General features: G+C 40.2%; 1 protein-coding gene across 6 annotated transcripts; it reads left to right on the top strand.

Annotated features, from left to right (window-relative positions):
- Positions 1-30,785: 30,785 nt before the first annotated feature.
- Positions 30,786-67,775, top strand: PIK3CG (phosphatidylinositol-4,5-bisphosphate 3-kinase catalytic subunit gamma). Of its 6 annotated transcripts, none has more exons than XM_023544522.2 (12): positions 30,850-30,987; positions 31,289-31,344; positions 33,160-35,166; positions 38,892-38,957; positions 39,070-39,295; positions 40,732-40,835; positions 42,783-42,929; positions 44,443-44,533; positions 45,532-45,662; positions 46,881-46,992; positions 47,785-47,942; positions 61,596-67,775. In XM_023544522.2, the coding sequence occupies exons 3-12, from the start codon at positions 33,172-33,174 to the stop codon at positions 61,872-61,874; spliced, it is 3,309 nt and encodes a 1,102-aa protein (XP_023400290.1). In that variant the 5' UTR covers positions 30,850-30,987; positions 31,289-31,344; positions 33,160-33,171; the 3' UTR covers positions 61,875-67,775. The 6 variants fall into 6 exon arrangements, with proteins under 6 accessions (XP_003407251.1, XP_023400290.1, XP_023400293.1 ...); XM_023544524.2 differs by having other exon boundaries at positions 30,855-30,911; XM_023544523.2 differs by lacking the exon at positions 30,850-30,987 and adding an exon at positions 31,004-31,181.
- The last annotated feature ends 4,314 nt before the right edge of the window (positions 67,776-72,089 follow it).

Here is a 72,089-nt window from a genome sequence, read left to right as displayed (position 1 = left end):
TTTGTGTCTTCTATTCCCTCTCCCTTTCTTTCACATCTACTCTCATCTCTATATGACATCTAACCCTCCTGAAATAGTTCTCTTCACATCAGGACCAAATACCTCCTGACCAATTTGATGATTCATTCAACATTTCATCTGCTGCATCTGAGCTGGTTGATCACCATCCACCTTTGTTTGCCCTTTCTTGAAAAGCTCTTCTCTCCTCAGGTTTCTCTGATACCAGGTTCTCCTGGTTCTTCTATTTCTCTATATATTCCATTTTATTTCTTTGAATGGCTGGATTTTCCTTCTTCTTTTCTCCTAAATGTAGTTGTCTTTTAAAATTCATTCTTCAGTCTTTCTCCTACTATATTCATCTTTGGCTTCTCTACCTCTCTGTTCTCCCAACTTCCTAGCTAGTCTTATAGTTAATACCTTATTTGAATACTTTTGTTATACAGAACATTAGCATAGAGTGATATACAAAATATTATATACAATATATTAGTAAGGTTGTGGCCTGTTTAGGTCAGTGGTCAGTTAGAGATGCCTTTTATACTGGAATTAGAGAATATCCTGACAAATATATAAACAAAGCATTCTGAGAGAGAATATCTCAGGATGAGATTGGGCAAAGTTTAATTCAGATTGAGAACTGTGCTAGACTAGTTCAAGTAAGACTAATACCTAACCTTGGGGCACTATGTTATTGTTGTTAGGTGCCATCAAGTCAGTTCTGACTCAGTGACCCTATGGACAACAGAACAAAACACTGCCCAGTACTGTGCCATTCTCGCAATCATTGTTATGCTCGAGCCCATTGTTGCAGCCATGTGTCAATCCATCTTCTTGACAGTCTTCCTCATTTTTGCTGATCCTCTACCTTATAAAGCATGATGTCCTTCTCCGGGGACTAGTCCCTCCTGATAACCTGTCCAAAGTACATGAGACAAAGTGTCACCACCCTTGCTTCTAAGGAGCATTCTGGCTCTACTTCCAAGACATACCTGATTGTTCTTCTGGCAGCCCATGGTATATTCAATATTCTTCGACAACACTGTAATATAAAGGCATAATTCTTCGGTTTTTCTTACTGTCCAGCTTTCGCTTGCATATAAGGCTTGGGTCAGGTGCACCTTAGCCATTAAAGTGACATTTTTGCTTTTCAACACTTTAAAGAGGTCTTTTGCAGCAGATTTGTCCAATGCAATGAGTCGTTTGATTTCTTGACTGCTGCTTCCATGGGCATTGATTGTGCATTGAAGTAAAATGAAATCCTTCACAACTTCAATATTTTCTCCATTTATCATGATGTTGATTATTGGTCCAGTTGTGAGGATTTTGTTTTTCTTTATGCTGAGATGTAATCCATACTGAAGACTATAGTCTTTGATCTTCATCAGTAGGTGCCTCAAGTCCTCTTCACTTTCAGCAAGCAAGGTTGTGTCATCTGCACAATGCATGTTGTTAATGAGTGTTCTTTCTATCTCGATGCACGATTCTTCTTCCTATCGTCCAGCTTCCCGGATTATTTGCTCAGCATACAGATTAAGTATGGTGAAAGGATACAACCCAGACACACACATTTCTTGACTTTAAACCACGCAGTATCCCCTTGTTCTGTTGGAATGACTACCTCTTGGTCTATGTACAGGTTCCTCATGAGCACAATTAAGTGTTCTGGAATTCCCATTCTTGGTAACGTTACCTGTAATTTATTACGGTCCACACAGTCGAATGCCTCTGCATAGTCAATAAAACACAAGTAAACTTCTTTCTGGTATTCTCTGCTTTCATCCAAGGTTCATGTGACATCAGCAGTGATTTGCCTCATTTCCACATCCTCTTCTGAATCAATCCTGATTTTCTGGCAGTTCCCTGTCGATGTACTGCTATAACTGCTTTTAAATGATCTTCAGCAAAATTTTACTTGTGTGTGATATTAATGATATTGTCCAATAATTTCTGCCTTCTGTTGGATCACCTTTCTTTGGAATGGGCACAAATGTTTATTTGTGTTCACTATTCTTGTTTGTTATCAGCGCCACTATTATGTCTCACCAGTTGTCGTTGAGTCTATTTCAACTCATGATGACCCTTTGTGTGTCAGAGTAGAATTGTGCTCCACAGTGTTCTCAGTAGCTGATTTCTCAGAAATAGATCTCTAGGCCATTCTTCTGAGGCACTTCTGGGTGGACCTGAACCACCAAGTCGGTCAACAGCTGAGTGCATTAACCATTTGTACCACCTAGGGGCTCCACGATCAACTTGAATAGTGAAATGGCTTATGCACTGGTCATAATGCTTCTAATCTCTTACTACTTCAGTTATGACTGCCCAATTTAAGAGTCTCATAGGCTTTCTATTACCTGTCAATAAACACCAAACTGGGAATCCAGGCATTAGTTTCTTCAATTGTAAAATAGACACGCTGGTCTTGAGGAATGGTTTCCAAACTTTTTGAGGAGCCCAAAACATAAAACAGATTAAAGTAGACCTGCTCTAATGAAAGTGATCAAAGGAAACAAAGCCTACCCACTCCCAGATCCTGCCCCTTTCTCCCTGCCCAGGCAGCCTCCATAGATTATAAATCACTGACCTAGAAGATCTCTAGGTTCCTTTCTTACAGTTGTAACACTCTAGGATTCTCTCCTGAACTTGGATTTCAATGCCCTCCATCAAATCATCTTATCTCCCTTACCAAGCTCAGATTTCACCCGTTCCCTTGTAACATCCAGGATACAAACTCAAATGCCCACAGGCAGGGTGGGGATTATGGCAATCTAAAGGTTCGTCTAAAGGACTTGCAGGTCCAGAGTTGCCAGATCTTTAAATTTTTCAAAAGAAGCTGGAAATCTGAATCTTCCTTTGAAAATCTAGAGATTTTTTAACATTGGTGCCAACTCAAATTTTTGTGAAACACTGCATAGGCCAAACAAATCACGTCCATGGGCCCACGTCCTACTTGCAAGCACCAGTCTGTAAACTCAGCTTCCTATCGTCAAGCCCATCACCTTAGGAGTTACTGTTTCACACACATCCCAATCATTCCTACCCCTGTGCCCTTTTCCCCACCAGGAAAGCCTTTCCCATTTTATCTTCCCAGACTTCCTACAAGGCACTAGGCACTAAGCTCTTCTTATTTCAGAAGCTTCTATAATTATTTGATGTCATGATGATCTTAACACATTACCTTTAGTTTCTTGTACATTTACTGTATTTTTTCACAAATAGTGTGCTCACATAAATAACGCACACAAATAATGCACAAAAATGACAGAATTATGTAAAACAAGTTCTGGCATAGCGTGCCCATGTATATACCGCGCACATCTCATGACATTTCCAGGAGTGAATTTTGGCCTCGTTCACCCCCATTCAATAGTCTGAAAATGTTACTTTTGATCATATTTGTATAATAAAGGTATAAGCCCCGGTCAAGAAATCATAGATCGAGTTTGGTACTACCCTGGTAATCAGAAAATAAACAGTTAAAACTGCGTATTTGTTTCTATTAATTTAAGTTGATATTTATATCTCCATCATTTTCACTTTTGAGTCATCAATCGGAAACTTGGATCTACTGAAGCCTGTCCAGAAATCATGTCCTAACAAAGTGAAGCCTGCACTGGCATAAATGACATCAAGTTGCTACCAACAGGAATCTCTATTCAGTCTGCATTGACATAATTATCACAGTCATCTTCTGACTCTGGCTTTTAATTGGAGGAGTAAACAAAGCAAAACTGATACATGATCGCTCTTGGCTCAACGGTAGAATGCAAACCTTATCAGATCATCGTAAGGGAAACCATTAAGCTATGTTAGGTCTGCTTATTTCATAGTCCAATTATGTCTGATTAGCGCCAAAGTCTTTCATCAGGATTCTCAGCAGGACTGAGCTCCCATGCCCACAGTGGTCATCAACATACCCTTTAATGGCTTTATTTTGCTGGGAACAGAGGTCAGTTACAGACAAGAGCCACACTTTCCTTTGCAACAGAATCATGGTATGTACAATACACCCCCCGTATGGTGAGTCTGAATGGGCTCAACGGCAACTAACAACAACAACCCTTTAATTAGCTTTGTTGTTAATTGCCGTCTTCCCCCTTCTCTGCCTCCCACCTCATTCTCTCACCTTGCTTCCTGGGATCGCCTTCCAAATAAGCAACTTGCACCCAAATTCTTATCTCAGTACCTACTTTAGGAAGAATCCAAACTAAGACGTTGGTTGTTCCACCCCAAATTTTATTCATGCCTACATCTCAGTTTCTAGAGTTGTAATCTTCAAATCAACAAGGTATCACTCCCTCCCCATGGCAGTCATCTATGTCAATGCTTAGGGTCGTTTGAGGAAGCCACAGTTGTGCATGACAATGCTTTGTTTGTAAAATTGTATAAACACATACACACTCACATACACGCACAAATGAAGAAGTAAAATAATCTGGGGCAACATTTCCCAAAACTTATTCCAAGGAATAGCAGTTCCCAAAGGATATTAACAAATTTTACTTGAAAAGCCCTCCTGAGGTCACATGAATTTTGGAAATGCTAGGTTAATTAATTAAGGAGTCCCTAGAAGGCACAAACAATTAAGCCTTGACCACTAGCCAAAAGGCTGGTGGTTCGAATCTACCACAGGCACCCTGGAAGACAGGTCTGGTGATCTGCTTCTGAAAGGTCACAGTCTCGAAAACCCTATGGAGCAGTTCTACTCTGCACACGTGGGGTCATGATGAGTTGTAATCAAGTCCACAGCAACTAACAAGAACAAAGTTAATTAAAGGGCTGTCGTTGTTAGTGGCCATTGAGTCCACTTAGATGGGCAGTTCTACTCTGGCCTACAGGGTCGCTATGAGTCGGAATCCACTCGACAGCACTGGGTTTTTATAGGGGAATGTATCGTACAGATCATGATTCTGTTGCAAAGAAAAATGTGTCTCTGGTTTGTAACTGACCTCATTTTGTTCTTCAGCCTCTACTCCCACCAAAAAACAACAAACCCTGCCATCGAGTTGATTCCAGCTCATAGTGACCCCGTAGGGTCTCCAAGGCTATAAATCTCTGCAGAAGCAGACTGCCACATTTTTCTCCCACGGAGCCACCGGTGGTTTTGAACAGCCGACCTTTTGGTTAGCAGTCAATTGCTTTAACCACTGCATCACCAAGTTTCCTTCTAATCCCACCCCAAAAAACCCATTGTCGTTGAGTCAATTACGACTCATAGTGACCCTTCAGGACAGAGTAGAACTACCCCATATGGGTTTCCAAGGAGCAGCTGGTCGATTTGAACTGCCAGCCTTTCGATTAGCAGCCTGAGCTCTGAACCACTGTTCCACCAGGGCTCCTCTATTTCCACAGACAGGGTAAATATTAAATTTTCAGTTTTCCACTACACACCTATTAGAATAGTTAAAATCCCAAACACTAAGACACCAAATGCTGCTGAGGATGTAGAGCAACAGAACTCTCATTCATTGCTGGTGGGAAAGCAAAAAGGTACAAGCACTTTGGAAGACAGTTTGGCAGCTTCTTACAAAGCTAAAGATAGGTTTACCGTATGTCTTAGGCTGAGCTCTCTAGAGAAGAAAAACCAGTAAAGCATACAAATATATACAGAGATTTATATCAAAGAAATGGCTCACACGATTGTAGACGCTGGAACGCACCAAGTCTGTGGATTAGGATAGAAGCTTCTTCTGATCCATGTAGCCACAGGGGCCGGCCAACCCAAGACTGGCAGGTCAGAAAGCAGGGCTCTTGCTCACAGGCTGTGAATATCAACAAATCCCAAGGTTGGCAGGCAAGACCACAAGGGTTCTCCTGATTCACGTAGCTGCAGGGGCTGGAGAACCTAAGATTGGCAGGTCAGAGAGCAGAGCTCTGCTCAGAGGCTGTGAAGATCAAAGAATCCCAAGATTGGCAAGTAAGCTGATAGCTCAAGTCCCAAGAACCAGACAAACAAGAGGCAGCGGCAGTATCCAGAGCCAGCAAAAAGCCAGAACATCTGCTCATATTTGGATGTAGGCCACACCCCCAAGGGAATTCCCTCTCAACTGAATGGCTACCCACTGCAGATCCCATCATGGGAGTGATCACATAAGTTGTGTTGTTGTCAGGTGCCACAGAGTCGGTTCGTACTCATAGTGACACTATGCACAACAGAACGAAACACTGCCCGGTCCTGGGCCATCCTTACAATCGTTGTTATGCTTGAGCTCATTGTTGTAGCCACTGTGTTAATCCACCTCATTGAGGGTCTTCCTCTTTTCAGCTGACCCTGTACTTTGCCAAGCATGATGTCCTTCTCCAGGGACTGATCCCTCCTGACAACATGTCCAAAGTATGTAAGATGTAGTCTCGCCATCCGTGCTTCTAAGGAGCATTCTGGTTGCACTTCTTCCAAAAGAGATTTATTCGTTCTTTTGGCAGTCCATGGTATATTCGATATTCTTCACCAACACCACAATTCATGGCATCAATTCTTCGGTCTTCCTTATTCATTGTCCAGCTTTCACATGCCTATGATGCGACTGAAAATACCACAGCTTGGGTCAGGCGCACCTTAGTCTTCAAGGTAACATCTTTGCTTTTCAACACTTTAACTGGCTAATGCTTTTCAGAAGTAGACCGCCGGGTTCTTCTTCCTAGTCTGTCTTAGTCTGGAAGCTCAGCTGAAACCTGTCCTCCATGGGTGACCTTGCTGGTATCTGAATACCAGTGGCATAGCTTCCAGCATCGCAGCAACACGCAAGCCCCCACAGTATGATAAACTGACAGACATGTGGGGGGACCACATATAAACACTGAGAATCATGGCCCAGCCAAGTTGACACACAATCTTAACCATCACACCATACAACCCAGTAATCATGCTCCTTCATATTAATTGAAAACTTTAGTCCACCAAAAGCTTGCACACGAATGTTTACAGCACCTTGATTCATAATTGCCAAAATTTGGAAGCAAACAAGATGTCTTTCAGTAGATGAATGGATAAACTAGGGTACATCCACTAAATGGAACATTTTTCAGCAATAAAAAGAAATGAGCCATCAAGCTACGCAAAGAGATGGAAAAAAAAACTTAAATGTATATTGCTAAATGAAAGAAGCCTGTATGAAAAAGCTACATGCTATGTAATTCCAACTATATGACATTCTGGATGTCATGGATTGCATTGTGTCCCCCCAAAATATCTGTAACCTTTGCTGGGCCATGATTCCCAGTATTGTGTGACTGTCCACCATTTTGTCATCTGATTTAATTTTCCTGTGTTGTAAATCCTATCTCTATGATGTTAATGAGGTGGAATTGGCAGCAGGTATGTTAATGAGGCAGGACACAAACTATAAGGTTAAATGGTATCTTAAGCCAATCTCTTGAGATATAAAAGACAGAGGCGAGCAGAGAGACAGGGTGACCTCATAGCACCAAGAAAGCAGCGCTGGGAGCAGAGAGCGTCCTTTGGACCCAGGGTTCCTGCATAGAGAAGCTCCAAGACCAGAGGAACATTGATGACAAGGACCTTCCTCCAGAGCCAGCGAAGAGAGAAAGTCATCCCTTGGAGCTGGCACCCTGAATTTGGACTGCTAGCCTATTAAGCTATGAGAGAATAAAATTCTCTTTGTTAAAGCCGTCAACTTGTCATATTTCTGTTATAGCAGCACTAGATAGCCAAGATACTAGAAAGGGCAAAATGATGGAGACAGGACAAAGATCAGTACTTTCCAGGGGTTTGGGATGGGGGAGGATGAATAGGTGAAACACAGGGCATTTTTAGGGCACTGAAACTACTCTATGTGATACTGCAATGGTGGGCAAATGACCTTATGCGTTTATCAAAACCCAAACAGCTATGCAACAAAAAGAGTGAACCCTAATGTAAACTATGAACTTTAATTAATAATAATATATCAATATTGGTTCATCAACTGTAGCAAGTATACCACACTAATATGAAATGTTAACAGCGGAAATAGTGTGTGGGGGGTACATGAGAACTCTCCACACTTTCTGCACAACTTTTCGGTAAGCCTAAAACTGCTCTAAAAAATAAAGTGTGTTATTAAAAAGTACCTCAGTCTTTCCAATTGGTAAATAGTTTCATTTAGATAAACACTGAGTCAAATCAAAGTTCAAATTCCAATCTGGGCTGTTTCTCTTCTCTTACAGAGTATCACCGCCTCTTGTATCCTGAGAAAGCAAGTGACACAGATCCTTATGGCAGGGGAAAGAGGAGGAGGGTGGTCTGCTCTGTGTTGTCTTCTAGAGGGTTCTCTATGGCCTCTCCTGAAACAGACCTAGCTGTCTACCAGAAGCACCTGGAGAGCTTGTTAAAGTACATTTTCCCAGGTCCCTTCTCTGGATGTTTTGGTTCAGGAATATTGGAGTGAAGTCTAGGAGCTTGTATTTTTAACAAGTCTCCCAGAGGATTCTGATGCAGCCAGGCCAAAAACTGGCATTTGGAAGCCACCAACATAGCCCATCCTGTTTCCTACCAAGCTTTGAACTCCCTTTCCTACTGTACTGTAAAATAGAAAAGACTCATAACCTATTGTCTCACATTAGGTGTATGTATACAATTTACTTTTGTTATTACCTATATTCATCATGAGGCACACTGGGGCAGATTCCTCAAGTATATAAGGTATCCCTGGTAAATCTTGGCATTTTGTGGCACATACACTGATACTGCAATTTGAAGATGGTAATAATAGAATTTTCAAAGTAGAAGTGAGGACACACAGAGGAAAAAAGATCCTCTCATACTAATTCCAGTAATTTCAACACCAGAAGAAGGAAGGGAATGGAGGGATAGTTTCATGAAGAAAGACAAAGAGGATTAAGAATAATTTACTTTTACTAAAAATTAAATCTAGGAGGCGGGGCCAAGATTAGTGGACTAGTCAGATGCTTCCTTTGGTCCCTCTTACAACAAAGACCCAAAAAAAACCAAGTGAATCAATTATATATGACAGTCTAAACATCAAAGGCAAAGTTGAGGAGTCGGACTGAGAGGCGGGGGGAGGGAGAGATGGTTCAAAAGCAGCGAGGAGTTGCCAGACCTGAACTGCTGAGAACCAGCACGCTGCAGGCCGGATCCATTGGCTCGAGAGCAGTGAGGGGAGCAGTAGCATTCGAGATGAATTTTCAACATTGGGAGAGACTGAGTAGCAGAGAGTCCACTCACGCCTCCAGAGTCAGTGAAAGGCAGCACTCAATCAGCAAAAGAAAAGTATGTGTGTCTAATCTACCATGCAGATCAAAAAACACCCATTTGGGAAAAAACTCTCTCCCATTTTCCTGATCCCTCCCCACTCTGCACCGGTTCCAAGCTGGCTTCAGTGATAGTTGCTTTCCCTGGGCTGGAAGTAGGACCTGTCACGTGTCCTGAGCCATTCTCCCAGCCTTGGAGAGGGAACAAATTAACAAACAGGGAAAAAATAATCTGCTGGTTCCCCTAAGCCCGGAACTCAGGGCAGAAACAGCTCCTTTGCCTAGGCACAGGCATAAGGATTCCATGGACTTTGAATGACTTTCACCCCTGCATAGACCTGTGTGGGCCCATTTCAACAGCATAGGCCCTCACTAGCACAGTGCAACAGGGTATATACCTGAAGTCTAACTTCAGCTGTTTCAGCTATATGGTGGAGAGGTAGGTTCATAACATTTGACATCGCTCTGCCTATTAAGCAGAGTCATCACCTACCATCAAGGGCCTGAGGACTGGTGGCTCCACCCACGACACCTAACCACCTGCAACAGGGGTCCCAGGATAAGTGGTGGCTCCCAGGCTTATAGCCAACAGCATTGGGTGTCCATAGTCCAGCTGCAAAGCCCACCCATGTACATACTCTAGGGAACAGGGACATGCTTCCCTCACAGACACTCAGGGGCAGTTGTTGGCCCCTGCCTTGCTCAGTGCATGACCCCCTACTGCACCCAGATACCTGTGCCTACACCAATCACTCCTGCTTGACTAGGACTGTAGGTGAGAGCCTGCACCACACACTTGGTCATTGACTATCTGGACACCTGAGGTGAATCCATACAAGAAAAGTGAAGGGACTACTGGACTCGCATACATAGTAACAGCTCTAACCACCTGGTGACAGGACGTTAGGGCTTCAAAGGCACCAACAGTCAAACTAACTCACTCAAGCAATGTATTTAGGCAAAACAAAACAAGGAGCTAGAACACAGTAAACAAACATAAAATAAATATAATAACTAATCAATAGCTCAGAGAAAACAGTCAATATCAAATCACATAAAGAGGCAGACCACGATGGCTTCAGCAAGCTCCCAAACACAGAATCAAGAAATCTTCTGGATGAAGAGACCTCCCAGGAAATACCAGAGATAGAATACAAAAGTTTAATATACAGAGCTCTTCAACAGATCAAGAAGGAGATCACATAAAACGCAGAACAAGCCAATTAATGCACACATAAAGCATCAGAGAAACTTGAACAGATTAGACAAGAGCATAATGACAAATTTAATAGGCTGCAAGAATGCACAGAGAGACAGCAAACAAAAATCCAGAAGATTAACAATAAAATTTCAGAATTAGACAATTCAATAGAAAGTCATAAGAGTAGAATTGACGCAGTGGAAGACAGGATTAGTGAGATTGAAGATAAAGCACTTGGCACCAACATATTCGAGGAAAAATCAGATAAAATAATTTTAGAAAATGAAGAATCCCTAAGAATTATGTGGGACTGTATCAAGAGCAATAGCCTATGCGTGATTGGAGTACCAGAACAGGAGGGCATAACAGAAAAATACAGAGAGAATTATTGAGGCTTTGTTGGCAGAATACTTCCCTGATATTGTAAAAGACAAGAACATACCTATCCAAGATGCTCATTGAACACCACACAAGGCAGATCCCAAAAGAAAGTCACCGAGACATATTATAAGCAAACTTGCCAAAACCAAAGATAAAGAAAGGATTTTAAGAGTGGCTAGGAATAAATGAAATGTCACCTACAAAGGACATTCAATAAGACTAAGTTCAGACTACCCAGCAGAAACCATGCAGACAAGAAGGCAATGGGATGACATATACAAAGCCTTGAAAGAAAAAAATTGCCAGTTGAGAATTATATATCCAGCAAAACAGTCTCTCATATGATGACAAAATTCGGACATTTCCAGACAAACAGAAGTTAAGAGAATTTGCAAAAACCAAACCAAAATTACAAGAAATACTAAAGGGAGTCCTCTAGTTAGAAAGTCGATAACATCAGATAAAAAACCCAAAACTAGAACACAGGACAGGGCAACTGGATGTCAACCCAGAAAGGGAAATCACAAAAATAAATCAAGGCTAAAACACTCAAAAGAGGGAAACAGAGATGTCATTATGTAAAAGATGACAGCATTAAAACAAAAAAGAGGGACTAAAAATGTAGTCATAGATCTTTCATATGGAGAGAAGTCAAGGCAATATAAAGAAATAAAAGATTGGTTTAAACTCAGAAAAATAGGGGTAAATATTAAGTTAACCACAAAGGAAACTAACAATCCTACACATCAAAATAAAAACCAAGAAAAACATAAAATACAAAAACAATGAAAAAGAGGAAAAGAAAATGTATAAAAACGACCCAGCACAGAAAATTAAGTGGAACAAAGAAACTGTCAACAACACAAGAAAAGACATCAAAATGACAGCACTAAACCCATACCCTATCAATAATTATGCTGAATGTAAATGGACTAAATGCACCAATAAAGAGACAGAGAGTGGCAGAATGGATTAAAAAAAAACATGATCTATCTATATGCTGCCTATAAAAGACATCTTAGACTTAAAAGACACAAACAACCTAAAACTCATAGGATGGAAAAAATATATCAAGCAAGCAATAATCAAAAAAGAGCAGGAGTGGTAATATTAATCTGTGACAAAATAGACTTTAAAGATAAAGGGCACTATATAATGAAAGAGTAAATATACCATAATAAATATTTACATATCCAACAACAGGTCTCCAAAATACATAAAACAAACTCTAACAGCATTGAAAAAAGAGATAGACAAATAGACTTTAAAGTTAAATCCACCATAAAGGATTAGGAAGAACACTATATAATGATTAAAGGGGCAATATGCCAGGAGGATATAACTATATTAAATATTTATCCACCCAATGACAGCGCTTCAAGATACACAAAACAAACTCTAACAGCATCGAAAAGTGAGATAGACAGCTTCACTATAATAGGAGACTTCAACACACCACTTTGGTGAAGGACAGAACATCCAGAAAGAAGCTCAACAAAGATACAGATAATCTAAATGCCACAACCAACCAACTTGATCTCACAAACATATACAGAACACTCCACACAACAGCAGCCAAGTATACTTTCTTTTCCAATGCACATGGAACATTCTCCAGAATAGGTCACATATCGGGCCATTAAGCAAGCCTTAACAGAATCCAAAACATCTAAATTCTACAAAGCATCTATTGGTTTAGTACAGTTGTGCTGACTTCCCCTGTATAGTGTGTTATCCTTCCCTTCACCTAAGATAATTTTTGTCTAAAAAATAAAAAAAATTTTTTTTTTTTAATCTTTTTAGTGAATTCCCCTCTCCTTCCCTCCCCACCTTCATACCATCAAAGAATGCTTTCTTCTGTGTTTAAGCCTTTTCTTGAGTTCTTACAATAGTGGTCTCATACAATATTTATCCTTTTGCGACTAATTTCACTCAGCATAATGCCTTCCAGATTCATCCATGTTGTGAAATGTTTCCAGGATTCATCATTGCTCTTTATCATTGTGTAGCATTCCATTGTGTGAATATACCATAATTTGTTTATCCATTCGTCTGCTGATGGGCACCTAGGTTGTCCATCCTTTTGCTATTGTGAACAGTGCTACAGTGAACATGGGTGTGCATATATCTATTCATGTGACAGCTCTTATTTCTCTAGGATATATTCCAAGGAGTGGAATTCCTGGATCCTGTGGTACTTCTGGAAACCTTGGTGGCATAGCGGTTAAGTTCAATGACTGCTACCAAAAGGTCGGCAGTTTGAGTCCACCAGGTGCTCCTTGGAAACTCTATGCGGCAGTTCTACTCTGTCCGATGGGGTTGATATGAGTTGGAATCAACTCGACCGCAGTGGGTATTTATGGTACATCTATTTCTAGCTTTTTAAGGGAGCGCCAAATCCATTTCCAAAGCGGTTGTGCCATTTCACATTCCCATCAACAATGTACAAGTTTTACAGTCTCCACAACCTCTCCAACATTTATTATTTTGTGTTTTTTTTTTTTTGGATTAATGCTAGCCTTGTTAGGATGAGATTGTATCTCATTGTAGTTTTGATTTGCATTTCTCTAATGGCTAATGATCGTGAGCATTTACTCATGTATCTGTTAGCTGCCCAAAGGTCTTCTTTGGTGAAGTGCCTGTTCATATACTTTTTCCTTTTTTTAATTGGGTTATTTATCTTTTTGTTGTTGAGGTTTTGCAGTATTTTGTACATTTTAGAGATTAGATGCTGATTGGATATGTAGTAGCCAAACATTTTTTCCCAATCTGTAGGTTGTTTTTTTACTTTTTTGGTGAAGTCTTTTGATGAGCATAAGTGTTTGATTTTTAGGAGCTCCCAGGCATCTAGTTTCTCTTCTGGTGTTTGTGCACTGTTAGTTAAGTTTTGTATTCTGTTTATGCCATGTATTAGGGTTCCTAGTGCTGCTGCTATTTTTTCTTCTGTGATCTTTATCATTTTAAGTTTCACATTTAGGTCTTTGATCCATTTTGAGTAAGTTTTTGTACACAGTGTGAGGTATGGTCTTGTTTCATTTTTTTGCAGATGGATATCCAGTTATGCCAGCACCATTTGTTAAACACACTGTCTTTTCCCAATTAAACAGACTTTGGGCCTTTGTCGAACATCGGCTGCTCATAGGTGGATGAATTTACATCTGGGTCCTCAATTCTGTTCCATTGGTCTCTGTATCTGTTGTTGTACCAGTACCAGGCAGTTTTAAGTACCATGGTGATATAATAGGTTCTAAAATCAGGTAGTATGAAGCCTTCTACTTTGTTCTTCGTCTTCAGTAATGCTCTACTTATCTGGGGCCTCTTCCCTTTCCATATGAAGTTGGTGATTTGTTTCTCCGTTTTGTTAAAAAAAAAAATCATTGGAATTTGGATTGCATTGTATTTATAGATTGCTTTGGGTAGAACTGACATTTTCACAATGTTGAGTCTTCCTATCCATGAACAAGGTACGTTTTCCCACTTATGTAGGTCTCTTGGTTTCTTGCAGTAGTGTCTTGTAGTTTTCTTTGTATAGGTGTTTTATATCTCTGGTTAATTTATTCCTAAGTATTTTGTCTTCTTCTGGGCTATTTTAAATGCTATTGATCTGCTGGTTTCCTCTTTGATGTTTTCTTTGTTGGTGTAGAAGAATCCAACTGATTTTTTATGTTTATCTTATATCCTGATACTCTGCCGAACTCTTCTATTAGTTCCAGTACAATTCTCGTGGATTCTTTGGGGTTTTCTGTGTATAAGATCATATCATCTGCAAATAGGGATACTTTTACTTCTTCCTTACCAGTTTGGATGCCCTTTATTTCTTTTTCTTGCCTTATTGCTCTGGCAAGGACCTCCAACACCATGTTGAATAAGAGCGGTGATAAAGGGCATCCTTGTCTGGTTCCTGTTCTCAAGGGGAATGCTTTCAGATTCTCTCCAATTAGGATGATGTTGGCTGTTGGCTTTGTATAAATGCCATTTATTATGTTGAGAAATTTCTCGTCCATTTGTATTTTGCTGAGGTTTTTCTTATCATGAATGGGTGTTGGACTTTGTCGAATGCCTTTTCTGCATCAATTGATAAGATTGTGTGGTTCTTTTGTTTTATTTATGTGATGGATTACATTGATTGTTTATCTAATGTTGAACCATCCCTGCATACCTGGTATGAATCCCATTTGGTCATGGTGAATTACTTTTTTTGATAAGTTGTTGAATGCTATTGGCTAGAATTTTATTGAGGATTTTTGTATCTATGTTCATGAGGGATATTTGTCTGTAACTGTCCTTTTTTGTGGTGTCTTTACCTGGTTTTGGTACTAGGCTTATGCTAGCTTCACAAAATGATTTTGGGAGTACTCTATCCTGTTCTATGCTCTGAAATACCTTTAGTAGTACTGGTGGTAACTCTTCTCTGAAAGTTTGGTAGAATTCCCCAGTGAAGCTGTCAGAGCCAGGGCTTTTTGTTGTTGTTGTTGTTGGGAGTTTTTAAATTACCTTTTCAATTTCTTCTTTTGTTATAGGTTTACTTAGGTGTTCTACCTCTGTGTTAGGTCAGGTCGGTAGTGTTTCTAGAAATTTGTCCACTTTCTCTAGGTTTTCAAATTTGTTGAAGTACAATTTTTCATAGTATTCTGTCTTGATTCTTTTAATTTTAATTAGGTCTGTTGTGACATTGCCCATCTCATTTCTTATTTGGGTTATTTGCTTCCCTTTCTGTTTTTCTTTTGTCAGTTTGGCCAATGGTTTGTTGATTTTGTTGATCTTTTCAAAGAGCCAGCTTTTGGTCTTGTTAACTCTTTCAATTGTTTTTCTATTCTCTATTGTGTTTATTTCTGCTCTAAGTTTTATTATTTCCTTTCTTCTGGTGTCTCAGGGCTTCTTTTGCTGCTCTCTTTCTATTTGTTCAAGTTGCAGGGTTAATGTTTTAATTTTGTCTCTTCTTTTTGGATGTGTGCATTTATTACTATAAATTGACCTCTGAGCACTGCTTTTGCTGTGTCCCAAAGATTCTGGTAGGATGTGTTTTCATTCTCATTTGACTCTATGAATTTTATTCCGTCCTGATTTCTTGTATAACTCAGTAGTTTTTGAGCAAGGTGTTGTTCAGTTTCCATGCATCTAATTTTTTTTTTCCTTGCTTTTTCTGTTATTGATTTCTATTTTGATGGCTTTATGGTCAGAAAAGATGCTTTGTAATATTTCAATGCTTGGATTCTGTTAAGGCTTGCTTTGTGGTCTAATATGTGGACTATTCAAAAGAATGTTCCATGTGCTTTGGAATAGAAAGTATAGAAAGCATACTTGACTTCTGTTGGGTGGAGTGTTCTATATATATCTATGAGATCAAGCTGGTTGACTGGGGCATTTAGATCTTCCACGTCTTTATTGAGCTTCTTTCTGGATATTCCTTCATTGGAAGTGGTGTGTTGAAGTCTCCTGCTATTATTGTGGAGTTGTTTATCTCTCTTTTCAGTGCTTTTAGAGCTTATGTATTTTGGAGACCCGCCATTGGATGTGTAAATATTTACTTTATTTATGTCCTTCTGGTGTATTAATCCTTTAATCATTATACAGTGTCCTTTCTTATCCTTTGTGGTGAATTTTGCTTTAAAGTCTATTTTGTCAGAGATTAATATTGTCACTCCTGCACTCTTTTGTTGTTTGCTTATTTTTTTCCATCCTTTGAGTTTTAGTTTGTGTCTTAGAGTCTAAGGTGTGTCTCTTGTAGGCAGGGTATAGACAGATCTTGCTTTTTTAATCCATTCTGCCACTCTCTGTCTCTTTATTGGTGCATTTAGCCCATTTACATTCAGCATAATTATTGACAGTATGAGTTTAGTGTTGTCATTCTGTTTTTTTTTTTTCAATGTTGACAGTTTCTTTGCTTCACTTAATTTTCTGAGCTGAGTCATTTTTCTTTATGTACTTTCATCTTTTCCATTGTTGTGGGTTTTTTATTTGCTGAGTCTTTATGTTTTTCTTGTTTTTTATTTTGATGCGTAGGGTTGTTAGTTTCCTTTGTGGGTACCTTAATATTTACCTCTATTTTTCTAAGTTTAAACCAATCTTTCAATTCTTCATATCGCCTTGACTTCCTACCCATATGAAAGTTCTATGACTACATTATTTATTCCCTCTTTTTTGTTTTGGAAACCCTGGTGGCATAATGGTTAAGTGCTATGACCACTAACCAAAAAGGTCGGCAGTTTGAATCCACCAGAAGCTCCCTGGAAACTCTATGGGGCAGTTCTACTCTGTCCTATAGGGTTGCTCTGAGTCAGAATCAACAGCAATGGGTTTGGTTTGGGGTTTTTTGTTTTAACGTTGTCATCTTTTACAAAATGACGTCTCTGTTTCCCTATTTCAGTGTTTTAGCTTTATTTTTATGACTTCCCTATCTGCATTGATATCTGGTTGTTCTGTCCCGTATTCTAGTCTTGAGTTGTTATCTGATGTTATTGATTTTCTAACTGGAGGACTCCTTTTAGTGTTTCCCGTAATTTTGGTTTGGTTTTTACAAATTCCCTTAACTTCTGTTTATCTGGAAATGCCCTAATTTTGTCATCATATTTGAGAGACAATCTTCCCAGATATACAATTCTTCACTGCCAATTTTTTTCCCTCAACGCTTGATATATGCGATCCCATTGCCTTCTTGACTGCATGGTTTCTGCTGAGTAGTCAGAGCTTAGTCCTATTGATTCTCCTTTGTAATTGACTTTTCGTTTATCCCTAGCCACTCTAAAATTCTCTATCTTTGGTTCTGTCAAGTTTGATTTTAATGTATCTTGGTGACTGTCTTTTGGGATCTAACCTGTGTGGGGTTTGATGAGCATCTTGGATAGATATCTTCTTGTCTTTTATGGTATCGGGAAAGTTTTCTGACAACAAATCAACAATTCTCTTTGTATTTTCTGTTATTCCCCCCTTTTTCTGGTACTCCAATCACTCATAGGTTATTCCTCTTGATAGAGTCCCCCATATTTCTTAGGGTTTCTTCAAGTTTTTAAATTATTTTATCTGATTTTTCCTCAAATAAATTGGTATCAAGTGCTTTATCTTCAATCTAATTATGACTTTCATTGCCTCAATTCTACTTCTATGACTTTGTATTGCGTTGTCTAATTCTGAAATTTTATTACCTTTTGGATTCTGTTTGTTGTCTCTCTATGGATTCTTGCAGTCTGTTAAATGTCACTATGATCTTATATAACCTTCTTAAGCTCCTCTGTTGCTTTGTTTGTGTGTTCCTTGGCTTGGTCTGTGTTTTGTCTGATCCCCTTCATGATCTTTTGAAGAGCTCTGTATATTAATCTTTTGAACTCTATCTCCAGTAACCCCAAGATCTTCTCTTCCTCCAGGAGGCTTGTTGGTTCTTTGTTTTGGGCACTTGCTGAAGCCATCATGATCTGCCTCTTTATGTGATTTGATATTGACTGTTGTCTCCAAGCTTTCAATAAGTTATTATATTTATTTATGTTCGCTTACTGTGTCCTAGCTTCTTGTTTTGTCTCATTTTCATATGCCAAATAGGCTGGTCACATTAGCTACTTTGATTATTGGCATCTTTGCAGCTCTCATGTCCTGTCACCAGGTGGTTAGAGCTGTTACTAGGTATGTGAGCCCAGGAGTCTTTACTTTTCTTGTGTATATTCAGATCAGGCATCTAGGCCATCAGACACTGAGTATGTGGTGCAGGCTCTCACCTGCAGTCCTAGATGGGCAGGGCTATGTAGGCATGACTGGAGTAGGCACAGGTATCTGGCTGCAGTAGGGGTTATGTTCCGAGCAAGCTAGGGAGCTGACATCTGCCCCCAGGTGCCTGGGTGGAACACGTGTCTTGTTCCCTAGAGTCCATAGGTGGGTGGGTTTTGCACCTGGACTTTGGGCACCCAATGACGTTGGCTGTAAGGACTGGAAGGCACCACTTATTCTTGGACTCCTGTCACAGATGGCTAGGTGGAGCGGGTGGAGCCACCAGCCCTCAGGCCCCTGATGTGGGTAGGTGAGGACCCTGCTTAATGGGCAGGGCAGTGTCAAACGTCACAAATCTGCCAGTCCCCCTTAGCTGTTGCAGTTGAAAACAGGCTTCAGATGTATACCCGGTTGTACTGTGCTAATAAGGGTCTATGCTGTTGAAATGGACCCACATACATCTAGGCAGGGGTGAAAGACATTCAAAGCCCATGGACCCCTTATGGCTGTGCCTAGCAAAGGGCTGTGCCTCCTGAGTTCCCAGTTTAGGGAAGCTGGCAGGTTATTTTTTCCTATTTGTTACTTTGTTCCCTCTCCAAAGCCAGGAGAATGGCTCAGTATGTGCAATGGGTCCCACTTCCAGCCCAAGTGGCACGGCAATTGCTGAAGTCAGACTGGGACTGGAACATAGTGAGGAAGGGGCAGGTAAGTGGGAGAGAGGTACTTCCCAGAGAGGGAAAAGATTTTTTTGATCCCTCGCAGTAGATTAGACATTTACATTTTACTTTCACAGATTCAGTGCTGCTTTCCCCTGGTTTGGCAGGCTTGCACAGACTCTCCACCACTTGGTTTCTCTCGGTCTGGAAAACGTGTCCCAAACCCTACTGCTTGCCTCAGCCCATGCATACCTGCTGATCCAACCTGTAGTGTGCCAGCCAGGTCAGGTCTAGCAAATCCTGGCAGCTTCTGAACTATCTCTCCCTCTCCCTGCCACTCAGTCCAATTCCTCAATTTTGTCTTTGATGTTCAGGGCTTCTAGATTGTCATATATAATCAATTCACTTGTTTCTTCAGGTCTTTGTTGTAAGGACCACAGGAAGCATCTGACTATTCTGTCATCTTGGCCCCGCCCCTCTATAGCATTAGTCTTGAAGTTTGTAGTTCATAAATAGGTTTAGTTTCATAATACTTAAAGTTGGTTTCAACAAAGTCTTCTTCCCAAAAAAGTTTTGTATTTCAAATCTCATAAAGTGAAAGCTAACCTTATATAATCTGGTCCAAAATATTATGTTGACCTACTTTTTCAAGGAAAACCATTACCTGATGTGTCAGACTATACTAGCTTGTACTACGGTTACAAACAACCCTAAGATCTCAGCAGCTTAACGCACTGAAGCAGTATTTCCCAACCATGTAAGATGTCCCATATGGGTCAACCAGTGAGCTATGGGAATCCCAGTCACTTAGGGGCCCCTGCTGACAAGTTCCATCTCAACATGTGACTCCATGGTTCCCAAGAGCAGAGGGAAGGAAAGATAGTGAACTGGAACACACGTATGCTCACAATTCATTGGTCAAAGTGAATTATGTGATCATTCCTAACTTCAAAGTCTGTGAGTGAACGTAGCCTTACCACCTGCCTGAGAGGGGAACTGAAGTATTTGTGACCAGCCCTGTTGACTATCACACCTACTGTATGGCAATCCATACTATCCCAGTGTCTGGGACTCCTATTATCAACCCAACAAGCTTGTATTACCAATACAATCAAACATGTAATTCTTTTAGAACCATCATATTAAAGCAAATCTTCCTTTTTTTTTTTTTTTCTTAAAACCAACATCCCTGGTACATCTAATTTTGGCAGAGGAAGGGTACTGCACGGAAGTTTAAAGAAAAGAGAAGTTGGTAGCCCTGCTAAGGCAGAGATACTGCTTACAAAAGACTGATGACTCCCCACCAGGGTAGAGTTGCTGGTTTGCACCAGGGCCTGTATTTCTCAGTCTCCTCTTGTTGCCATATATTTGGCCACATGACTGAGTTCTGGCCAATGAAACGTTGATGGAAGTGACCTTTGTCACTTTCAGGCCCAGCCCATAAAAAACCTCCCGCACCATCCTCCCCTCTCTATCCTCCCTCATTTTCTGGCTGGATGTTGATGCCTGAGGCAACCTTAAAAGCACCAAGTTGAAGATGGCAGAACCTCTGTCAGCCTGAGTCTCCAAACATCCACACAGCTCAAACCTACCACCAATCCCCCATCTGCTTCCAGTAGGACTCTATGTGAACAGAAAATAAATTTTATTACAACAATAAAGATTAATAGTGATGGGGTGTGTGATGGTTGAAGTGTTGTGTCAGTTTGGCTGGGCCATGATTCTCAGTGGTTTGGCAGTCGAATGATGTTGTGATCACTTTACATAATGAGATTTGATATAATGTGATCACCTTCATGATGGGATCTGCTGTGAGTAGCCAATTAGTTGGAAGGGAATTTCCTTGGGGGTGTATAAGTGGACATTCTGGCAAGGCTTGTGGCTTTTGCTTGCACTGAATCCTGCAGCTGGCTCCTGTTCATCTGATGTCTGGTTCTTGGGACTTTGAGTTAGCAGCTTGCCTGCGGTCTTACCTGCCGATCTTGGGTTCACCAGCCCCTGCAGCTACATGAATCAGGAGAAGCCTCTATCCAGACCCATGGACTGGAGACGTTCCAGCCTCTACAACTGCATGAGTCACTTCCTTGATATAAATCCCTGTATTTATATGCTTTATTGGTTTTGCTTCTTTAGAGAACTCAGCCTAAGACAGGGTGGAAGAATAAACTTACAAAACACTTCAAAAAGAGTGTGAATTAAAAAGAAATTTTGGATTGGCTTTGACAATGGTAAGGTCAACAAAAGTAATTTCTCTCCATTCTTTTATGTGTATTCTTGGGTTATTGCACTGCCTGATCAGAACATGATTTCCTGGGAAATGGAGGAGGAACTGTATTGTTGTAGAGAAGTTTGGAGGAGGTAACAGGGGAGGACTGCTAGTTCCTGGTTTTGTGAAAGCTTTTACTTATCACTACCATTCAGTATAGAGACAAGATATAATCACAACATCAGTGACTGCCTAAGGCTGGAGGGTCATATTCTGTCATGATAAAAATAATTCATAACCTTTTAAATATGATGTGAGAAGGTACTTAAATTTTATCACGCTTATTAAAGCCCTATTAACTCTAACATGCTGTGGCAAACACAATCCTATGGACTTCCCTGTTTTGTTTTTTTTTTTTTTCCTGCTGGGCACACAGATCAGCTGTATCTCCCAGCCTCCCCTGCTAATGGAATATTGGCACAAAAGATATGAGCCATATTGAAGAAGAAGGAGTTAGTCAAATGGCTGAGTGTAAGGGGAAATGGGGGAAGGACAGGAAAAAAGTAAGGGGAGGATGGAGCTGAGTGGGCAGCATGCAGAGGCACAGGTGTAGAAGAGCACAGCAAGCCTGACAGCAGAAATCAGTTTTATTGCTTGTGAAGGTGATTTGGTAAATGACGCTGAGAGCGAGGCAAGGGATAGATCATGAAGGGTCTCACGGATCATGCTAAGAAATTTAGGTTTTTAATATCAACTTAGGGAAAATTCTTTTCTAAAAGTTTGTGAAGTGCCTCCTAAGCTAATATTGGCAAAGTTTAGCTGAAACAAGGAAACTGAGAAAAGTGCCATCAGTGGCTAATTTCTGATAACAGGAATAGAGAACAAAGTAGAATGTCCCATAAGCACCTGGATCTGGGTGCAGATCCTTGGTGTTGTGTTGACTGTGGTTGATTTCCTGTAAGTTCGTTTATCAGAACCTGGAGTGGCTCCCCACTACCCACACGGCATAGTAATAGTCTACTTTAAGGCTGTGGCAAGCTTTCTTAGTAACCCTTTGCTCTTACTGTCAGAGCCCTGGCATTTTGTTTCGGTGTCCATCCTTCTCTGGTCAGCCCAGAACTCGGGGTTAAATTCTGATTAGCTTAAAATACTCACTCAAGGATAATTCTATCCCCCTTCCCACTGACTGGTTTTGGTATAGATGGCACTTGACACAATTCTAGCAAGAGGGAACTGAGGCGGGTTCTGGGAAAGTTTTCTTCTCTTTTAAAAAGATACACACAATATGGCATGGCCTCTTTTTTCTCTGTATGCTGTTATGCTGATGTATGGTGACTGTGTTGCATTGTCCTCAGGAACATCTATTGTTACAATGTCTTGCAAAGTACCTGTTAGATAAATGTATGTTCCGTTGAAAACTGAACACTTATAACAGCTTCCTTTGAGATAAGTAGGGTGGTTGTTATCCTTTTCATAGATTAGGAAGCCCAGAGAGATGAATTGGCATATATTAGGTCTAGAAAATGAGCAGGAATAAGCTCAGGTCTCATATTACTAGTGTTTCTACAATATCAGGATGTTTCTCCTTACTCCTAATGAATTCAGACCCAGAAATATTGAACATACCATGTATCTTTGGCCAACTGATTTTTGACTAGGGTGCTAGGTCCATTCAGTGGGGAAAGAAGAGTCTCTTTAATAAGTGGTGCTGGGAAAACTGGATTTCCACATGCAAAAGAATGGATTAAGGACCTAAATGTGAGAACTAAAAATATAAAACTCTCAGAAGAAAACATAGCGGTATTGCTTCAGGGCCTAGTTTTCACCAATGGCTTCTTAGACACAATACCAAAAGCGTGAGCAGCAAAAAACAAAATAGATAAATGGACCTCATAAAATTAAAACAACTTTTGTTCATCAAAGGAATTTATCAACAAAGTAAACACACAACTGATAGACTGGGAGAAAAATTTTGGGAACCATATAGCTTATAAGGGTCTGATATCTGGAATATATAAAGAACTCCTACAATTTAATGAGAAAAAGACAAATAACTCAATCAAAAACTGGGCAAAGGACTTGAAAAGACATTTCACCAGAGAGGACACACAAATGGCCAACAAGCATGTGAAAAGGTGGTCAGCGTTATTAATTATTGTTGTCGTTCTTAGGTGCCTCCAAGTCAGCTCCACTCATAGCAGACCCTACGTACTACGGAACAAAACACTACCTGGTGCTGCTCCATTCTGACAACCCTTGCTATGCTTGAGCCCACTGTTGCAGCCATGGTGCCAATCCATCTCGCCAAGAGTCTTCCTCTTTTTTGCTAAACTTTACCAAGCATGATATCCTTCTTTAGAGACTGATCGCTCCTGATAACATGTCCAAAGTATGTGAGACAAAGTTTCGCCATCCTCGCTTCTAAGGAGCATTCTGGCTATACTTACGCCAAGACAGATTTGTTCTTCTGGCAGTCCATGGTATATTCAATATTCTTATCCAACACAATTCAAAGGTGTCAGTTCTTCTTCAGTCTTCCTTATTGATCGTCCACCTTTCCATGTTGTCATGCATTGAATTGTATCCCCTAAAAATGTATGTATCAACTTGGTTAGGCCACAATTCCCAGTGTTCTGTGGCTGTCCTCCATTTTGTGATTGTAATTTTATGTTAAAGAGGATTAGAGTGGGATTTTAACACCCTTACCAGGTTACCTCCCTGATCCAATGTAAAAGGAGTTTCCCTGGGGTGTGGCCTGCACACCGTTTATCTGTCAAGAGACAAAAAGGGAAGGGAAGCAAGCAGAGAGTTGGGGACCTCATACCACCAAAAAAGCAGTGCCAGGAGCAGTGCCAGAAGCAGAGGTCTCTGTGCTGAGATGCTCCCAGACCAAGGTAAGATGGACGACTAGGACCTTCCTCCAGAGCCGACAATGGATGGCTTTAACAAAGAGAAATTTATTTTCTCACAGTCTAGTAGGCTACGAGTCCAAATCCAGGGTGTCACCTCCAGAGGAAAGCCTTCTCTCTCTGTTGGCTCTCAAAGAAGAGTCCTTCTCATCAATCTTTCCCTGGACTAGAAGCTTCTCCACATAGGAACCCCAGATCCAAAGGACCAAAGGACGCATTCTGCTCCCAGCACTGCTTTCTTGGTGGTATGAGGACCCCATGTCTCTCTGTTTGCTTCTCTCTTTTATAGCTCAAAAGAGACTGGCTTAAGACACAATCTCATCTTGTAGATCTCATCAATATAACTGCCACTAATCCATCGTATTAACATCAAAGTGACAGGATTTACAACACATAGGAAAATCACATCAGATGACAAAATGGTGGACAATCATACAATACTGGGAATCATGGCCTAGCCAAATTGATACACATATTTTTGGGGCACACAATTCATGACAAGGTCTTTCGCAGCAGATTTGCCCAATGCAATATGCCATTTGATTTCTTGACTGCTGCTTCCATGGGCATTGATTATAGATCCAATTAAAATGAAATCCTTTACAACTTCAATATTTTCTCTGTTTATCATGATGTTGCTTACTGGTTCAGGGGTGAGGATTTTTTTGTTTTCTTTCTGTTGAGGTGCAATTCATACTGAAGGCTGTAGTCTTTGACCTTCATCGGTACAAGTTGTTAATAAGTCTTCTTCCAATCCAGATGCCTCGGTCTTCTTCATATAGTCCAGTTTCTCGGCTTTGCACAGCATACAGATTGAATAAGTATGGTGAAAGGACAGAACCCTGACGTACACATTTACTGATTTTAAACCACACGGTATCCCCTTGTTCTGATTGAGCCACTGCTGGCAAGGTCCACGTGTTTAGTCACTATTTACGTTGTTGAAAAAAGGTATTGCAATGAAGAAGTTGTTGGTCTTGCAAAATTCTATCATGCAATCTCCAGCAACGTTTCTATCACCAAGGCCATATTTTACAACTACTGATCCTTCTTTGTTTCCAGCTTTCATATTCCAATCAGTAATTATCAATGCATCTTGACTGCATATTAGATCAATTTCAGACTGCAGAAGTTGGTAAAAATCTTCAATGTCTTCTCTTTGGCATTAGTGGCTGGTGCGTAAATTTGATCAATGGTCGTATTAACTAGTCTTTCTTCTGGGTGTATGGATATTATCCTATCACTAACAGTGCTGTACTTCAGGGTAGATTTTGAAATGTTCTTTTCAAAATAATGTGATGCCATTCCTCTTCAATTTGTCATTCCCGGCATAGCAGACCATATGATTTTCCTATTCAAAATGGCCAAAACCCGTCCATTTCAGTTCACTAATTCCTAGGATATTGATCTTTTATGTATTCAATTTCATTTTTGACAAATTCCAATTTTCCTAGATTCATAATTTGTACACTCCACTTTCTGGTTATTAACGTATGTTTGCAGCTGTTTCTTTTCATTTTGAGTCATGCCACATCAGCAGCTGAAGGTGCCGAAAGCTTGATTCCATCCATGTCGTTAAGGTTGACTCTACCTGGAGGAGACAGGTCTTCCCCAGTAGTACTTTGAGTATCTTTCAACCCGAGGGGCTCATCTTCCTGCACTATATCAGACAATGTTCCACTGCTATTCACAAGGTTTTCACTGGCCAATTTTTTTAGAAGTAGACTGCCAGGTCCTTCTTCCTAGTCTGTCTTAGTCTGGAAGCTCTGCTGAAATCTGTCCACCATGGGTAACCCTGCTGGTATTTGAAATACTGGTGGCACAGCTTCCAGCATCACGGCAACATGCAAGCCACCACGGTACACCAAACTGACAGATGAGTTGTGGTATTAGTCATTAAAAACCCAAATCCATTGCCATCGAGTCAATTCTGATTCACAGCAACCCTATAAGACAGAGTAGAACTGTCCCACAGGGTTTCCAAGGCTGTAAATCTATACAGAAGCAGACTCTTGCATCTTTCTCCTTCCGGGTGGCTGGTGGGTTCAAACCACCAATGTTTCAGTTAGTAGCCTAGCACTTAACCACTGTGCCGCCAGGGCTCCTGTTATTCATTAGGGAGATGCAAATCAAAACCACAGTAAGATACACTTCACTTCTTCTAGAATTGTTATGATTTAAAAAATGGGAAATAAATTTTGGCAAGGATGTGGAAAAATCAGGACCCTTGTTCATTGCTAGTGGGAATGCAAAATGGTTCAGCCACTGTGGAAAAGTTTGGTGGTTTCTCAAAAAGTTAAACATAGAACTACCATATGGCCAAGCAATCTCAATCCTAGGTTCATACCCAAAAAAACTGAAACCAGGAATGCAAACAGAAACCTGTATACCGATGTTCATTACAGCACAATTTACAATAGCCAAAAGGTGGAAAAAACCTAAATATTCAATAACAGATGAATAGATAAAATGTGGTACATACATACAATGGAATATTATTCAGTCATAAAGAGAAATGAAGTCCTGATTCATGCCATAACATGCATGATCCTTGAAAACATTCTGCTGAGTAAAAAAAGTCAGTCACAGAAGGAGAAATACAGTTATGATCCATTTATATGAAACAGACAAACGCATAGAGACCAAAGCTTAAGAGTGGTTACCAGGGATGGGAAGGAAGGGTAAAGGAGGAGTCATTGCTTAGGCTCTGAGTTTCTGTTAATGGTGGTGGAATAATTTGGAAATGGATAGTGGTAATGGCTGCATAACATGAAGAATGTACTCAATGTCACCGAATTGTACATGTAAAAAGTGTTCAACTACCAAACGTTTGGTTATATACATTTTTACCATACACACACAAAAATATTGTATACAACTTCATAAAGGTTTGCATTTGTGTCCAGACAAGAAAGCAACATATGAAGATGAAATAAACTGTTATATTAGACTGAAAACCCTTGTACATTTCTGTTCACATTGTACAAGCCATCTGAGGCTAAGCTAAACAATGTGAAAAGATAGATTCTAGTGCTTTTTCAAGCTGGGAAAAATCCAAACGTCTGTGTCAGACAGCCACCCCAGCCAGGGACAATAACCATCAGCAGATCTTCCAAACCAGTGTGCCCCGAAGGGGTCAGGGGCCCTTGGGGCTAGAGGCATTGACTCCGGCTTTGAGGCACCTTCCGAGTTTATCCCAGTTTGATTGCAAATGTTGTTACTATTTACATGTGTCAAGTCGTGAAAATAAGGTTGGGAAGCACAGGCCTAGAGAATGAAATCCATGCTGCTTCTTCCAGGATTCAAGTCCCTCCACAATCTCTTACACTTTTACACTTTTTCACCATGTCTCCCCCACCCTCCTTCATGAACTCTCCATTTCGGTCTCCCAAAGGACTTTTGACTTGGGTACCTGCCGCTATGATTCCTCCTGCCTTAATCCCGTGCCTCTCCATGCATATTAAAAAAAAATCCCACCCAAAGTGGCCTCGTCCCCTGTAAACTGCTGTATTACTTAATGGAAGATAAATAATACACTTAAACTACTCAGCCTGTACATGCTTTCATATTGCACGTGTTATTTTTACATCAGCATGTCTCGTCTCTCCAATTATAACACAAATAATCTCTCTGAAGGCCACAGACAGGAACCTTCCTCATAGCAAATAATTAATCCTTGGCTGCTTTATTGATATGGATACCTCCTACTGTGTTCTTATTCTCTAATGTCTTCTATCTTGTTGCTCCGCTGTTGCTTGGGTGTGCTATAGCAGAAGGTCAGACCATTTGATTTTTTTTTTCATCCAAAATGTATCATAGTCTGCTATATATAAAACACTGAGCCATATGCAAGACAAATCACAGAAGGAAAAGAAGAAAAGACCAACAGTAATAAACCAAGGTAATGGTGAGGTCTTGGGGGTCTTCTAGCCTAAAAATTCTGGGGATAAAAGAGGACTGTAGTGCTGCTATAAAAGAAATACCACAAGTGGGCGGCTTTAACAAACAGAAATTTATTCTCTCACAGTCTAGGAGGCTAAAAGTCTGAATTCAGGGTGTCAGCTCCAGGTGAAGGCTTTCTCTGGCTATGTGCTCTGTGGGAAGGTTCCTGTCATCAACCTTCCCCTGGTCTAGGAGCTTCTCAGTGCAGAGACCCTGGGTCCAAAGAACGCACTCCCCTCCTGTTTCTTCATTTTTGGCCATTGGAAGTTCCCCCGTCTCTCTGCTTGCTTCAGTCTTTTATATCTCAAAATAGACTGACTCAAAATACAACCTAATCTTGTAGATTGAGTCATGCCTCGTTAACATAACTGCCTCTAATCCTGCCTCATTAACGTCAGACCAAAACCAAAAACCAAATCTGTTGCTGCCCCAGTTGATTCCAACTCATAGTGACTCTACAGGACAAAGTAGAACTGCCCCATATGGTTTCCAAGGAGTGACTGATGGATTCGAACTGCTGACCTTTTAGTTAGCAGCCACAGCTCTTAACCACTGCACCACCAGGGCTCTCATTAACATCAAAGAGGTAGAATTTACAACACATAGGAAAGTCATATCGGAGGACAAAATGGTGGGCAATCATACAATACTGGGAATCATAGCCTAGCCAAGGTGACACACATTTTGGGGGAAAACCATTCAATCCATAACAAGGACTTAACTAGTAAAGAAGGTCTCTGCATGAAGTATTCACACAGAGAGGGCACACATTTGTCATTACATCACCCTTGGAACATTTACTACACAAGTTTTTGTGGCTACAGTAGGACTCAGGGAAGAACAGAGTACTTTTAATCTCAAACCACCAATAAAGTCGAAGTATTTGCAAGTTTAGTCATAGAATAGGCGATCTTTGCATAATTGTCCAAGCTTATTCCTTTGCTGAAAAAACAGGACTTTGCTGAGTAGTCCATTCAGAGTCAAGGGGGTCTAGTACTTCTGGAATAGCCTGTGTGTTGTTGTTGTTGCCCGGTGGGGACTTGGCCCCCCTGATGGGAATGCACTGAATGGTCTGGAGAACTGTGCTGGTCAAGCTCATGGTCCCTCTGTGCTCTGCATCCCCGTCCTACCTCCAATCCTACAACCTCCCCATCTCCCTCAGCCCTCTCACACATGGTCTAGACTCCTGCAGCAGGGAGGCACACACTCTGGCAGGCTCCTACTACAGTGTGGCTTCTTGGTCTCTTTCTCAGGAACGAAAGGGTCAGCCTTAAGGTTTCTAATGCTGCTAGCCTCCTAATGGATTTATGGCCCACACCTATACAGGAATATACTTAAGTCTTTGGGATGCAGCCTTTCAATTAAATGGTCTGCCCACTGATGTGAAGTATTACAGCACTACCCTGGTGGCACAGTGGTTAGGAGCTCGGCTGCTAACCATAGGTTGGCAGTTCGAATCCACCAGCTGCTCATTGGAAACCCTACAGGGCAGTTCTACTCTGGCCTATAGGGTCACTAAGAATCGAAACTGACTTGATGGCAGCAGATTTCTGTAAAAAGTTAAGACCCAAGGGACCTACGTGAAGGAAGACAGATCAAACAGTTATTTAACTTGATGTCAGGGTAATTCAGAGGAACTCTCAAAGCTACTCTATTTATCAAGAGAGCTGAGAGGCAACTCTATTCTACCTGTTATCTCTAGAGCTCTGCTGCAGTCCAGGAGAGCCCAGGCTGGAGGATGAACTCTGCTATAGGGAACCCTGAGAAGTAGGCAGGCACTGGTTTAGCATCTGAAGATGCTAGGGGGTTCTAGAAGGAACTGGGGTCACCTGGAAAATTAGGATGTCTTTTCTAGGGGTCCCTATTCCCATGGGAATCAGGAGCCATCTTCAGTGACTATCTGCCTAACGGTGTGATAGGGTTCAACTCCCCAATTTTCCCATGATATCAAGCAATCTCTTTCTATTTTAACTATAGTTAATCAATTACTGCTCACAATAAGCCTTGATTCCCAGTACTCAAAGATACACATGCACACACACAAGTTGTAGTGTTTTCAGTTTGAGCCAGTGATATTTTAGGCCCTGAACTCTCTGGAAAAAAAAAAAAAAAATAGAGAAATCTCTCATCAAGCTAAGGAAGTGAGCTCCCAGACGTTGTCTTTGAAAATGTTCAGCTTGATGGCTCAGTTCCCTAAACCACTAGGTTTCTCTTTCCCATCCCTTAGTTACTGTATATGAAGAACGGTTCATTTGAATTCCCATGAGGGGAAATCAAGAGAATGGGCTTTGCAGGACTGATGGGTTTAATTTGGCTTTTTAAAATCTTCCTAACAGGCTGTCTCTCTGATAGTGTGGCTGTTAGGCCTATCTCCTACTTAAAACCAACTAGAAAAAAAAAAACAAAACTTTTTTTTTTTTTTTCATTTGCTTGTGTTCCATAAATGTGTATTTCTGTTTGGATCTGTGTCATTTTAATGTCTCAGTGTCTCACAATTTTTTCAAAAATAGTTCAAAGAGTTGAAAAAATATGATATTGCTCAGTCTCATGCTCTCTCTGCTATAACAGGAAATGCATTTCTGACACTTTTAAAATGAGCAATCACATGTATAATCAACTTGGTTAAAACTTCCTTCCTGGTAACTGCAACACTTCCTCTGCATCTGGATACGAAAGGAGACCCAGAAAAGCGGAAGAGTTTACAGGCACACGGGGTAGGTTTGAATTTGTTTTGTTTTCAAAAATTAAACAAATGATTCTTCAGCATCATCGCCTCCACTGCTTTATCAGGTATTACTTTCTTCTGTTTTTTGCCCTTTGTTGAGTCTGACTTGAAGTAGTGACACTTCCTCCTCAGCTAGAATATTTTTATCTGGAACCCTTGTTGGTTCTTGAGATGGTATTACCACTGCATGTCTCTGTTTCATTGTCTAGTCCAACCTGTATGTGTGGATGTCAACACGGTTCCGGAGATTCTTTTGCAGGTGCATCAGACCTTTGTTTTTGTTTTGGGGGGGGGGGGGCGAGCAAGCCTGTGTCACCAGGCTTCATATTCTTACAAGTGTATGTTTAGAGATTATTGTACTTACAGGATTTCTAACGTCTTACAAGGAGAAAGCTTCATAGCCTCAACCATGAAGACAAGCAGTGAGTAATCAGCCTGTTTTATTCTGTATCTAATATCTTGTAAGATTGTTTGCTATCACTGAGGCAGAAGTTATTACTGTGCAGTTTTATGGTGTCTAAATTTGGACATAATTTATTATAAGTCAGTGTCAAAATTAATATATCTCACTGTTCTCTTCTTTGTTAGTCATTCTGTAATACAACAAAATGTCAAACAGTAAATGTTTTAAGTTGTAAGTGACAGTTCTATAGGACAGCTGGTTTCATTTACTTAGTAAGTATACCTTCATAATATTTTAAGAGAAAAAATACTGACATTAAAAGTAAGTTTAAAAAATTTAATTAACTTTTATAAAGTAAGTTTAAGCCAAGATTTGAACATAAACTTGGTTCTAATGAAGCTTGTCTTCCTAATCTTTTGATCAAGCTCTTCTTTTTGGTATATATCAAATGCTCTAATTTCTTCAGGAAATGATTGTGAGTCTAGCTAATTAACATTAGGTCATTTAACAGAGAAAATGTTAGTTTCTGAAATTTAATAAAATTTTGTTTCAATAGTTGATTCTTATTTAGAATATAATGCCTTACAATGGAGTGATACTAAATGTTAAAATCAAAATACTTGATTCATACTTCAATTTAAATATTTTAGCATTTCCAAATATTTGGAAGGTTCCTTACTGTAGCAGGTCACATTTATATACTTTAATGGTTTGTGTATGGTAGATACTTATTAAATATTTGTGGGAGGAGTAGATAAATTAAAGAGAATATGTGAATTCTTGTCAGAGAGATGAAAATATTAGAGTAAAAAAGGAGTTAAATAATTGGGGTCCATAAAGCAAGGCGCTGGAGTCAGAAGTTCTCCCTTCCATCTTGGGGCTCCTCCACTCTCTAAAGCAGAGTCCGATCAAATGAACTGGCATAAACTTAAAATACCTGTTTGTTCATATTAGAAGACTACAGCCTTGAGTAACTTCTCTAAGATACTGTCCTAACATAGCAGTGCCAGCCAGAATTCTTAGACATTCAATGATTCAAAATTTTCTGTGTCTGTAAATGGTCTTGATTTCAACTTCACCGATTCTGATATTTTTTGAGTTTTATGAATGAAATGACAAGCTTTCCTAATTAAAAAGTGAAAAAAGAAAAAGAGGAAGTTGATTATGGAGCAGATCCAGTATCCAGACAGTTTGAAAATAAAGAACTTGAAGCAAGGTTGGTAAGGTGTCTGGGTCCCAAGGAGAAGTGTGAGACTGAACAAAGAGGAAGTCAAAGGCCTGTTTTCAAAGTAGGGTCTTTCAGCATCTGACGTTGCGCCGTATAAACGAGGACTCCCTTGGATTGTTTTGCTTATCTACGTGTTTCTGTATGCTTACAAACCACAATTACTATGTTGAACCATTATGTCAAGCACTGTGTTAGATGAGTGCTTTACACATATTTTTCGTTACTAAAAATTTCAAACATATACAAAAGTAGAGAATGAGCAATAACCCCCACATATCCATCATTCGTGTTCAAGAAGTAGTTAATTCTCACCTCCACCCTCCGAGTTATTGCTAAGCCCACAGACAGATGAGAAACAGGTTCAGAGATTAACTTGCCCAAATCACCCGGATACTAAGTGGCAGGGCCAGGATTCATGGGTCCCCAACTCCAAATCCCATGCTATTAAGGGCTGAAATGGATACGGTTTGAAGTACCTGCTTGTTTTTTAATGTCTGGTCTCTCGGTATCTTGTGCACACGGAAATCTTCAACATCTTTTATTTCTGCCATTTCATAGCAAAGTGCCTTTTTTGTGACAAAGTCCTCGGTCTCTCCTTGCCTCTAGGTCACATAGGGCATGGATCTGGAGAACGCTGAACCACCCGTGGTTCTGAGAGCGGACAACTTCCGTAGGCGCCGGAGGATGAAGCCGCGCAGCGCCGCTGCCAGCCTGTCCTCCATGGAACTCATCCCCATCGAGTTTGTGCTACCCACGAGCCAGCGCAACAGCAAGACCCGGGAAACGGTGCTACTGCACGTGGCTGGCCACGGCAACGTGGAGCAGGTGAAGGCGCAAGTGTGGCTGCGCGCGCTGGAGACGAGCGTGGCAGCAGACTTCTACCACCGGTTCGGCCCGGACCACTTCCTTCTGCTCTACCAGAAGAAGGGGCAGTGGTACGAGATCTACGACAGGCACCAAGTAGTACAGACCCTGGACTGCCTCCGCTACTGGAAGATGCTGCACAGGAGCCCAGGCCAGATCCACGTGGTGCAGCGGAAAGCACTTTCCGTGGAGACTGTGGCCTTCCAGCAGCAGCTCACGGCGCTGATTGGCTACGACGTCACTGACGTCAGCAACGTGCACGACGACGAGCTCGAGTTCACGCGCCGCCGCTTGGTCACCCCGCGCATGGCCGAGGTGGCCGGCCGCGACCCCAAGCTCTATGCCATGCACCCCTGGGTGACATCCAAGCCTCTTCCCGAGTACTTGTCGAAGAAGATCGCCAACAACTGCATCTACATTGTCATTCACCGCAGCACCACCAGCCAGACCATCAAGGTCTCAGCCGATGACACCCCAGGCACCATCCTCCAGAGCTTCTTCACCAAGATGGCCAAGAAGAAGTCTCTGATGGATATCCCCGAAAGCCAAAGTGAGCAGGATTTTGTGCTACGCGTCTGTGGCCGGGATGAATATCTGGTGGGTGAAACGCCCATAAAAAACTTCCAGTGGGTGAGGCATTGCCTCAAGAACGGAGAAGAGATTCACCTGGTGCTGGACACTCCCCCGGACCCAGCTCTGGACGAGGTGAGGAAGGAGGAGTGGCCACTCGTGGATGACTGTACCGGAGTCACTGGCTACCACGAGCAGCTGACCATCCACGGGAAGGACCACGAGAGCGTGTTCACCGTGTCCCTATGGGACTGTGACCGGAAGTTCCGGGTGAAGATCCGAGGCATTGATATCCCTGTCCTGCCCCGGAACGCTGACCTCACAGTTTTTGTGGAGGCAAACATTCAGCATGGGCAGCAAGTCCTTTCCCATAGGAGAACCAGCCCCAAACCCTTCACAGAGGAGGTGCTCTGGAATGTGTGGCTTGAATTTGGTATCAAAATCAAAGACTTACCCAGAGGGGCTTTACTGAACCTCCAGATTTATTGCGGCAAAGCCCCAGCCCTGTCTGGTAAGGCTTCCGCAGAGACTCCCGGTTCCGAGCCAAAAGGCAAAGCTCAGCTTCTCTACTATGTGAACCTGCTGCTGATAGACCACCGATTCCTCCTGCGCCACGGGGAGTACGTGCTGCACATGTGGCAGATATCCGGCAAGGGAGAGGATCAAGGGAGTTTCAGTGCTGACAAGCTCACGTCTGCGACCAACCCAGACAAGGAGAGCTCAATGTCCATCTCCATCCTTCTGGACAATTACTGCCATCCAATAGCTTTGCCTAAGCATCGGCCCACACCTGACCCTGAAGGGGACCGGGTTCGAGCTGAAATGCCTAACCAGCTTCGTAAGCAACTAGAGGCAATCATAGCCACCGATCCACTTAACCCTCTCACAGCAGAGGACAAAGAATTGCTCTGGCATTTTAGATATGAAAGCCTTAAGTATCCAAAAGCATATCCTAAGCTGTTTAGCTCAGTGAAATGGGGGCAACAAGAAATTGTGGCCAAAACATACCAGTTGTTAGCCAGAAGGGAGATCTGGGATCAAAGTGCTTTGGATGTTGGGTTAACGATGCAACTCCTGGACTGCAACTTTTCAGATGAAAATGTAAGAGCCATTGCAGTTCAGAAACTGGAGAGCTTGGAGGATGATGATGTTCTGCATTACCTTTTGCAACTGGTCCAGGTAGGGGATGTTGGGGTTAATGGAGCCCTCTCTTCTCAGGGAATGTCTTTTGCGTGTGCACAGGCACGCCATTCATGTGTTATCAAACGCCCTTTGCCCAGAGCTTCATGATCAGTCAAAGTATATCTGATAGAGCCACTTCAAGTAGTGAACTGTTCCGTTTACTTTTTTTTTTTTTTTTTACTGCTGTTGAAGTTTTGCTGACAAACCCTTTGAAGACATTTTAGGAGAATTGGCCCTGTGGGAACACTTTGTTCTCATTTATTATATTAATAACGTTAGGTGCTGTCAAGTTGATTTGACTCAGCAAAACCATGTGACAGAGTAAAACTGCCCCATAGGGTTTTCTAGGCTGTGATCTTTACAGGAGCAGATCTCCAGGTCTTTTCTCCCTCAGAGCCACTGGGTGGGTTCAAACCACCAACCTTTTGGTTTGCAGCTGAGTGCTTAACCATTGTGCCACCCAAACAAAAAAAAAACCAAACCCACTGCTGTCGAGTCGATTCTGACTCATAGTGACACTTTAGGACAGAGCAGAACTGCCCTTTAGGGTTTCCAAAGCTGTAATCTTTACAGAAGCAGACTGCCACATCTTTCTCCTGCAGAGCGGCTGGTGGAGCCAAACTACTGACCTTTCGGTTAGCGGCTGAGCACTTTAACCACTGCACCACCAGGGATCCTTGTATCTATTTATATGTATTAATAATAGATATGACTTATTGAGAGCTTCATTGTACCAAGCTTCCAAAAGATTTACTTGCTTTTTGTATATTATTTAACTCTCCTAACAACTATGATGGTGGTCAATTTAACATTTGCATTTTATTATGAGAAAATTGAGGCACAAAGAGGCTAAGGTCACATACTTTGAAAGAAGCAGACCAGAATTTAAACCCAGGAGGTCTGACTCCAGGGCCTGCTCTTTTCACTGCCTCCTAATATCCTGCCTTGATCCAGCATCAGGATAATATGGGCTAGAGAGAAAAGGTTTTACTCTCTGTATTTATGACAATTCACAGACTCACATCTCATATTTGGATGGAACACTGAAAGACCCTGTCTTTAAACCTGTACAGTACTGTATTTCTACTCCTGTTTCATACTGTTCCCTGGGGTCTAGAACAGCTAAGTGATTTGCCTCAGGGTTAACTAGGAAGTTTAAAAAAGGGGAACAATTCTCTTGCCCACTATAGCAGTTCTCAAATTGCGCTGCTTAGCATGGAAGAGGAAGTAAAGGAATTGGAATGGAAATGCTATTTTGAGCACAGACGTGTTCATTCACTAATTCAGCAGTATGTTTTGAGTGCTTCCCCTGTTCCGGTTGCTGTACATAGAGTGGTGATCAAAACAGCCAGCCACTACCCTCATGTAGCTTGTGGTGCTGTGGAGAAGACTGATATTAAATGAGTACACACACAAACAAATATTTAATAACAAATTGTGACAGACACTTTGCGGGAAAACCACAGAGTATTACGAGAAAATAATCAGGGGTTCAGGGGACAACTAATTTAGACTGAAGGAGCCGGGGACAGTTCTGAGTAGATGCTTGACCTGAGATCTTATGAATTAGGCAGGCTAAGAGTGTTAGACACTAAACTGTCTAATCAGTATAGTTATAGGCAGTCTCTGGAGCTTTCTGACAAGCATTTTGGATATTCTTAATTTTAACTCTGAATTTTCATATTCCCATTAGCCAGATACTTGAAACATTCCATTTCATCTATTAAATATAGCCATTATTTTTCTGTACCCACTAGTTCACATACTGGCATAACACTAATGAATTTTACAATAATCAGAGTATCTTCAATTTTCTAGCTCTCCATAACAAAAAGGACATAAAACAAATTTTCCTGAGATCTGTGCTAAGCTCCAAGGCTACCATGAATTATTTTTTGTCGTCATTTTCACAAGTAAATGTTGCAGAATTAGAAAATGAATAGTGCTGTTCTTGATATGGTTTAAAGAAAGAGGTCAAGAAATAATAATAACATTTGAATTTGTGGTTATAAATTTGAAAAAGAGTAGTCATTCGTCAGACTATTTGAAACATTTTCAGAGATGGTTAAATGACTCATTCCTGATTAAAATGGCCTTCTAGTTGAGACTGACTTTACAGAAGTGAAACACCAAGAAGGTCAAAAAAAACTCACGTTAGGGTTAGAAACTTAAAACATTTCTGAAGTAAGTCATACTGGTAGCTAAATGGCCACATTCTCAGAACAAAGACCTTAGAATCAGCTACAATGCACTTATTTGATTACACCCATGAAAAGCATCTTTGTAAGCATAAATATAATTGAAACATGTTGTTGTGTGCTGTTGAGTCAATTCCAACTCATAGCAACCCAGAGTAGAACTGCCCCATAGGGTTTCCTAGGCTGTAATTTTTTTTTTTTATTCATCTTTAAGGGAGCAGATTGCCAGGTATTTTCAAACTGCCCACCTTTTGGTTTATCAGCCAAGTGCTTAACTATTGCACCATCAGAGCCCCTTATCAAGTCAGTATTGATCATTTCCAAACTGGAAAACCAGAGAAAGCATTGGAAATCATGCCAAGAAGCCTACAGACCCACAACTTCAAAATGTAATCAATGTCACTGAATTATACACATAGAAATTGTTGAATTGGCATATGTTTTGTTGTGTATATTTAATCACAATTAAAAAAAATGCCCATAGACCCTAAATTGTAAAGTGTAATGAAAATTTCTTCTGTTCCATGGAGAAAAGAGATAGACCATTTTCTATGTATAAAGTTCTCTAAGATATTTAAGTCTCTCTTTTATTCTATTTGTAACATCTATAAAAAAAAAATTACTTTAGAATTGCATTATAATCTAAATATTTGTTAGTCTTGCTGCTTTTAAAATTATGAACTATTTCAAACTTGTAGAAAAATGCAGAGAATAATATAACAAATACCTATGTACCTTCCATGATTTAATTTTTTTTTACATTTTATTGACTATTTTTCTTAAGTAATAAAGCTGTTAACTAAGTCAACATTCCCTACATTAACCAAGGGATATGGAACTACTAAATACTAAAAATAAATCCCAAGTCATACCTGAGCAAGCATATAAAATCAGGGATTTTCAGACACAAAGCTCTGTGTACAACACAGCACAGCAAGGGGTAATGACTTATCTGTGTAGATAAAATCTAGGCCTGCTATTTACTTGTGGTGAAAACCTGTAAGCCAGCTCAGTGACTTGCCAGTGAGCTGACAAACACACATCTTGAGAAGAAGGGAAGCTGTAGGATTTTTAGGATCTTCACATCTAACAAGTATTTTTCTCCTTACTTGTACTGTATTTCCATTGTCCATTTTCTTTTCTCTTACCATCACATTTATAAATTTGTTATAGCCATCTTCATCTTTCTGCTCTTCACTTCCAGTAAATAAAATAAGCTCTTAATTTGAACAAAAGCCCTCACCTCTTCACCTTCGAAGTTATCAAAATCATGTACATGACTGTGAGTCAAGTGGGCTTCTAATCCCTCTCTGTCACCAGCTGCTCTATGACCTTAAGCAAGTTGTTCACTCTCATCCTAAGTATCCTCAAAAAGAAAGGATTGCATTTAAGTAACTGGTAAGATTCTTGTCACTCTAGCCACAAAGACCCACTAAGGTAGAGCACCAGTTTTCTCCATTTCCCTTCTCCTGATTTATCAACATATAATGCAGTCTTATAAATGTCAACATGTTCATCCCTTAGGCTGTGAAATTTGAACCATACCATGACAGTGCCCTTGCCAGATTTCTGCTGAAGCGTGGTTTAAGAGTAAGTACTTGCATTTTGATAATAGTATGAGATTTTAAAAGTTAGCAAGAATAGACTGATAGACCTAGAGCAATAGTCATAATAATTTCAACCTTCTTGTTCCCACTTTCAGAACAAAAGAATTGGTCATTTCTTATTTTGGTTCTTGAGAAGTGAGATAGCCCAGTCCAGGCACTATCAACAGAGATTTGCTGTGATCCTGGAAGCTTATCTGAGGGGCTGTGGCACCGCCATGCTGCATGACTTTACACAACAAGTCCAAGTAATCGAGATGTTACAAAGAGTCACCATTGATATTAAGTCAGTCTCTGTTGAAAAGTATGACGTCAGTTCCCAAGGTACAGTTCCTATATTTCCTTGGTTCTCTTTAAAGATACCTTCAACTCCAAATGCTGTTGTCCTTATGAGTCTCTTACCTCTGAAAGATAAGTCACATTTTCCTAAAGGCAGCCAAGAGCACTTTTTTACATCTTCTGTCCGCATGCAGTGAGCACATTTAAAGTTCTCCTTTACAAGTTAATAATTTATATATATATGTATTTTAATGATGAAATTGTAATAACAGATAAAGCTCTTTGAAAAATTTAAAAATACAAAAATTTAAGGTGGATTTTTTTTTTAAGAACAATTGTACCCCCACCCAAAACAAAAAAACTAGGTATTTCCAAATCTGTATATTTTTCCCCCATCTTTGAATATATACATATCATTTTCAAATTTTTAGTCTTTAAAAGTCATGAATTATTGAGAAGTTATTTTAAATTTTTTGCATTTCTTTGTGCATGGGTGTGTGTGTGATATACATATCATCTCTCTGAAGCCATTTCCAATATCCTCTTCCTGTCCCTGACCTAGGAAAATTAATCACTCATGTGCGTTCTCATAGTTTTTGGATGATATGACATTTATATATTACTATGTTAAGCTATGTAGTTTACACTATATATACTATGTAGTCATTAGTACATCTTTCTCATCTGTTAAACTGTATGAGCCTTGAAGCCCGGGGATGTCTCATTAAAAAAGAAAAAAAAATTTTTTTTTTTTTTTTTTAGACCTAGCCCTATGGCTCATAATGGACACTTACTAAAATACTCAGCCAATATTTTAAACTTCTGAATATTTTAAATTTCCACATTTGCCTTTGTTTATTTTCCACTACACCAATAATGCTCTCTCCTAAAAATAATAATCACCATTATAATCTTATTTTTATTGTAAGTAAAAAAGAAAGGGAAATTTTATACTGGCCTCCAGTCTGTTATCCATAGGGTAATTTTTTAAAGTATTTCACCTTTAGAATTTTGAGACTGTTATATCTTCATGCAACTTAACTTCCTCTTTTGAAAAAAAACAGAAACGTAGCCCAATTCCATTTAATACTGTCTTCGAATATCTGTTTCCCATATCAGGTGGCAGTTCAAAGTTTCACATGTTGTAATGGAAACTACAGCATTAATTCTTTAGCACTACCCTCAAAGCCTCCTTCTCTACCTGACTGCATGGGTATCTGCGTGCTATTCATTATATTTTCACATAGTTGTAGCTCCTATTGCAGTATTTGTACATAGTTATATTGCGCACAGTAAGCCAACTTATCTTGCACCTCAAATGGTCAGTTAGTTCCTCAAAGGCAGCAGCCTACCTTCTTTTCTCCTGTTCCACACCAGACCAAATGTATAGAATGCTATGAATAAATTAGTACTCAGGAAATGTTATAGATAATATCAATGATTCGAACTCATATAACTTTTTATGCTTTTGACAATTACAGTTATTTCACAACTTAAGCAAAAGCTTGAAGACCTGCAGAATTCTAATCTCCCTAAAAGCTTTAGAGTTCCCTATGACCCTGGACTGAAAGCAGGAGCACTGGTGGTAGGTATCAGCTTGATGTCTCTACATGGTTTTGATGTTGTGGAAATGTCTGTGCATGCTTTGGTGCCCCAGTAGTTTAAAAGCTAACATTTACGTAGAGATGGGGACACTGAAGAGTCCAAGATGGACTCCTGTCAAGACCTTCTTTAATCATTGGCTACTAAAAGCCTCAATACAAAGGAAACATCCCTTCCATTTTGTTTTAAATACACCTTACTGAGGTTATCATTTGTATACCATAAAAATTTTCCATTTTAAGTGTACTGCTCAGTATGCAATCCTGAAATCACCACCACAGTCAAGATGTACAACATTTCCAACACCGAAAAAGTTCCACTGTGTCCCTTTGCAGTCCATCTTTTTCTCCCAGTCCCACCCCCAGTTCCAAGCAACAGATTTATCATATAATTTTATCATATAATATATATAATTCTATCATATAATTTTGCCTTTCCTAGAATTTCTTTAAGTGGAATCATACAATATATAGTTTTTGCATCAGGCTTCTTACATTTAGCATATGCTTTCAGATTAGTCCATGTTGTATGTATCAGTAGTCTGTCCCTTTTTATGGCTGAGTAGTTTTTTTTAGTACCTGTGTTTACCTGTGTTTTGTTGATTACGGAAAGCCATTCAGCTATGTGGATCATAACAAATTATGGACAACATTACAAAGAATGGGAATTCCAGAACACTTTATTGTGCTCATCCAGAACTTCTACATAGATTAAGAGGCAGTCATTTGAAGAGAACAATGGGATAAGCCATGGTTTAAAATTAGAAAAGGTGTGTTGGCAGAGTTGTATTCTTTTACCTTACTTATTCAATCTGTATGCTAAACAAATAATCCAAGAAGCTGGGCTATATGAAGAAGAATGTGGCATCAGGATTGGAGAAAGACTCATTAACAACCTGAGATATGCAGATAACACAACCTTGATTGCCAAAAGTGAAGACTCATCTGACCTGACGTACTTACTGATGAAAAGACTACAGCCTTCAGTATGGATTACATGTGAACATAAAGAAAATGAAAATCCCTACAACTGGACCAATAAACATCATGATAAATGGTGAAGAAATTGAAGTTGTCAAAGATTTCATTCTTCTTTGGATCAATAATCAACTCCCATGGAAGCAGTAGTCAGGAAATCAAACGACATATTGCATCAGGCATATATGCTGCAAAAGACCTCTTTAAAGTATTAAAAAGCAAAGATGTCACTTTGATGACTAAAGTGTGCCTGACCCAGGCCATAGTATTTTCAGTTGCCTTATATGCATGCAAAAACTGGACAGTGAGAAAGAAAGACCAAAGAAGAATTGATGCATTTTTAACTGTGGTGTTGGAGAAGAATGTTGAATATACTGTGGACTGCCAGAAGAATGAACAAATCTGTCTTGGGGAAGGTACAGCTAAAATGCTTATTAAAAGTAGGGATGGCAAGACTTTGTCTTGCTTACTTTGGATGTGGCATCAGGAGGGATCAATCACTGGAGAAATACATCATGCTTGGTAAGGTAGAGGGTCAGCAGAAAAGAGGGAGACCCTCAATGAAATGGGCTGATACAGTAGCTACAACAATGGCCAGGATGGTGCAGGACCAGGCAATGTTTCATTCTGTTATATATGAGGCCACTATAAATGACAGCCGACTCAATGACATCTAACAACAGCAAGTACCCCTTGTATGAATATACCATAGTTTGTTTTCATTTATCTTTTGAGTAAATACTTAATGCAGTACCTGGGTCAGATGGCAAGTTTATGAGTGGCTATACCATTTTACATTCCCACCAGCAGTGTGTGTAAGTTCCAAATCATTGAAAGTAGTTTCCCAACTAGAACTTTGTCCTGGTTGTATATAGTGATGGTTTACATGAAGATTTGTGTCTCCACGAAGTGTATTCATTGTGTGTAGAAAACACGTGACCATTTTCTTACAGATTGAAAAATGTAAAGTGATGGCCTCCAAGAAAAAGCCCCTGTGGCTGGAGTTTAAATGTGCTGACCCTACAGCTCTATCAAAGGAAACAATTGGAATCATCTTTAAACATGGTGATGATCTGCGTCAAGACATGCTAATTTTACAGGTATACTGTTTGTAAGGATTTTTCCCCTCTAATTATCTGAAAAAAGCATTCCATATTAGATCTAAACATACCTTCTACTGACTCTAGCCCCAGTCTCCTTTTTTGTATGATGAACAAGGATCAAGGGTAACATAACAGAGAGTTTTCACTTGTGGAGTATGGCTGTGGGCCATTAGATATGCAGCCTGGTGAACATCATAACGCTGTCCATTCCTGAGAAGATGCAGATCCAACATGCCCAAATAGCCAGATATACTTACCTCACCTAGCCTCCTTTTTACACATACCATTTCAAGTTTGGTAACAGAATATAGACATATTTACCCCTTAGCACCCACTTTATTCATATTTATAGACATCTACACAGCCATTTTTTTTTTTTACACAGCCATAGATACATCTCTCCTTAGATATACTTAACACATACACAAACTCATGTGAATGATTTGATGGGAAGGAGAGAAAGATGAGCAGGTGGGTGGATTAGAGAAATCACACAGTTAATAATGAGAGTTACGGATTATTAGCACAGAAGGTGAATGGTGAAGCTATCAGTGCTAATTATTTTCATATTTTCTAACATTTCTGGGTAAACTTTAGCTTTGCAAATCTGTAAAGTAGTATTCTCCATTTTCTAGTTGTTCAACGTTGTGAAAGTAACATACTTCTGCTGAATATATTTAACATATTTTAAATAAACATAGGATTTATGTAAAATAAACCCTAGACAAAAGCCTTATAGATTTAAATTTAGGCTATCTAAAAATGGGCCATATTGTCAATTTTTCTGTTTTTACTTCTTTCTGATATGGAAACAATAATACCCTTGTTTGCCCTCTCCCCCCATCCCCTACAAGAATGGTGGATGTATTATCCACAAATATTTAAAATATCCTTCAAACCTTTTGAAAGTTTATTAAATTTCAAATAAATCTGTAGAACTTTTTGAATTATTTGAAGATGAGCACCTCAAAAATATAAAATACTATGTGGTTTCTCTCATTTTGAGGGAAAGTTTGTACTTGCCCTTTATGCACTTTGTCTTTTGTCAAAGCACACAGCTTGGCAGCTAAGAGCAGGTTATTTAAGCTCTAAGTCTTCGTTTTTTCACCTACAGAATGTGGATGATAATCATATCCACATTATGGGGTTAATACATTAGTAAATGTTAACTATCATTATTGGTGTTGTTATCGTTGCTTTGGTTGTAGCTTAAGTGGGTAAAATTTAGTACGGGTTTTAGAATGGAACATTTGGGTACACAGATGATGAAACAGGGCTAAAGCCTTACCCCAAAAGACATCCATTTATGCTCTTCCCCAAGGTTTAAAATTGGGACCAAAATTAACAGGCTCCTAAAGAAGGGAAACTTGAATATTAGGATGATAAATAAAAGTAGCCATTACTTATATAATTTATGTTTACTTACATGTCTTGTGTTAGATAGGGAAAAGAAAAGTATAGTAGTTAAATATATATTTATAATAGAAACATTTTTTGTTGTGATGCCCAGATTCTACGAATCATGGAATCCATTTGGGAGACTGAATCTTTGGACCTGTGCCTCCTGCCTTATGGTTGCATTTCAACTGGTGACAAAATAGGTATCTGGTTACCTCAGGAGATGAATACACCACTCAGCTAATTTAGAAAGATCATAATTACTTCAGTGTATAATCACAATCCTATAAAAAGGAAGAAAATGTTCCAAGGCTGGTGGATATGTCTCTCAATTTAATATGGATATGTTGAAATTACATGAATACATGATTCAAATCTTTGTGACTATACATGGAAAAGATTTAGTAAAAACTTGTTCCCTCCTCTTTACTTCTGCACCTCTAAACTTTAATTCAAGTTTCAATGCACCTTAAACTTCTCCCTCATGAAATAACATTTAAAAATAGATGGAAACATCTGTCACTTATTTTAATGTCCTAGAATTCACATTATCAGAGCTATTGCACACTCTACTCTTAGGTGCTTTTATAGACATTTAACCTTTTAGTTTCAATTAAACATATTTTTATTCAAGTTTCTGATTTGAGAGCTGTATAGAACCATTTACATTTGACCCTGTAATGCATAAAAGGAAAAGGCATAGATTGCCAAGTGAGGAAGGATATGCTCAGCATGTAAATGCGTTTATTTATTATCATTCAAAGCCAACCATTTCTCTTTTCAATTCAGGGATATTGAAAGCATGTTCCACACAACTTTCATATACCCCTCCTCTTCTTTCTCTTCCTACTAAGAACATCAGACGCATGGACCTGGAAAACAGGCCTGTGGTCAGAAATCCCTCTGTCCTTCACTCAACAAAGACACACCATACTTTTACGCAAATAACGTGCACCTTCTCCATTTGCCAACTGCACCCTCCCCCTGCGAGGTATTTTCATAAATGCCATCATGCCAATCTTCCACATGTTGCTGTAAAAAAAGATTAACATAACACACTTACGAAAATACCTTGGGGGGGCCCAGTTGGCAAACAAACTTAGAAGATGTGCATTATTTGTGTAAAAATACAGTAGCCATTCCTCCTCTGGGTCAGGCAGTAGGCCTCAACCAACATCAAACTCTGTGCATTCTCATGTAGGAATGATCGAGATTGTGAAGGATGCCACGACCATTGCCAAAATTCAGCAAAGCACTGTGGGCAACACAGGTGCATTTAAAGATGAAGTCCTGAATCACTGGCTCAAAGAAAAGTGCCCTCTTGAAGAAAAGGTGAGCTTATACGCTTTCCTACTCTAAAGCCTCCTTACAAGTTGTCATTTATATAGCAATAGTGGTTTCCCATTTTCAAAGGATCTGCCAGCATCATGCATCCTGACATGATGGTGAAGGCCTTACTCCTGAGCTTGTGAGGGTTGTTAGTTCTTTCCCTACAGTGACATAGCATATCTGCATGAAACAGAGGTGGTCAGTTCAGTTGAGCATTTGCCTCTCCTTTGATTATCAGGCATGGTTTGCATAAAATTTGACTCTATAAAATAATCTGTTAGCACCTTTTATGGCTATCTATTTTTGTTATTCAGCAGGAAATTTTAGTTACCCTTTTTGTATAAATTAGGAGCCCTAGTGGCGCAAGGGCTAAGTACTTGACTGCTAACCAAAAGGCCAATAGTTCGAACCCAACAGCAGCTCTGTGGGAGAAAAGACCTGGCAATCTGCTCTCATAAAGATTTCAGCCTAGGAAACTGATGGGGTAGTTCTACTCTGTCCTGTAGGGTTTCTTTGAGTCGGAATTGACTCAACAGCACACAAAAACAACAACAAAATGTATAAATTCTTTCCTACCTGGAAAAATACCACATACCCTATAATTTATAATTTACCACTGCACTGTCATCTAAATGATAAATTATAGATGCTGCAAATATCAGCTCCACCATCCTTCTGAAGTGCGTATGCTGAATCCTTCACAAGCTGTGTGGTTATGCTGTTTGACTGTCATTTAAAGTTCCGCTTACACAAGCTTAACACTTCTCATTTGTGTGGTTAACAGCCTTTTGGGGGAGGAAATATAATTAGTAGCGTTTATTAATCAGTTGTACACGTGGATTTGTGAACCCATGCATACTGTAAGTGGTCACAAGCAAAACATACCTTCACCAATGAAGAAGTTACTGTGGGCTCGGGAGAGGTGTTGGCAAGTGATGCATGGAGAGGAAGTGAACCTTTGATTAAATTACTGTTGCCCTTTGACTCAAGTTTTCTCCTCATGTTACCGTGATGCATTGGCTCTTCACCTAAAATGTAAGCAGAGCAATGAGAAAGCTGGCACTTAATTAACAGATATAACACTAATGAAATCGAGCACTGCTCTTACTTGCTCTCTGAAAATGGTTTCCAGAACACTGTCTTTTGGGGAGTAATTTGTAATAGATTCATGCTGCTCTTTGTAGATAAAACACAACTAATGTTCAGATGTATTTTAATTAGTTTCAGGCAGCAGTGGAAAGATTTGTTTATTCCTGTGCTGGCTACTGTGTGGCAACCTTTGTCCTTGGAATAGGAGACAGGCACAACGACAATATTATGATCACAGAGACAGGTGGGTTTATTTGTGGCACAGTAATTTTTAAATGGAGTTCAAGGCTGGAGCGTACATTAGAAGTCATTACTAGAAAGGGACACAGATGAAATGATCACCCTAGAGAGATCACCCACCTCGAAGACCAAGGAGTGGAGTGGGTAAGGGAAGAGAGGCAGCAAGTGAGACTTAAGAACGAACAGTCAGAGAGAGAGCGAAAAAAAAAACTGGGAAAGGGTGGTATTTCAGAAGCTAGGGGAGGTGGGAGTGATCAACATCAGATGTTGCAGAGAAGCAACAAAAAGAACTTGCAGGTATTCTTAAACCTGACCCAGCCCTCACTGGTTCGCTGTCATATTGGCCACCGAACCATACACTTTTCTGTATAAAATTTGGGTCAGTTCAAGAGTAGAATCTGGGAAAAGCATTAGCATGAGGCAGATCATTTACTCTCTGTGAGAACCAAAAGGGACCAGGCACGAGAGGGTCTTAGGCATAATGACATATTAGACAGTTTGATTTCTATTTCTAAACAATTCTGAGAATTTGTTAATGGCATTTGGCTGTCATTTAAAGAACACCCAAAGACTATCAAAAACATATTTGGTTCAGAGTGCTTTGTGGGTACTACTTTCACACACCTGCTAAGACGAAAAGTATCAGAAGCTGATGAACAGTGTAAAAAATAACTCTTTCACCCAAGATAGCTCATTTTCAGGCAACTTAGAAACTATTTCAAGAAGTAAACATACTAGAGTGTTGTTATAAGCACTTACGCCAGTGTAATGATGTAAAATATTTTCTTCTCTTAAGGAAATCTGTTTCATATTGACTTTGGGCACATTCTTGGGAACTACAAAAGTTTTCTGGGCATTAGTAAAGAGAGAGTGCCGTTTGTGCTAACCCCAGACTTCCTGTTTGTGATGGGAACTTCTGGAAGGAAGACAAGCCCACATTTCCAGAAATTTCAGGTAAGTTGCCTCGCCTTTCATCATCTACAGTGAACACCAACCAGGAGGCAGGAGAGCCGCAGGGCACGTAGCCCTCCCTTCTCGCTCCACTCGAGGCTGGTCTCGCCTAGCGCTCTGCGGGCATGGCAGACCCTACCTCCTCCCGTCTCCTACACGCCTTCACCAAGTGCCGAACGACTCCCCTCAGTAATCCTCATGCCAGAACCAAACATCGACTAAAACTAATTCATGATCAGTGGGACCGCTGCTGTTGTCAGCTGCTGTGGAGTCAGCTCCAACTGATGGTGGCCCTACGTATTGCAGAGTAGAACTGCACTCCATAGAGCTGTCAAGGCTATGACCTTTCGGTAGGAGATTGCTTTTCTCTGAAGTGCCTCTGAGTGGGTTTTAACTGCCAGCGTTTCGGATAGTAGTGAAGTGCTTAACTGTCTGCGCCACCCAGGGATTCCCAGTCAGTGGGACTAGCAAATAAGCCCACCAGGGTGACACTGGTACTGAAGAGGGGGCTTTAAGGGAGAGCTCCTGGGGAACAGGTTTAGCCACTGAATGTTTATGCATTCAGGACATTGGCTACCAAAAAAAAAGCCAAGCTAGTTGCCACCAAGTTGATTCTGACTCCTAGTGACCCTATAGGACTGAGTAGAACTGCCCCACAGATTTCCAAGGAGCAGCTGGTGGATTTGAACTGCCCACCTTTTGGTTAGCAGTCAAGCTCTTTAACCACTGTGCTGCTGGGGCTCCAGGATGTTGGCTAGGAGATTCAAATTTTACCTAATTTTTTTTAGGACTTTCATACAGTCTTGAGCTTCTCTTGATTTTTGCTACAGGTGTGTAGTTATCAAATTACTACCACGGGGAATTTTTGCTGCACTGCCATATGCTTTTCTCATTTTTGTAAAGGATGGTCCCTTCTCTCATTTTAATCTTGTCAGCTTGACCACAGGTTCTACAAAGCACTGGGCTAGTCCTGCTTACCTGTAAACAAGCTCCTGCCTGAATCTACCTACCTCCCTGGGGGAATGTTTAGATTTTACTTTCTTTTTCATTCCTTCTAGGTCTACATCCAGTTTTGACTATCAAATATTTTAGACACTCAAGGAGAAAATTTTTCACACGTGCAAATTTAGTAACGGTTAATGAACACAGTTCAGAAAAGTTGGAATTACTACCACAAATGCACCTAAACAAACATAAATACAGGCAAAAAGTGATTGCTTCCTATGTACGTTTGTCTTGGGTTCTTTTTAAACATGGTTTGATTTACATTCAATATTTTAGGAACAAATCTTGTCCTCAGACTCTTAAGCCCCCAGAGGCGCTGAGAGATAATATGGACCTTGAAGTCCAGTGGAGCAAGAGCCAGGGCATATTGTTTTGAGACATGTCTGCTTTTGTTTGCTCTCCTGTTTGACTCTCGGTTTGGTGATTACAAGATTTGCCTTCCCATAGTTCCACTGGTGTTGTCACAGAAACTGAGATCTCTGTGGCCAGATAGTCTTAGGATTTCAGACTATTTCCAGGTCTTGACACATTTCAGTCCTGTTTTTCTTTAAAGTTAAAAATCACATGTTTTGACATCTTTCTGGAAGAGAAAAATGGTTCCATAAAAAGAAAACCCTGTAAGAATTTCATCATTCAAAGGGGGAAAAGGACTCAATTCTCTTCTCCCAGGGGGTGAGGTTCATCTGGCTGGCTTAGGACAAACAGCAGTAATACTATGATTTAAAGAATCAGACAAAAGCAAGGAATTACCAGGCTCTTCTGTTTCTGTTTATATGTTCTCTTCCTTTTTACCACTGGTTTTACCTAGAATGATTGCCTCTCTTTCCTTTTGATTCCCATAGGCCCCTATAGTCCCCGTGTCACTTCTTAAAATCCCAGCAGTACTTTTCCTTTAACTTCCTTTTTTTTTTTTTTAAGTTCCAAAATATTCTTTAATGAAAAGATTTTTGGCATGAGGAGTCCTAGGAGAGGCTGCCTCCCCCTACAGACAGCTTCCACTCAAAGCAACAAATCTTTGCAAGGAGGCTTTGCACAGTCTGTTCTCCTGGTCTGGGGGCATTTTCCCATCCTTTGTTACCAAAGCTTATTTCTTATGCCATTAAAACCTCTCACTAAAGCAATATCCAGACAGTGTGCACCACTAAAAACACACCTTCATCAGTGTTGCTGTACTTGTAGACATCTATGTTTTGCAGTGTTTCATACATTTTAAGTGCCTGTGAATATATGCACAGTGAGCCTTAAACATAGATACAGCATAACCTATAGTTGAAAGGATGGGCTTTGGAGCAGACAAGGAGTTTGAATCCTGGCCATACCACTTAATAGCTGCGTGTTTGGCACAAATCACTTAACCTTTTAGAACCTCAGTTTTCTCATCTATAAAGTGGGAATAATACCTCCCTCATGTGGTTTTCTAGGGATTATTTGAATGATATTGGTAAAATGCTTAGCCGACTCTCTAGACCACAGCAGACACTCAATAAACAGCAGTTTAAAGATATCACAATGGATCTTCAAACTAAAAATTTTTAAAAGTCCAGAAACCCTTTTAGCAATGAAGTCTCAGGCAGAAATGCAAATAGGTGAAACATGAAGAAGTATCATTGTTGCTGGCTAAAGAGAGCAAATGGGATCCAAAACTCTGCCTGTCTTGCCTCCATCCCCTGTCCCGCCTTCTATGTTCTTTGTTTCCCCATTCCCCCACCCTTCTCACTCAGCAGGAACCAAGCTGAACACCACAGCATTAAATTATCTATATGCAAAATTTATAGTTTCCAGCTTGACAAAGGCAAGTAGCAAGCTCCAGACCTTGACATAACTTTATTGCATACTGCTAAGCCTTCCAGGAAGGCACTGTGCTGGTGCAGAGATTAAAGTGCTTGGCTGCCAACCAAAAGGTCAGCAGTTTGAACCCACTAGCCACTCCGAGGAAGAGAGAGATGTGGCAGTCTGCTTCCATAAATCCTTGGAAACCCTATGGGGCAGTTCTACTCTGTCCTGTAGGGTCACTATGAGTCTCCCCTCGACAGCAACGGGTTTTTGGAAGCCTTCTAGAAAGATTCTCTGTCCCTTAAGTTTTATGTTTCTTTTTTAAGCTGAAGTTCTTCAGGATCAGGGACCACATCTTCTCTCAAACTTTTCTAAGTAGTGTCTCAGAATCTTGTATAATAAAGCTGCCATTTTTAGATAAGCTAGGGACTGTCGTATATATTTACATTTAGAATAAAAGACGTCTTCATTTCCAGTGAAACACTAATTCTGAAATGATTAGGTTAATTAATACATGCAGCATATTTTAAGAGCCTGTTAGGAAGGGTGGAGAAAAGTTGACCTACTTTTGTTAAGGGTGAGATGAGCCTTCTCCACAAAGAATTAAAAACATGCCTAGCTAGTAGTCAGGAACTGAAAGAGGAAGGCTGTACTGGATCCCACCCCTCTTTTCTTTCCAAGGTAGCTAATTTAGCATAAAAAAAAAAAAAAAAAAAAAAAAAAAAAATTTAGCATAGAGCCATATTTATTATTTCTAGAGTAGGAGAGAGTTCAGGAACAAACAAACTGTAATTAGACAAAAAGACACAAACGGCTTCAAGCTGGTTCCTTCAGGTTCGAACATAGGTGATAATTTGCATTTCTACCCCAGATACACTGAATCAGAATCTACATTTTAACAAGATCTCCAGGTGATTCGTATGTATAACTTCCTGGGAACTTACGAACCAGAAGGAACCAATATGAAGCCCTGGATGCAAAACCAAGGCCCACCGTTTGAACTCAAGCGTATCCATTAGCCTTGTGGAACAGCATCCTATACACAGGGCGCTAAGCTGATATATTTGGATGATAATGATTTTAATAAATTAGTTCTCCTTAGAAAAATCTCTCCGTACTGAATAGATGAGAAAGAACACACGTTTTACCCACTGGTTATTTACTTTAAGCCACTTTGTTTTACATTTCAGTGATTAGTTGTAGAGCATATATAACACAGAAATATATCATTGGCCAATGAAATCCAACTTCCTCTTTTATTTTCATATAAGAATGTAGTTTTAGCTAATGTTAAAAACAAAAGCCAGGAAACTATCTAAAATATCGGGAAGATACCAAAAACCCGTTATCCTACCTTCCACGATAACCCTGTCAACATTTTAGTGCTTTTCTGTTAAGTATTTGGTCTTTTAGAAGGTTGTAAATAAATAAGACTTTGGTTAAAAACTGAATTTTAAGAAAAAGATATAATGTGAATCCTTACCTTAAAGCCCATTCAGTGGCTTCCTATATCACTTTGAATACAACTTGAAAGTCTAAACTTGGTCTGCAAGGCCCTGTGCGGTGGGCCCCATCCCCTCCTGCCCCTGTTCCTTCACTTGCTGCTTTTTTCCATCACAGTGGCGTTCCTCCACCTTTTCCATCGTTCCAGCTCTTCCTCTGCTCAGGCCTTCTCCAGGAGTGCCCCTTACTGCACTTTAGGCTTAAATGTCATCCCCAGAGCACTCTTCTGTATTAGGCCCCCTCCTGTTACCCTTTGCCTACACTTGTTTCCTTTGTAGCATCTATCACAGCATAGAACTATTTGTACTAGTTGGCTGTTTGTCTCACGCTTTTCAGACTGTAAGCTCTGTGCACAAGGCCACACCTGTCCTCACACAGGCCTGAGACATAGTAAGGTCTCAGTGGGTATTTGCTGAGTGAAGGAGTAAATGCTGGAGGGCAGTTCCTGCAGAGGGTGGGAGTTGCATCAGACTAGATCATTTTTAAGGGTTCTTCCTTCCCTATGATATGCTGTGTATTATGAATTTATAAAACAGCAATTCAGGTGCACATTGGTCAACTACCATTACACAGAAGTTAATAAAACTTCAAGATGTAGGCTGAATATCCTTACATCAGAAAAGGAAGTATACCTTCTCCTCACTTATCCACTATCTCATTATCTGACATTCTGCATTTACAACAATAGTAAAAAACCTTCTATTGGACTATTCTATGCACTAACAATGTACATCTGGCAGTAATGAATACTGAGGCGCAAGGTCAGGTGACTGTAATGATTAAGGTTACGTGTCAACTTGGCTGGACCATGATTCTCAGTAGTTTGGCAGTAATTAACAATGTAATCATCCTCCATTTTGTGAGGTGATGTGGTCATCCTCCATTTTTGCATAATGCTGATTTTCACATAACAATCTGGTCTTTGGAACCTAACCATGTCTATAAGTGAGAGTGGGTGGAAACTCAATTATGAAACCTAATTTTTTAAAAAATGATAGAAATATTTGAATGTCATATGGTCCCTCTTCACATTTTTAGAGAGATTTCCTTACAGACACAAATATTACATGATTTTCCTAATCAGATTAGTAACCTATGCCAAGAGAAATAGGACATGCACTCTTACCAGTTGTGTATAGGTTCAATACAGGATAGTTCTCAAGGAAATTGAACAGCTTGGTCTCATATGAACAAGCATTTTGAAGATATTCTTTGCACACAGTAGGAACTAAGCAAATTTGTCAAATCAAGCTTACGAGATAGGGGAGCCAGAAAACACCTTCACAAACACATCTATGCAAGGCAGTTTGACGAGTGTACTTAAAAGGGACTTGCCCCTAGATGTCACTCTTAAGAAGCGTTTTATAGGAGAGATGTCTAGAGCCCATTCATTGTATTTTCTTAATTTAGGATGACCGTGGAAGTTTTCTTGCCAGTTCTATGAGGGCTTGCTGGTTTCCAATGCTGGCAGTCCCTCTGTCCCCATGCCAAGGTGTACTCAGGTCCCCAACCTACAGGCTCATCCCATGCCCAGTCTCTGTGTGGAGACCTGACTCAGGAAGTTAAGAACCTTTATTCAGCAAAAGGCCATCTTTGCTGTGGTCTCTCTCTAACCTTGGATCCCAGATTGTTTGAACTGCTTCTGCCTCAGTTCCTCCACCAGGGCCTCTGCTTCCTCCTGCCATTTGTGTGGCCGAAGACCCAGCCACAGCCACCCCAGGGAACTAACTTGTCACTCCTGAGGACCGCCAGCCACCTCACCACAATTCCCCATCGGTCTTCTCTGTCTCCTTTCCTCTGTGTGGTAGCACTCACGCCCATCTGTAACTGTATAGACCTGTACCCTGCCAGGTTGGACTTTCTCAACCTCGTACTCTATCCTGTGTAGTCACCAGGCCCTGTCCTACCATATTCAAAATAGGACACTAATTCAACACACACATATTAATTTCCTACTACATTTCAGGCACTGTGCCAGGCACAAAGAAGGCCCAAGTACTGCACTAGGCAAGACAAAATGTCTTTGCAGTGTAATCCCTTTCAAATACTTAAGTTCCCTAATTCATCTCCAGTTTGAAGCAATGAACCTTGCTCAAGATTGAGCTTGGCTTCTAGCACAACTTGTCCAAGGCAAGGTCATGGAAGCTCCATAGATACATCCAAACTCCCTGAGGGACTGAATTACTGGGTTCAGGGCTGTGGGGACCATGGCCTTGGAGAACATCTAGCTCAACTGGCATAACTTGGCTTATAAAGAAAATGTTCTACATTCTACTTTGGTGAGTAGCATCTGGGGTCTTAAAAGCCTGTGAGTGGCCATCTAAGATACTCCACTAGTCTCACCCATTTGGGAACAAGGAATAAGGAAGAAAACTAAAGACACAAGGGAAAGATTTGTCCAAAGGACAAATGAACCACAACTACCACGGCCTCTACCAGACCAGTACAACTAGATGGTGCCTGACGACCACCACTGACTGACAGATATCACAATAGAGGGTCCCAGACAGAGCTGGAGAAAAATGTAGAACAGAATTCTAACTCACAAAAAAAATGAAAAAGACCAGACTTAACTGGTCTAACAGAAACTGGAAAAACCCCAAGAGTATGGCCCCCAGACACCCCTTTAGCTCAGTAATGAAGTCACACCTGAGGTTCACCCTCCAGCCAAAGATTATACAGGCCCATAAAACAAAATGAGATTAAATGGGCATGCTAGCCCAGGGGCAAGGACTAGAAGGCAGGAGGGGACAGGAAAGCTGGTGATAAGGAACCCAAGGTGGGGAAGGAGAGAGTGTTGACATGTCGTGGGGTTAGCAACTAATGTCACAAAACAATATGTGTACTAATTGTTATATAATGAGAAGCTAGTTTGTTCTGTAAACCTTCGTCTAAAGTACAATAAAAAAAAAGATTGAGCATGGCTTCTGAACATTAGCATCCATTCATCATAGTTATAGATTATCTACAGTGTGCCAGGCACTGTGCTAGGCACAGGTGATGCAAATCAGAGGTACAGCCCCGGTGCATAGCAGGAGAGATACACACACAGCTTTGTGCTAAGGAATACTTTATGCTAAGAATTTCAACAAGAGTTTGCAGAGGGAGCAGTTAGTCTTGCCCAGGGGGATAGAAAAGTGTTTTTCAGAGAAGGAAGCGTTTTTATCTGAGCCCTATGGGCCGAGTTCTATTTCATTTTGCTAGGCAGATGCAGGGAGGGGAAGGAACATGGAGGCAGAAAGAAGAGCATGAGCAAGGGACAGAGGTCTAAAGGTTCATGTGGTCAGTGTTTAGGAACAAGTACAGCTGTCCAGTGGATGGAACATATGTATATATGGGAGCATATAGGAAACTTGAGTCAAAAAAGGAAATTTGGGTCCAAATTGAAGCAGTACATGGGCTAGATTAGGGCAATAGAGAGCAAAGCAAAGCAGTCATTTGGAACTCAATTGATCAATCACAAATTACTGTCCAAGTGAAACCTGTGAGAGCCAGAACTCAACGAGACTGCCTTGTTCTTCTGGGTCTCGCAAGTTTTCCACCTCTGACAGGGTGCAGCCTTACCATTTTTCTGTCGCTTGTTTTAGTGGAAAATATTTGAGTTTTTCTTCTCTGACAGGTTTCTGCCTTACACAGGTTCTGGCTTTAACAGGTTTTACTATGGGAAATGATGAGTTTATCTGTCACATTAATCACACTGAGCTGAGAAAGGATTCCATCTTGGGATCTGCACCCTAGCCCACTAGCTCAGGCTCAGTCTCCCCTGTCTCTAATCCAGAGACTCTCATACTTCACTCTCTCCCCATGTTAACCATTGGGAGACGCCCTCTGAGAAGGGGCCAGCATCAGCCATTGGTAGGAGTCTGAATATGTTGGTGTGATATCTCCCCCAGATGCGGACTTGTGTGGGTTATAGAATTGTCAGGACTTGGATAAGCTTGCCAAATGTAATCACTCTTCTGGAAGAAATGGGAATCTGAGACTGGAGAGGAGGCCTTGGATTGGATTATGCATTAGTCTACCAGGATACAGGGTCACTCGGTGACAAGATGTTAGATCACTGTGATTTTTAAACACTGAGATTCAATGGGCACCATTCTCTCAATGTTTAGTTTCTTCTAGAGAGTTGCTTTGTCTACTATAAGAATATTACCAAGGACATTGTTCCCCATGTTACGAAGTATACTCTATAAATGACCCTCCTATAAAACTTCTCTCCAGTCTTAGTTTCTAGAGAAGTTGTGCTTCTCCTAAGCAAATAGTTTATTCGTTTGTTTTAATTTTCTGAACACAGGATAGAGTAACTGATTAGATTTTCATTTTGGCTAGAAATATATTCAAAGAGTGCCCATAACAAGTATACAGGATCTGTGATGTACATTTTAAATTAGTCTCTTTCTCAGACCCATTGTGGATCCTTTCCTTTGTTTTCTATCCACTTCTAATTAAAGTTACTTTGACTTTTGTATATCCAAATAAAACTCCACCTTAAATCCTTTTTGGAACAAAGCTGGAAGGTAAATACACACACACACACGCATACACCCCTGTATGCAGGATATTGAGAATATTTGACTAAAGTGTAAAAAAAGTGTGTAAAAAAAAAAAGTGTAGAACAGCTTAATTGTGGCCTTTAGGTTTCTAATGAGCTTCTAGCTAAGTATTTGAGAAGAACAGCAGTACAGCTCTTCCTTTCTATGGTAGATGGGGCTACTCTGAGAATCATTTTTAAAAAGCCCTTAAAGGTAAGAATCCTAATTCAAATTCAGCAAATGCATGGCCAAGTATCAGACACACTCTTCTTCCAGATTTACCACAAAGTGCCTTCTGGATCATTAGGTCCCCTCATCAGTGATCTTCTCTGTTATGCCAAAACAACTTTTAAAGATATTGGCTAGCCAGTAAATTGATTGTTTATAAAAAAAATAATGAAAGCCTCTTCCTTGGACTGAAATATTATTTTTCTTTACTGTCTCTCTAGCAAGTAGAGGCAGCATTACCATTTAGGAAAAGTAATTGGGCAGGAACCTTTCTTTTCATTGATGAGTATTTGTGATTTTTTCTCCTCTCTCTCTCCCCTTAGCCCTAGAATCTTTTCCTGGAGTTTGGGTTTTATGGTACTGAGATTATGTCTTCATTTTTGTGGATATGTGCAATAATAGTTCACCCCCTCTTCGTTGCTAGATAAGAATGGGAGAGTTTGTTTTTAAGAAAAAGTAAGCCTATTCCATATGACCTTGGATAATCTAAAGCAGCCGCAGCTCATCAGTGTATAGAAATTAGTAGATTGTGTATACAAAGTAATTTGTTTTCAGTTTGGTGAATTGATAGTTGGGCCAGTTAACAAAACAAGTAAAAATTTTGACCCTGAAATGGTAATGAATTCTTTTGTTCCCAAGACTTATGGGGGTGGTAGCTTTGTAAAAACAAGCCTTTCTTTTGGTACTAGATGTTATAATTAAGCATTTGAATTAACGATCAAGAGCAGATGTACTATGTAGGCTCAATCTATTTATTATTATTTTTTTTAATACTGGGAAACCCTGGTGGCGTAGTAGTTAAGAGCTATGGCTGTTAACCAGAAGTTCAGCAGTTCAAATCCACCAAACACTCCTTGGAAACCCTATGGGGCAGTTCTGCTCTGTCCTTTAGGGTCATTATGAGTTGGAATTGACTCAATGGCAGCAAGTTTGATTTTTTTGGTTTTAATAGATAGTGTTCCACCTAATAACATTAGCAATAATATAAAGTTCCCCATACTCATACTGATTAACAAGTAGACTAAACCAAGTCCCCCAAATCATATTCTTCCTCTACCCCTTCTACTCTACTCGAGAGTATAAAGCCTTCAGTAGGCAGTTAAGAGGAAGAGAATGAGGATGTTTGAGGCCAGTATACCAGCAGCTCTGGCAGTAGAGAAAATTCTGTTGTTACAGCCAGTAAATTCTGTGTTCTGTATTTTCCCCTGAGTTCCTGTAGCCATATCCTCATTGTCCCTCACAGGCCTTGGGCTGAGGTGGCATGGTCAGGGCCCTTTCACAAACCCTGTGGCAAAGGGCAGAAATGAAACTTGTATGGCCTTGGTGGGCAGAGAGCTACTCAGCTGTGCCCCTAAAAAGAAGAGAACCAGCTGCACATGTAGCCAATGTGCCATATGCTTCCATTGGCTCACCCACCTATATGGACCAGCATGAAGAGAGCCCTCTCCCTGGCACTGGTTGGGGCAAGGCATATCTCCCACCCTAACTGCCTCAATCCCAGGTCTCTACTACCTAAGGGGACATTTTGACCAGTGGAGTGGATGGGACGGCGACCTCAACATTTAGAAGTGTCTGTGTTCAATAATGCAACCTCTTGTACTTTTAATAATAGTCAACAATATACACAGCACTGTGCTTTACAAATATCTCATTTAATTCTCACCACAACCATATGAAATGGGTATTTTCATTCTACAGATGAGGAGACTGAGGTACAGACAGGTTAAGTAACATCTCCAGTGATATAGAGCTTGTTAGTAATAAAGCCAAGATTTGAATCCAAACATCTAGGCATGACTCTGTGTTATCATCCACTGCTCCACAATACCTTTTAAACCAAGGATAATTCAACCTACACCCAGCCTCTAAGTCTACACAGCCAGTCAGAATTTGGACATCGTGTCTGACTAGTGTGTGGCATGCAATTAAATTTGGGGAGGAAATTTCTTTCTCACAGAAGTAACCCTTGTCTGTGAAAATCAGAGCTAACTAAATAAATTAGAGCCAGCAGAAATTCCTTATATGGGTGAGATGGCCTTCAGAGAAGCAGGGCAGTTCCTTTCCTTGTTTGCTGCAGGGATGGGGGAATCAGTATTTCACAGCCTAGTAAGTATTTACTGAGCACCTATAGATTGGAGTTAAAGTAACTTAAAAAAAAAAAGCTTCACATTAATTTTCTGCTTTGAAATCTTTCTATTAAAAAGAGTTCAACCACACCGTGAGCTCACACAGCAAGGGGTTTGCCTGGAGCCCACAGTGTACAGAAGGATAGAACATAATTAAAAACCAAAATGTACCTTACTTCAAAATCAAAAGGCATCCCTGTCTACGCCCTTGTGAAAACTGTGCAAGTTGGCCAATTAATGAGGCTGCTGCCTGGGGTGAAGGCTACACTTAGCCTGTGTAATTACCAAGAAATAAGAGAGACCTAGGTGGGTCCTACGATGAGCAAAAAAAATGATTTCCGGGCCTAAGTGGAGGTCATTAAGAATGCAAGAGCACTAATGCACTGGGCCCAGCAGCAGTGATGCCTGGGCCACGGCAGGAAAAGCCCGAGCAGATGTTCGAGTCTCCCACTTCATCGTAAGCAGAGAGTAGATTCGGAGCCAGTCTACCCTTCAGGGTAGGGAAGGGAGAGGACTAACACTGAAGGAGCCCTCCCTATGTGCCAGCCTTGTGCCAAGCATTTATATATACTGTCTCACTTAAAAGATGACAAAATAGTCCAGTGGTTTTTGTGCTTGGAAAAGAAATCGTGACCAAGGCTAGAAGAAAGAACATGAAAACTTAAAACCAATTGCTGGTGCTTCTCCCGAAGTACAGTCAACTTTGGTGGCCAGTGGTGCATGGTGCTTTAACACAGGATGGCCCAGCCCAGGCCCAAGCAGGACCCTGCTGCAGTCTCTAGATGAAGGCAGTCCTGAGCCCCACGTTCTCTGGTCAAGGTCTCAGTTCCCTGGCAGTGGCCCAGGTCCAGTCCTCATGCCCGTTTTTCCAGGTACCTTATCCTGTAGCTCTCTCTCAGCTGAGTTCTTTCGTCACCCTCTGACGTGCATTTAGTGTTCCAGAGTAATAGTGATGATAATAACAAGAGCTAACATTAATAAAGCACTTGCTGTGTATTAGGTCTTGGGATAAGCATTCTGTGTGCTCTTACATATAGTCCTCTCAGCAACTGTATGAAGTAGACACCATCACTATCATTCCTCTCTCCTCTCCAGTTGCAGTTAAGCCGATTTTGACTCATGGTGACCCCATGTGTGTCAGACTAGAATTGTGTTCCATACAGTTTTCAATAAATGATTTTTCGGAAGTAGATCACCAGGCTTTTCTTCTCAGGCTCTACCGGGTAGACTCAAACTTCAGCCTTTCGGTTAGCAACTGAGTGCATTAACTGTTTGTACCACCTAGAGACTCCCTGACTGTCATTAGCATCCCTTTACACAGATGAGGAACAGGAAGTTAGATAATTTGCCTGAGATCACAGAAGCTCCTAAGTGGCTGATCTGGGATAGCCCAGATCCACCTGTCTCTGAGCTGCCTTAGACACCATGGGTAAACCACCTCTGACTTTGACTTAAGAACACCCTATCTTGGTGCAGGTCACAATCACCCATCTTACACAAGCCTACAGACAGGAACCAGAAATGCTGGTCAAATCTTGATATTCTCCCAGCTGTCTTTCAACACTGGAAGGGGCCATGGGACCTGGTTATTCTGTAGTTATATACTCATCGCTTTGTTTATTAATTAAGATGCCAAAGCCAACTCATGCTTTGTAGAAAAGGAGACACGGTATTGAGACTGTTTTTAACTCAACCATAAACACTGAACATGAATTCCATTTAAATAGCCGTCACTTACTACATGGTAGGCATTGTGTTACACACTGGAGATGAATCAGCCTCAAGAAGATCATGGACTAGTGGAGTCAGGCATTTAACCAAATGCTTAAGAAGTACATTGACCTACCCGTATAATGGCCTTACTCCAAGACTTTGGGAAGGCATAAGCCATAGTATTTTTTTTAAAGCCCTCTCTTTCACTCAATATTCATAATCTGTATTAAAATTCCAAAGTTCATTCAATAATTTTGAGAATCAGATAGTGGAAAGCTAACTCATATTTTCTTATAATAGAACAAAGTATAAAATAAAAATGCAAACAAATGAAATCTCAAATACTATGTTTCCATCCCTTCTTTGGATTTCATTAGCTCTTGGTAAACATTATTTATTCTTACATAAAGCTTTTTGATTACAGCATAGTGTTCAAAAACTGACTCATTCCTCTTTAGAGACTACAGAAATTTCCATTCTTAATTTCCTAGGAAAGAAATTGAATTAAAAAGGTAGAGTTATAAATAAGACTTACCTGTATCAATTATCTTCCTTTGAGCATGCCCTGCCTGATATATGCAACTATACTAATGTGCTTAAGAGATTATAAAAACAGTACATGTTCTCACCAAGTTTTTTTCACCTGAGGTAGGGCACCTACCTCAACTGTGATGGTTTCTTTCCATGGACGACATACGTAAATTCCAACACAGCCCAGTGATCTTCAGCCCACTTAATTACTATACACTAACAGCATTTTCTTCTCCTCTATCTAGGATGTCTGTGCCAGGGCTTATCTAGCCCTTCGTCATCACACAAACCTACTGATTATCCTCTTCTCCATGATGCTGATGACTGGAATGCCCCAGTTAACAAGCAAAGAAGATATTGAATATATTCGAGATGCCCTAACAGTGGGGAAAAATGAGGAGGATGCTAAAAAGTATTTTCTTGATCAGATTGAAGTTTGCAGAGACAAAGGATGGACTGTGCAGTTTAACTGGTTCCTACATCTTGTTCTTGGTATCAAACAAGGAGAGAAACATTCAGCCTAATACTCTGGGCCAGAATTAAAAACAAGTTAGTATCCTGAAGCTTTAAATTAGCATGTCAGTCATCGAACTTGGATTTAAAATGTAACAGAACATTGTGAAAACAGGCATTTGAGAAATACAACCCTTTTCCTAGCTGAACTCTCACTGGAGAAAAAAACTATCATTGCTGATTGTTTGGTTAGGTAATACTCAGTGCTAAGCTCATTTGCAGGTTTGTTTTTTCTCTTTGTCTCAGTGATACTGGAGAATACTCTAAGTTAAATAGCCTAATGACTTCCTTATTGTGCCTATCTTATTACTGGGTGCTTCTGGAAATGTTAGAATAATTGGTGACATCTATTTTCACTTACTGTCTATTTTGGTCATCCTTGTGTTATGCAAGCTCTTTACAGAAAAAAATGCAGTCACTGTAACCTTTGTATCACTTCTTAAATGATTCTTCCAAACATCCCCTCAGTGTCTACAGATGTTAAAAGCAAGGAAGGTGAGTTAGTCTTTTTACTGTCTTTGCAACCAGGTTCTTTCACAGTGTACAACTGAGACAAACAAACCCGAAGTGGAAAATCTGAACCTTTGTGCCCTTACCCTTCTCTGCTGGTCTGGTTCCAGGGTTATGAATGTGAAAAACAAAGATGAGACCATTTGTCTCACCTCTGCCCACAAGAGTGAATTATCAAATACAATTAGTGTAGCCTTCTCCAGCATTTTTTTCTCCAGCATAGGAAGAAAGAAATAACTAAAAGGACTCATTTTTTGCCTTTATGTTTTCCATCCTCCCCTTCTCCCTGCCTCCCTTCTTCCTTAACTCCCAGCCTCCCACAAGAGTTGTGAAATCTTCAAGGGCACCTTTACTCTAGAACTCAAAAACTCCTTGGGGAAGGATTTCTCCTTTAACATTACTGGATTTTTAGGTACTTCTTTGTAAAGACATTTAGTAGAATTTTTAAAAAGGATATTATTAAAGGAGACATTCTAGAAGATACATATCAGTTTCTAAATGCCTTAATTTTAAATTCTGGTCTGAGAGGTGTTTTCTTTTTCTTTTTTTAAATTTTGTTTTCTTCCACTTTTAATGGAAGAAGATATTTAATATCTAAAAAGTGCTCCAAGTTAGGAAGAACACTACTTGTCCTATCCACCTCTAGGTTTAAAGGACTTAAAATTCAACACATTCTTCAGGTTTCCTAAAAATAATTGAAATGTCTTCTTTAAAGACTATTTTAATCTCTTAAATATTTTGCTATTTATGGTTAGTGTTTAACCTTAGAGAAAGATCATTAAATTATTTATAAAACATTTAAAAATTACATATAATTAATACTTTTCATAGAAATAACTCCATATGAAGAGTATCTAAGTTTAAGTGTTCAGATATAAATATGTGTTTAATTTTTAAATTTTCTAAACAGATGCCTGTTTGACTTCAGTGTAGCCCAAACCTTGATTTTAGTGTATGCAGAAGCCCAGTGTTTCTCAACCTTGACTGCAAATTACAGTCACTGGGACACTTTTAAAAAATACCCTTGCCTGAGACCCACCCCAGATTATAATTTCATTGGTTTAGGGTGGGGCCCAGACAGCAGTCTTTTTTCTAATTCCCCCAGGTAATTCTCATATGCAGCCAGGACAGGAAAGCCCTACTTGGGCGTAGGTCACACTGCTTCCTTGCCCATTGAGCCTTTCCTGTGGCTCATAACATGTCTAGTAAGAGTACCTCTCTTTTGACAACTCATCCTTTTAAAATCATGCTACGTCATCTTGTACAGAAGATGAAATGTCTATTCCTCTCTGTATAAATGGACAGTAGATGTCTTATGCCATTTTTAGACCAACTATTCCCTGCCATTCATTCTTTTGAAGAAAGCAGGAAGAATAACACTTTCTAGTTCAGAAGAGGATGTTTTCATCATTTAATATCTAAGATATTTAATGTCTTATGAAGAATAGCCAAGCTCAGACCTTATACAGATTCTGCTTTTTCTTCAAATTTCTGAAACTATCATTTTAATGATAGAAGAATTACAAAAGGAACGTATTTATATTTAGCTTATTGACATGTGTGCATACATATTTGCTCTTCAAATGAACAAGCTCTTTCATTATGCTGATTGTATGTATTGCATTGGGCTTAAGTCTGCCATGTTTCACTGAAGACATAACTTCCCATCTATAGATTTGCAGATAAATATAAATCACCTTTATGTGCCTTCTTCCTTCATTCTCAGTGAATCACATGACCAGTGACTTTTATGCCTTTGAAAATGTTATGAACTAGGGTAATCCTGAGGATGACGGGGAGAGACTTTAGGAAACTACCCACAGTTCTATCTTCAATGCCAAAAAACAGAGATCACAAGTCAGATGATCCAGGTCAAAGCAAGTTTTATGTATGTATATTCAGGATCAGGTACATAATTTGTAGCACCTGGTGTAAAATGAAAACACAGGGACCCTTGTTCAAAAATTATTAAGACGCTCAAGATGGTGACAGAACATTAAACCAAACCTTCTGAGCACAGGGTTCTGTGTGACTGCACAGGTCTCACACCTGTGAAGTCGGCCCCCTGTGTATCTAAATAATAACTTTGGTGCTCAGTTTTGCACATGTAGACCATGCCTGGATGGGTGCAGATCAAGTGCTCAGATCAAAATGATGTTTCTATTCTGACTGAAATACCTCACCTCTATGGCTACAGATGGACTTGAAATACTGGCCTCATTGCTTTTGGATTGAAACAATGGCCACTAAAAAAACAAAGCAGGTGTTTTAGAGCTACTCCTGTGTCTGCATCTGACTGGCTTTAGTGATACTTTGGTGGAAGTGGGGGAGGAGGAGACATTATAGATAAAATACATAAACTCTTAGAGGAAAATCTTGACTTTTAATAAATTAACTTTAGTAAATATATATTTTTCAAGAGATGAATTATCAAAAAAAAGTCTCAATATAGGAATTTTGCAGCATAATTTGGGATGCCGTCCGGCATTAAATAATCTTGTGAAATAAGTAAAAAAAAAAATTTAGAAATCAAGTGCATGAAGCAAATTCTGGTCTTTATTTGATATGCTTGGCTCTGCTTTCCATGACTATGAAATGAACTGCCAATTACACTGTAAAGTATGAAGAAAACAAAAAAATTTCTTTTGGATTTTTTGGAGTTCTGCTGTCCTCTTTTCTGTTTAGTCTGAACTAATGATTCTAGTCAATAAATTCGGTTCTAGCCTGGGGACCTTCATATTCTCAAAGATTCATTTTCAGGGCAGGTGCCTGGGGTTGCCTAAAGTGCTGTGGGCCCACACCCTGGTCTAAAGTACCTTCTCAGAATACTAGGACAGACCTTCTTCTGGGTAGTCAGTCCAGTTCTCTCCACTTGCAAGTATTTTAATTACAAATTGTTAATGTAAAATTAAATAAAAGAAAAAAATCTGACATCATGTATTCTCTGTTCATATCATTTAATCTCTGACAGGCCAGTCATTCCTGAAAGTCACATTCTTTCTTTCAAGAAATCTTTACCAAGTATCTACTAACTACCAGACACTGTGCTAAATACTAGGGCTTAGAATATGGGACAAGACTGGCCCAGTCCTAGTCCTCACAGGGTTTATAATATGCTGGTAGTAGTCAACACTTCGTAAAGGGTGTCGATTACAAAAGTTCTGGGGGATCTTTTGTAAGTAACTCTGTTTGATATTTTTTCCCTGCCACAAAACATATTTAATTGCATGAAAAAATGAGACAAAGTGCTAAAATTCTTACTACAGAAAAAGTTCTCGTAATTCAATATGCAAAAGATAAATACCCCATTAGAAAATACTGAATTCATACACACAAAAAGAAGTGCATGTAGCCAGCAAGCATAAAACAAAACAAAACCTGTTGCTGTTGAGTCGATTTTGACTTATAGTGACACAGCAGAACTGCCCTATAGGGTTTTGAAGGAGCAGCTGGTGGATTCGAATTGCTGACCTTTTCTTTAGCAGTCAAGCTCTTAACCACAACAACACTAGGGCTCCAAGCATATGACAGTAGACCCTGAATCACTACTGATTAGACAAATGCAAATTAAAATTGATTAAGTTCCTTTCTACCATCAGATTAGCAAAGACTGGGGATGCCCAGAGTTGGTAATAATGTGAGGGAAAGGGCACTTTATCACACTGTTGAAAACAATGCAAGTTGGCAAATTCATGCATGGTACTTTGACAAAATTTATCAAAATCGACAATACCTATTTTCTGACCCAGCAAGTCCATGTCCAGGAATTTATCCTTCAGAAATGATTGGACAGGTGGGCAAGGATTTATGTCAAAAATAATTACCATGGCATTGTTTGGAGTAACCAAAAGTTGGAAATAACCTAAAAGTCTCTCAGTAGAGAATTTTTAATTAAATCATAGAACATCCATACAATGGGCTACAATGCAGCCCTTGAAAAGATATGGTAGATCAAAATGTATTGATATACCTGTAGCTCTACAAAACTGAGGAGTGAAAGAAGGTGGCTACAGGACAGTATTGCAGTCAAATCATATTCAAGTTAAAGTGTAGGTTTGTTTACATATTAAAAGTCTGGGAGGATATACACACACCAATTTGTTTATAGTGATTTTCCCCTTGTATTTGTTTTTCCCCTGGGTTTTGGGAACTCTGACTTTATATTATTTGAATTTCTAAACAATAGGAAAAATTATTTTCATTTTGGAAAAATATGCAGTTTGCACGATAATCATATCCTTTAATATATATTAATCCCATTAAAAGGTAAGAAACTTTTCTCAAAGAAAAAACATCATGTGAAGTTAATAATTATCAAGGAACAGCATCAAAGCCGTTGTGAATTTCATGGCATAAAATGTCCATGTTAAAACTTCCTGCTATGTCCCTCCCTACCTAACTGTGATCTTTTATACTGTGAATGCTGGCCTTGATTTACACCCCTAAAATGAGCAGAAGCGCTGTTACGGATGGAGTCTATTCAGTCAGTAGGGATGTCTTGCCTGGCCCAGCTCTTCTCGGTTCTGCAAACCTCATTCAGCCTGTGTGGCCATGTTCAGCTCTCTCAATCACATTTGAGGTCCCCTTTGGAGGTGTAAACAGCCTCATTTTCACTTCTCATGAATGTCAGATTCTTTTCTAAGCGTTAGTTCATTAGTATGAGTGAATAAATCTGCCTTATGCTTTGGTAATATTTTTCCTTTTGCAGACTGGGGTCAGAGTCTGAGTTCACAATGCACTTGGTGATCCAACTTGGAGGATGTAATGGGGACAAGGACATAACAAGGAACAGGGAGTCCATTTGTAGCACTTCAGCAGCACTTCTCTGTATCTCAAAGCAGATGGACAATCATTTGAGAATTTTTTCCTCCTCTCTGGCAGAGATACACCCACAATTACCTCTATCATTTCCAACCATGTGCAAGGGTTATGGTTGGACAGCACCCTCCATTACCAGAAATGTGTGGCTGCTAATGCCATGCTCATCCCCTGCACCCCCAGCCACACCTTTCCTTTGCATCAGTACTAGGCACTGTACTACAAAATAACCAGCCCTGTAACTTCTGAGGGCATCCTCTGGGGAAGTCCTGGGGCCATAGACCACTGCCAAATCCCTAGCCTCTCCCTGGTTCTGCTCTCCCCAATCATAGCTCTGGAAACCAGAGAAGATAATTCCTCATTTTTGAAGCAACCCCTTGCTTAGGCTCTAACTGCTCAAAGTGGTAGAACACGCTCTGCAGGCTTTCAACAGGAGATAAGTTCAATTCCTTTAATCTATAGAAATTTAAATGAGGCGGAGGCTCATCCCAAATTCAAGTAGGATGGCTGTTTGAACAAGTTGTCTAACCTCTCTAAGCCTCAGCTCTTCCTTCTGTTAACTGAGGAAGACAGTAGAACCTAATTTACAGCATTGCAATGCAGATTAAATGAAATAATGAACATGAAGTATGTGGAACGCCTGGCCTGAGTTATTGCTCAATAAATGATAGCTATTGTTTCTTTTTTTATTGTTTCTATTCTCCTTTTCAAGGAAGGCTATAGAATCCCAAGAAATCAAAGAAGAAGTTCAATGGCATCATCCTTAGAATGTGACTTTTAGAAATACTTCAAATGATAGCTACCTTTACTCTTTTCTAAGTATGGTATCTTCCTGGTAGGATTTCAAAGGAGAAATAATTTCATCGTATGTCAACATCAGATACCAAGGCCATCTTCCAAATGGTAACCTCTTCTGAATAGTTATTCTAATCAATGCAAAGTCCCTAGGTTCTTGGCCTAAAGAAAATTTGAGGAACTAGAATCAATTGACACTGCTACTAACTCCTTTTTGCTTTTTTTTTTAGCATTACACTTAATAAAATTCACCAACTTTAAATGTACAATTTGATAAGTTTTGACAAATGTATATACCCCTGTATCTGCCACCACAATCAAAATACAGAACCTTTCCATCACTCCAAAAAGTTCTCTCAGGCCTCTTTGCAGTCAATTCCTCCCACCTTTTGGTTAGCTATGGCTGCTAACCAAAAGGTTGGCAGTTCAAACCCACCAGGTGCTCCTTGGAAACCCTATGGGGCAGTTCTACTCTGTCCGATAGGGTTGCTATGAGTCAGAATCAACTTGACAGCAAAGGGTTTGTTTTTTTTTGAGTTTTTCTCCTCAACCCTAAGAACCACTGAGATGCTTTCTGTCACTACAGTTTTGCCTTTTAAAGAAATTCATATAGATGGAATCATACAGTATGTGGTCTTTTGTGCCTACCTTCTTTCACACAACATACTCACTTTCTGTACATATTTGCTGCAATTCACTCTAAAACCAAATGCCAACTTTCCTTTTCATTGTCTACTCTCTGATTTTTCCATGCCAATAGTTCCTGCTTGCTCTTAGCTTACTGAGAGAGACCCATTATTACTCTCTTTTGATGCTGTTTATACAAAATAGTAGCCTTCATTTACACACAGAAGCAGCCTTCATTTCAGAGGCTTTATTTCCTTTGGTTTTGAAATAGTGCAGGGGTAGTATATAATATTCTCCACTACTGCTGAAGGCCAGACGTCTAGCAGAACCCGTGGACAGAAGAGCACAGGAGCACCTGAAGTCACCAGAGAACCCTGGAAAGGAGACCTTCTAGCACAGCACTTCTCAAACTTTATTGTACACATGAATCATTTGGGGATGCAGATTCTGATTTTGTAGGTCTAGGGGCTGTTGTTGTTAGTTGCTCTCAAGTCAATTCCAACTCATAGCGACCCAACGTGACAGAGTAGAATTGCCCCATAGGGTTTCTCAGGCTGTAATCTTTACCGGAGCAGATCGCCAGGTCTTTACTCCCGAAGACCACTGGGTAGGTTCGAACAGCCAACCTTTTGGTTAGCATCAGAGCACTTAACCATTGTAGTACCAGGGCTCCTTAGGTCTACGGTATGGCCTGAGATTCTGCATGTCTATAAACTCCCAGGTGAGGCTGATGCTGCTCTCTTCTGGACCACACTTTGCATAGCAAGGCTCTATGAAGACACAGAGGCAGACTCTGTAGGTGAGAAAGCCAAACCACAAAGCTGAAACATACCAACCTATGCTTGAGAAATTCCACTCAGAAACATGAATTTTCATCATACAGACATTAGAGCCATCAATCACCTCAATTTTTTTCAAATGGAGCCTCAATTTTCCCACCTGTAAAATGGGGATTATAATATCTATCTCCAGGTTAGGCAGACTTCTAAGATGGTCCCCCAATGATCCCTGCCTCCTAGCATTCACGTCCTTGTGTAATCTACTCCCCTTGAGTGTGAACCTGGCCTAGCAACTTGCTTCTAACAGAAAAAATATGGCAGAAATGATGTGACATCACTTCCAAAATTAGGTTGTAAAAGCCTGTGACTTTGCTGGCGTTATCAAGCTTTCTTTCTCTTACTTGCTTAGTTCGATGAAGCCACCTGCTATGTTGTCAAATGTGTCAAATGCTCTGTGGAGAGATCTATGTGGCAAGGGCCCCAGATAAGTCTCCAGCCCTCAGCTCATGAGGAAATAAATTCTTCCAACAGCGACATGAGTAAGTTAGGGAGCCTATTCCTTCCAGCTGAGGCTTGAGATGACCTAAGCTATGTGAGAGACCCAGAGCCAGAGCACCCAGCTAAAGCCACACCTGGATTCCCCAAGGGAAAATCCAATTGTTTCTGAAAGGAGAAATGAGTGCAAGAAAAGCAACAATAACAACAACAACAAAATGTCCACTACAAAATAGAAAAGTAATTTTAGAAGCAGTCTTTGGGAGAAAGTGGAATAAAGAAGATAAGGATTCCCCAGAGGCAAGAAAACCTCTACAATAGTTGAGACAAGAGAGAAAAGTGTATGAACCAGGACAGGCATTGTGGGCGTGACATGGACAAAGCAATGTGCTCTTTGTGTGGACAGAGAGTATTTAGAGGTCAAGAGAGAAGTTTTAAGAAGCAGATTTGGGAATTATCTGTGCAATGAATATGATTTAGGAGAACATGTGGTACCAAGTCAAAACTTAGATTTTATCTTATATATCATGCTTCTATCCATGTTAAATAAGTTCAGGTGACCTTGGTATGTTATCATGGTTTACTTGATATCACAACAAGCACAGTCTGTGGTAATTTAGATGGGAGTTAGAAAAAAAAACATATAAAAGTCTACTGAAAAAAAGAAATCATTCATTCCCATTACCTGTGGACTCATATTTTTCTTCAATTTGCTTTAAGATTAAAGTCCTTAATTTCACCACAAGGACCATAAACTCCCTAGTCATGTATGTGGTATAAGTACTTTATTCTGTATATTCCAGACATTATACAGAAGGGAATAACCTGGGAAATTAAACATTCTTTTCATCAAGAAAGTGATAAAGGTAGCATGGGGTTGGGGAAAGAACATTATCCTGGAGGTTGGAAGTCCTTGGTTATACTTCAGGGCAAGTCAAGTCAGTTTTGCCGGGCTTCATGATTCTCATCTAAACAAAGAAGAAGTGAAGCTGGCCTCTGTGTAAGGTTCCTTCCATAACTACCATTTCATAATTCTCAATTCAAAGTCCCCTTAAATCTGGGAGTCTCCTTGAGGAAATGTTTTCCATTTCCCTGTCTGGTCAGCCTCACTCAGTGTCAGTTCTATAAATAGCCACATTGATGCTCTCCAAACCTGCAACATGACCACTGTGAAGAAACGTCACTTCTCAAAAGGCCTGTGTAGGAGGACAACGTCCTGGCACTACCACGAGAGGAAACCTCTACCACAGCACTGGCCCAGGTCAGGAACAGCAAGTGCCAACAATCTGAAAGCCTGGACCATTTGGAAAGAAATGAGGTAAAACTGCTTCTAGCAAAGCTGGGTGTCTTATGAGGGTTCTTTTGGTTGGAGGTAACAGAAAATCACTCTAATTTAAGAAAGTGGGATTTATTTTAAGAATCTAGAAAGCCTTGGATCAGGAAGTACATCTAGGCCTCCCATGTGAAGAAGCAAGAACTAAAAAGCCATGAGGACTTCTCTCTCACTCACTCTCCTCACTTACCTTTCTCTTGTATGTGCTTAAATCTCTCCCTATATCCCAGCTTTCCTCCCTTTGGTAAGCAGGTAGGTGAGCACGACTACCTCTCAGCTCTCCTCTGGTTTCAGTTAAACCTCCAGCGTCTTTGTGTCCCAATTACACACTGCATTGACAGAGAATGAGATTGGCCCAGCTTTGCCAGGTGTGCACCTCAGGAATCAGTCAGTTACGGTCAAGGAGGCAGGGTCAACTGGTAGAAACATGGCTGTCAGATCTGCCTCTACTATACTGGAAATATGGGCAGGGTAACAGACCAAGCTTCTGAAAGCCCTTGGCCATGAATGAAGATATTTTAGCCATGTTTTCTATAATTTGATTGCCCAGTTCATACCCTTTGCACATCAAAAAAAATACATAAAGATATTCCATTGTATTCATATTTCTGCATAGCCTAATGTATATAGTGTCTAACTGGTAAGACACAACAGCTCAAACCAAACATCACTATCATTCATTAGCAGCTATCACGATAACAGGAAAGAAAAGCAATTCAACCAACAAGCTATCAAAATTCATATACTATCTACAGTTAGTGAAGCTCTGGAGTTAATCCTCCCAATCTTTTTACCCCACAGATGAACCCAGGTCATTTAGGTCTCCCCAGTTAAGTATGTAGCTGACATTTAGTGAGGGAAGCATAAAA

The sequence above is a fragment of the Loxodonta africana genome, chromosome 8, assembly GCF_030014295.1.
Source record: "Loxodonta africana isolate mLoxAfr1 chromosome 8, mLoxAfr1.hap2, whole genome shotgun sequence".
NCBI classification, from domain to species: domain Eukaryota; kingdom Metazoa; phylum Chordata; class Mammalia; order Proboscidea; family Elephantidae; genus Loxodonta; species Loxodonta africana.
The sequence above is the reverse complement of the archived record's forward strand: the minus strand, read 5'-3'. Positions and strand labels throughout refer to the sequence as shown.

Excerpts from the sequence above, each read along its gene's own strand:
- PIK3CG (XM_003407203.4), top strand. The coding sequence starts at position 33,172 with ATGGATCTGGAGAACGCTGAACCACCCGTGGTTCTGAGAGCGGACAAC. Across the intron at positions 46,993-47,784 it reads TATTATGATCACAGAGACAG|GAAATCTGTTTCATATTGAC; the intron begins GTGGGTTTATTT and ends TCTTCTCTTAAG. Across the intron at positions 47,943-61,595 it reads CACATTTCCAGAAATTTCAG|GATGTCTGTGCCAGGGCTTA; the intron begins GTAAGTTGCCTC and ends TCCTCTATCTAG.